The 72,089-nt window shown below is 40.3% G+C and overlaps 1 protein-coding gene across 2 annotated transcripts; it reads left to right on the plus strand.

Moving 5' to 3' along the window:
* The first annotated feature begins 30,978 nt into the window (after positions 1 to 30,978).
* On the plus strand, positions 30,979 to 50,645 carry olfm1b (olfactomedin 1b). Of its 2 annotated transcripts, none has more exons than XM_072454531.1 (6): positions 30,979 to 31,464; positions 39,079 to 39,228; positions 39,905 to 40,060; positions 41,354 to 41,573; positions 46,537 to 46,643; positions 48,341 to 50,645. In XM_072454531.1, exons 1-6 carry the CDS (start codon positions 31,399 to 31,401, stop codon positions 49,064 to 49,066), a joined length of 1,425 nt encoding a protein of 474 aa, XP_072310632.1. In that variant the 5' UTR covers positions 30,979 to 31,398; the 3' UTR covers positions 49,067 to 50,645. The 2 variants fall into 2 exon arrangements, with proteins under 2 accessions (XP_072310632.1, XP_072310631.1); XM_072454530.1 differs by lacking the exon at positions 30,979 to 31,464 and adding an exon at positions 37,590 to 38,077.
* The last annotated feature ends 21,444 nt before the right edge of the window (positions 50,646 to 72,089 follow it).

Raw genomic sequence — 72,089 nt, forward strand, 5'->3', positions numbered from 1 at the left:
TAAACATATGTTATAGCACATTTCTTTTGAATTATTGTGATACTCCAAAAATATATAAAAATCTTGTGGCTACTTTGCACTAACACGTTTATAATTTAGCTCTTGTTTTGTGGGTTTTGGCAAAAAATATCTGCCAGTATTTTTTATCCTATTTTTGACACTGAGAGTGGGAACTAAAGCAAAAGGGAAAAAAACCCAAAAAGAAAACAAGATAAATTATTGAAGACAAAGCCATCATCGCATCCCCTTGACATCAGTGTCCATCTCTGCTCTTCTGGTCCACAGTGGGAGCAGTGACCACATCAAAAAACTCCCCCCCAATGATGGGGAGAATAATTCATCTGTTGGTGTTAAGATGACATGGCTCACTTCTGTCATGCCTCTACTACCTGCCACGGCTCACACACACTATCCATCCTGTCTCATGAGGGGAGGGTACAATGACTCTCCTTCCAGGCTGTCTGGCTTTACTCTAGCCTGATTTGACCTTATTTGGCCTGGATTTATTTTTGTACCACAAATGGGTTACGCGTTTTATGAGGGTAAAACATCTACACCAAAACTTTTGTGCATAAGATCAACAACATGTTTATGCATCTTATCCTGACATTTGAGTTTTAATCAGATTGGATTTTGATTTGGAGAAAATCATTTCACTTGCAGGTGATTTATTATTTTAATTTAGAAAATGTTGAGGATGCATTACCAAAATCACACCTGTAAATGTGTGGATTTACCATCGATCACATACACCATCTGGTTAATAAATACTGTACCAACCTCAGATCAGATTACAAAAACATACAAACTGTAAACCAGGCAGTTCAATTCATGCATCATAATGCTCTTCAGAAGCTTATGTCCCTGGATGGCCAAATAGCATCACTTTGGACAGAGGAGTAACGGCAAAGATGACACTTAGACATACGTTAAATAGAGACATACCTTAGAAACACTGTATGAAATATGTTGCTGCACGAAACATCCAAGACTGCATTTGTTTGAGATGCCAAGATGTCACTGCACCTCTCAAAAGAGAAACAATAGACGAAGTGTGATGATCATCAGCGTTATCCCCTCTGAGCAGACGTTTCCTTCCCTGTTTGTGATGACATTGAAAGGGAATCCGGCGCGGCCCGTGCACTATAAAGCAGAGTTTGGTGACTTATTCAATGTCTGAGCTGAGACAGGAAGCATTTGCACAGTACAGGACGTGTGTCAGAGGGGGTCATACATGTTATCCACACAAAGAACAAGCACAAAACTATAGCAACCCTTAGCTGTGTAGGCAACATCCAGTTTTCTGTTCTGTACCTCACTGTCCCCTATAATTTAATCAGCTAATAATACAGTAAACAAATTCCATCTTACATTTAGGATTTTGTGGGGGGAGATAAGAATACTATTTCAGTGTATTTATTTATTTTTGTGTATTGTAACCTTGAATTGGTCACACAATAAACAAAACATCTGAATGTTCTGGTAAATAATGAACAGATGGTATGTGGTTGTCAACAAAACCTTCAGGCTGTTTTCGTACTCGCATTTACACTATACAGTGTGTACAAACTAAAAGGCTGAACAAGAATACCAAGTAAACTGACACAAGGCAACAGGCAAAGCTCACCACACACATGAAGATTCAGGATATTTTGCAATCAAACAGAAAAGTCAACTCAAGTGAGCACCAATACTGCAGGGCAAAAACACAACATCTGCAGAAATATGTTACAGTCTGAATATGTAATGCAATGAATTCCATATTTTCATTACTTTTTTTTACTACATGTTTTTCCTGGTGGCAAAAGCAAGTCAGTTAAGATAAGCAAGCATATGTAAATATATATCACTTTTGACTGTCACGACCCCAGGAGAAGCCATGGATCTTTAATTGTTTAGTGGCGCCCGTATAAAGCAGGGCTTGTGGCGCCAGGGGCACTGACCTTTCATTTATTTTCCTTTTCTCTTGTTCTCCAGTACACATCATTTTACAATATCACCATACACCCTGATCATACACACACAATAATTTTTTGAGGGAAACTCATTTGAGGTTATCGGATTAAAATAAATAAATAAACAAATCCATTTGAAAAGCATACAAAAAACATTCTTTCTCTAAGTCATTATGTTCCAATGTTTGTAGAATTCTGAGACGAATAATTAATTTAATCTATTTTTGAATACTTTGCAGATGCACTGTACTTTTGCCTTTCTCTTCCTAATCCGTGAACACAGTGCACACCTGTTATTGCTGCTGCAGCGCACTTCCATGTGGTTCATTTGAAGTGCTGACTTGACATTATTGTCTCCAGCGTGAGCTGACACTAGGTGAGGTCATTAGATGACATTATGTGTCATCTAATAAACACATCAGGAAACCGTGGCAGTGGTATCTTCAAAGGGACTCCAGCAGGCTTCAAGAAGAAATATTAATATAAATCAATTTCCATCTATCTAATGGAAAGCTACAATGGAAATTAGCAGCAGTGTGTGGGCCACTTGTCATGTTAGAATGCCAATTGCAATGACAAATAATGATACACTTTCAGCCAGTATAAACACAGAGATACAGAACAGTATTATGTATGTGGAAGTCTTCCCCTACTTTTATACTAGTCAATGGCAACCAGAGTAATAATGAAGGAAAACATAGATCAAATTATGATTATTATTTCAAGGGGCTATGCAGAATATAAAGAATCTAGAGGGGTGTATTCTTGGTTTCTGGGATGGATAATAATCAATACAACTTCATAAACATGATCATTCTGGGCCTATAATAATAACTATAATGGTTCTTTTAAAGGAAAATCCTGTGTTATTATTGTCAGTGACATGACAACCACCATGGCCGTTCTGAAAACAACATGACAAATGGTCGGATTATCACACTAAATTGACCAGGATCATGACAGTCCAAATGGCCCACGTCACAGTGACACTTAGTCCTACATCATTCAGGCTTTTTGAACTACAGTCAAATGTTACAGCATCGATTAGTTAAATCAATGTACACGATGTACCAAATAAGTTACGGACCACTCAACTAGCCACGCTTTGTTGTCTAAAATAGAAGAGAGTTTATTCAACTAGAAGTGCAAAATGTATGAGTTTGATTTCCTGAGAGCAGGAAAAGGTGCATCCAGCTCAAAAAGTACTTTCACTGCAGTTCGTCCATTAGTCACAAAGGCAACTCAAAATGCAGACTCTCAAGGACACAGCTTTGATAACTTGCGTGTGATAGTCAGGTCAAATGCACTAATCTGAAGTTAGGGTTTCTTTGCAGGTATTTAGTTGAAATGACGTGTTACATTTTACCGTGTATTTTACATTGTCAGCCTCGAACAAACATCTTTGCATTAACTATTCAAACCACAAATGAAATACAACACAATCCAGGTTGATGAGGAAAGACAGCTACATAGAAGCCCCCTCAAAAAACATTTGTCTTATAAGATCTTGAGAATAAACTACACATATTGTTTCTACAAGGTGACTTTTAAATCCAATGGACAGTGAGCTCATTGACAGAGAACACTGACAATAAGCACAATAAGCACAATAAGCACAACTCATGAAATGCCACAGTTCACAAATGACCCTGAAACAGTGTGCGATTTCAGAAAATGACCTGAGAAAAGACCATCTTCTGTTTCAAACTGTGATTTTGTGTTTCAAACAAAACAAAGTCATTTACATCTTGAACTCATGGGTTAGTGCATACAGCTTTCAGGTGAATACTTGCTCTTACATTTGGAAGGCACAATATGCGCAGAAACAAGGACAATGTTGCACATCAAACAGCATTTGTTTTTCCCCCCAGTGAAGGACAATACAGTGTCACAAATAGAGCACCCCACGTTCAACATGATTTATTGCAGCCAGTGAGGCAATGTTCTTACAAGCTGTCTAATGTTAAAAAGTACACACACACTGGCCTCAGACACTCAGCTATTAAGTAATCTGTTATCCCCATTGGCAGGACACAGACATCTGCTTGGTACTCGGTTGTATCAGTCCGCACGGGGGAGTGCGCATGCGCACTTCAGCCTGCATTCTCAAATCGCCGAAAAATCATCGTCCATTGCGCCTTTAAGCAAATAGCTGCTTTTGCAGTAACTACAAACATGCTCCACAAACTCTAGTCTATGTGGTCAGATGTATTTCATGAATGATAAATCAAGTAGATTTATTTTTCTGCTCGGCTCTTTTTCTTTGCTCTGTTGCAAATCTGAAGTCTTATAAATCTGGATTTCACAACTCTGTATTTCTCTGGAATTAAAAACAAAACGAGCATATGTTCTTCCTTCCTGTAATTAAAAATGTAAACATCAAATGAAAACACACTATTGAATGTGAAGTTAACTTTACTTTGTGCCTTTGTTGTTGAGGTCTGTTTTAGATGAAAAGTGGTGCAGCGGTGCCTGTCTGACATGATGATGGGAGCAGGCAGAGGCTCAGGTGTGGAGCTGGCAGCAAAGTTAGAAGCTCTGACATTCTCAACTATTGTTACATCTCAATAAATGTCACCACAAAAATTATGCACTGCTTTTTGATAGTGACGCACAGGTAATACGTGTTGAAGAACGTAAAATGAGGTGTAAAGTTGAAAGAATGAGTGCACTGTGTGTGATGCATGGTCTTCAGGGACAAAGCAGAGTAGATTGTCCTCAGTGAATGCTAATTATTCTGTCCCAATGTAGCTGCAAAATTGGGAATGACCTAACTAAGGGGAATTACAAAAAAACTACATAATTCAACCACTTTCAAAATGTATGGTGTGCTGTTTTTTATTGGTTTTAGTATATCTTAGTTTTTACTTTTTTGATTTGGGGGGAAAAGAGAGCCTTAAAGAACACCATTATTCATGTATTGTTGGGTTCATTGCAGCGTTTCGCTCAGCTTGTTCTACCTGTAAGTGGAGTCTGTGTATCAGTCTTTGTGTCACTGTCTGGGTTAGAAACCTGCTCGTTGTTTGTTTCTTCCCAGTCAGTCTGTGGTAGAGTCACTTCAGTTGGTGCCGTTACCCACTCAACGTAGTGGTCCTCTGCTTGGTCCATGTCAGTCTGTGTCTGCCTCTCAGTCACTTCTTTTGTTATGAAGTGGACCAATCTGTGTTTTTGAACTTTGTTCGTCTCTGGAAAATAAATCAGATAAGCTGGTGAGTGACGGTCAAAACTCACAAAAAATCCCTTTTTGCCTTTTGGATCTAGCTTTTTCCTGTTTTGTTCATACACCACACTATCTGAACCAAACTTTTTCATTTTTGACAAATCTGGTCTTTTGCCAGTGAAAAGGTAATAAGGTGTCTCTCCTGTTCTCTTACAGTAACACCTGTTTCTAATGATGGCTGCAGTTCTAGCCGCATAGGGCCATAGCTCTTTTGGTAGTCCTGACTCTATCAACATGCAGCGCACCATTTCAAACAGTGTACGCCAGTTCCGCTCTGCAGTCCCATTCTGATGGGGAGAGTAGGGTGCTGACCTCTCATGCTTAATAGTATTGTCCAACAGTAGTGACTGATACTCCTCAGCAACAAACTCTGTCCCATTGTTGGATCTCAGGCGTTTCACTTTACCGTAAGGTGCTGTGTCGGCCAAGAACTGTTTTGTAGCTTCTACTGCCTTGTTTTTGTTTTTAAGGAAATACACATAGATTGCACCAGAAAAATCATCAGTGAAAGTGATCGCATATTTGTACCCTTCAGCTGACTCTGGGCTAATAGGCCCACCAAGGTCTGTATGTATGAGCTCTAAAGGGGCTTTGGCTCTTACATCTGCCTCTCTGTTTCTGCTCTGGATGAATTTTCCCTGAAGACATGTTTCACACTGATTTGGTTTGCACTTTCCATCTTTGATTTTGAAACGTTTCAAGTTTTACTATGTCACCATAGTTGCAATGACCCATTATCTCATGCCAAGTTTTCAGATCAAAACATGCATTACAAGAATAATTACAGCTCTCTTCCACAACGTCCAAATAGTATAGTCTGTCTTTTACCTTCATGTCACATGTGGTACCATCAGGGAGGATCATTTTGTTATTGTTCATCTCAAAGTTGAACTTAGCTCCTTTTGAAGCTGCTGCCTCCACAGAAAGGATGTTCTGTGGGTATCCAGGGATCAAAAGGGCGTTGGTAAGCTTGACACTGACCACTCCGCCTCTGCTGTCAGCAAGTTTGATCTGGGCGTCGCCTTTCTTCAGCACGCTGCCAGTGATCCGCGATCCATCTGCCAGCTGCATGACGTGGTTCTTTGGCCAGAACGTCTCGTCGAATCTGGTGAAAGCTCCTTTGTTGGTGATGATGTGGGCAGAGGCACCGCTGTCCACAAGTAGTCCCTCAGGCTGGGCGTTGTGAGGTTGCCATTCCGTCGCCTTGAGTAAGAAGGTTTCCTCCTCTGTTCTCTGGTTGTCTCTAGCGCGAGAACTGTACTGCCCAGTGTCTTTTATGGCGGCCACCTTGCTGTTGTTTGGTGTAGCAGGAGCCCTGAAGTCAAGTTGTGCTTTCTTCTCTTTGTATCTACAGTCTCTTGCTTTGTGCCCAACTTTATCACAAATAAAGCATTCCCCTTTGAAGTATTTATTCTCCTTGTAGTCTTTAAACTTTGGTTTGACAGCTCTGTAGTTTGCGGTCATTACCTCGTCGGCCCGTGGTCTGCTGCGGTAGCGTAGCAAGCACTCGAAGCTCCTCAGCCTGGCTTTGAACTCGTTGAAGGTTAAAACTTCTCTTGTCTGAGTGACATGCACAGAAAATGGATTGTATTTGTCTGTGAGTCCTTTTAACACCATAGATACCAAGAGTGCATCACTGAGGGTCTCTTTAGCTCTGTTTAGTGCGGCCACTATCTTCTCAACACGTGCTAGATAGTCCGCTAGCTCTTCCCCACTAGCCATTAGCACATTGGTTAGCTCCGTGTAAAACCCCACGATCCGCGGCTTTTCTTCAGACTCAAAATGGCGCCTCAGTATTTCCAAACTTTTCTTTCCATCGTCTGGCGCCTCATATAGGATTAGCAAAAGTGTCTTATCATCCAAACATCCACACATTTCTGCATATGCTAGTTCATTTTTCCTACCGGCCTCCACCGCCTCTTGTGGGTTAGCCGCTGCAGCTTCCTGACCTCCGAGGATAGCGTCTTTTAGGCCAATTGTTTTCAAGTACGCTAAAAATCTTGCCTCCCAGATGTGATAGCGGGCTTCGTCTCCGTCGAACCTAGGCGGCAGTCCGCGTCCGTGCATTGCTGTACCTGGGGTTTGCCTGGGCCCATAACCTGTTGGGTTCATTGCAGCGTTTCGCTCAGCTTGTGCACTCTCTCCCGTGCCATCTGACTGTGACATCTTTGCAGAATACTCAGTCTTGGTACACCAGGTATATAATGCAGGACAGGAGACTCGTGTGTCGTTTTTATCGGTAGCCGCACTGTTCACTGCTCCGGTCCCGTGAGTGAAGTGAACAGGAGGTTCCGCCTTTATTAATTGAACAGAGCGTATCCCTACGCCGAACAATATAGTGCTTACATGTAGTGGAACACATCGCTTTCTAACATGTATACAGTAGTATAAAGATCTGTAACAAAGAATATATCAAATGGTTTATAGATCCTGCTGCAAACCCAGTGGACATAAACCACAAACCTTTGCAAATTGATCTCAGCTACAAACTCTGCATTCTGATATTCCTTTATTGTGTCTTTAAACAAAACACTTATCACTTTGGCAATGACCTCTCTGACCTACTGGTGCCGCACTGTCCAATGTGCTCCCTCAGATCCAGTCTCTGCTCGTGGTTCTTCAGTCCAAGAGAAGTTTTAGAGGAGGCGAAGCGTTTTCTGACATTGGTCCAAGATAGTGGACTGAGATGCCCTTGCACACTAGGCAAGCTGATTTACTTCTTATTTTTAAATCACTTCCTTAAACACTTTGGTCAATTTCTTGTTCTTAATAGTGCTTTATATATAAAGTTGGATTGGAGGAGTTGAGTTAAACGGTTCAATATGTAACCTTTCTGGTGGACAGTCAGCCACCTGTGTACATGGTGATGTTTCTCCCTTTCCTTAAATGTTCCACAGTATGGCATCAAACATTTATTGCACTAAAATATATAAAAATAGAAAATACCCCCAAAAATCCTGTCCTTACAGTGAGCAGACTTGCATCTGCGCCTTTGGCTTCAAGGAGCCTCTTCCTGCTTGTCTCTATGGAAATGTTGTTCCTTTAGCTACAATATTCCCCAGTATGGCATAAAACATATCTGTCTGCATGGAAAGTATGGTTTTAACATTCTATTTCCACTTCGTGAGTTACCACATGCTGTGCCTTTGGGCAATAAAACACCTGCAATTAAATAAATGCAAGATAGACAAGTTGTATGTCACACTGCAGAACATTCCAGAAAAAAACTATAAATTACAGAGCAGCTTTTCCTATTGACGCCTCAAACTACTGCCAAGCCACAAAACATACATTACGTCCAAAGAAAAGCTGCTCTGGTGTGTGTGATCCTGCCAACATTACAAACTCTACACGCTCTCCAGATTCAATTAAGACCCCAGCATTGTGTTATATGGTCGGCACTAACTCATAAACATATTGCACATGCTTCCCTCCAATCCCACAGCATAAAACTGAGAGTAGCGGGTTATGCGTTTAGATAATTCATTCCCTTCTGTGTACACTGTGATAACTATCTCCAGGTACAAGATTCAAACATTAATCTGCAAAAACAAACTTTGATTTGTGTCATTGCTCTCATATGCACTCCCATCTTATCTCGCTTCCATTCAGAGCAATCCCCCACTTCTTCTCAATGATTTCCGCGGCGCCGGATGAAATGTGCCGGCACCCACACATTAATGCCAAGTCAATGGGAGGAGGGACGGGGTGAAATGATTTGCACAGGACTGTGAGAATTAGTTGCTCTGGCTGTCAGATGCCCCCAGGGTTGCATGGAGAGGAAATTGGATCTGGAGGGAATTAGAGTGGGCCATGTGATGTCATTTATTACGTCGGGCCGGGTGCGAACGGGTCGTGGTATCGCTCATTATAGGCAAACCGGCAAAACACAGCTGCACCTACAGGAAATGCAGCTCTCGTATGTGGGAGGTGCAGGCAAAGTGAGCAGCAATGAGCACGTGTGATTCAATGACTGTGATTTTGCAACTTGTAGAAAATCAACAGCCTCCAATACCACCACTATGTTGGAGATTTATCATTTTGGGATTTCTCAGGAGAGCAACAAAGGGGTGATGCAGAGTTCTTGTCCATTTAACAGCAAGTAAAAGCTACATCGGTGTTTGTCTCCGTACAGAAATAGCGGCTCTCATTGCAGGCCATCAGTTCTCCACACTTATGCATAATTAATAATGTTTTGCAGTGATAACACTCGGCATCAACTGGGAAGCTCAAACATATCACGCACAGAAACATCGATTATTGAATTGTTCCATTCCATTAGATTTCAAGCGCTCTAAACAACACAAATGGCATAACATTAGGCAATTAAGATAAGATAAGATAATCCTTTATTGTAGGAAGATACAGAGGTAGATACAGAAGAAAAGAAAAGATCACTTATAGGAAGTCTGAAAAACACTTTCAGTAGAAGATCTCCTATAAACAAAAACTCCTATAGACAAATAAATAAATACATAAATACCATTGCATGTGATCACGAGTTAATGGTGCATTTTAAAGATGCACTGTGTCACTTTTCTGCTGCTCCTGTTATTGCTTAAACATATCTATCCACAGACACAAGGCCAAGTTACAGGTCCGCTCTGTGGAGAGGCAAATAGTAAAAACAGTAAGATTTTTTTAGTATATGAATTACCTGTAGTTGAATAAATGGAAAGTGGATTAGTTTAATGCTATTTTGTGAAACATGGAGGCAAAGCTAGTGCTAGAGAATGTAGTGCATCTTTAGGTTTATTCATCAATGCTTTACAAGTATACATCACTGTATTTACACATTTTCTATTCAGAGCGTTAATGTTTAAGAAGTTTAACTTGTTGATGTGTTAAAAAAAAAAAAATAGAAAAAATGGACTGAGGTTTTGAGCCAGTTTGACAACAACCAAATTGTAATGGATAGCCTTTTGGTCAGAGCATCTCCAAAACTGCAGCTTTTTTAGAATATTCCTGCTCTGCAGTGTTTGCTCATCTATCAAAAGTGATCCACAGAGTATAATCATGACAGGTGATGCACGTGCAGAAAAAAAGTGCTGCAAAGGACATGCTGGTCTGTAAGTATAGACTGGACAGTTATTGCACTATGACCGACAATAATGTTCTAATAGAGCTGTTAGTATTAATCAGAACAATTGTAACTTGTTGACTATTAAAATATAATAATTATTTTCATTATCTGGGCAATACAGAATGAAAACATAAAATATTTTTTATAACAAAGACAGTGAACATTAAGTCCAAGATTCATCAATGACACAAAAAAAAAAAATCACTTATAATATTTCAACCTTTTCTTGTAGATCAAAATGTGTTTAAGCAAACTCAATGTACATATAAAATAATCTTTGACTGATAAAAAAATATATAAATTGCTTCGACCACTGAAATAATTGTGAACAAACAATATTCACTTTTAAAGCATGTACATCCTTGTAATTATTTGAGCATAAAGTGGCCTTGGAGAGAGAACGAGGCTGGAGAACAGCGATGGAGCCGGGAGCCAAGTGGAAAAGCACTGGGCACCTGATTTTCTGCTAGGACAGATGGCAGAGCACTGTGGAGCGCACATAACCAGTGTCTGAGTGCACCCTTAGGCGTTCAGCCAAATGAGACTTAACATTGACTGCTGATGAAACCCAGGATCTGAACAAGAGCGTAGGATTAGGCAAAGTTCCAAAACAGCTGCTGTTGAATAGTCACACTTTCTCACCAGGCGCCGGTGTCAAGAGATGACCAATTCAGCATGATTCAATCTAATTCAAAACCAAACTTCCTGTGACAACACTTAGGATTGCAGACACTGATGTAGATGCACATTTAATGTCCTGATTTATGCTTTATTAAATGTAGTGTACATATTGAGAATTGGTTTGCCAAATAACCTAATCTAGCAGTAAGTGACAAAAAATCTCAGAAAGAAACAGTTGTGTGAGGGACAAGATTCTGTTTGTCAAATTGAATACAACATTAAAGGTGCCCTGTCTCTTCTCTGGTGATGTGCTGCCGTCTGCTTATCAATGAAAATGTTTGCTTTGTCTATAATTCTCACCTGGAAAGTCCAGAATAATATCCCTCAGTATTTTCTACAGATCGATATACGTCTGGTCACCGCGTTCATTAGTCAATCAGGGACATGCATGGTCCGTCCGTATCAAAGAAAACATTGCTGAGAAAAAGAAAAGAACATAAATTCACAGGGACTTAATACCAGATTGATGCAGAATCAATGAGTGAAGCACCAATTGCTGTTAATCTGAGGTGAGAGATTAGTTTTGTTCTAAATGACAGATGACCAATGAGCTTGTTTGTTTCACATGAGTCACTGAAATAAGCAAATCGAATGGTCCTGTTTGACTTTGGCTCAGGTGCGATGAGGGCGTGGTGACCAGACTCACTCTTCACACGAGAAGTGTGTATTCTGGATCCCAGGTGTGGCAATCGGGTGGTACTATATTGTGATAAGTTAAATTAAAAAGACCAACAACACCACCTGGGCATTAATGGGCCCAGGACCATATAGGAAACATTAAAAGGCGCAGACAGGTACGTTCATTGATGAGGCAGTGCTGAATAAGTTACATAATTTATTTTCGGTTAGCAGTTTAGCTGGTGGTATTTACAGTCTGTGAAGTATAACAATATACATGTTCCAAATGAAAAACATGTTCCAAATGAAAAACAAAAAGAAAACAGAATAGTAAACAAAACGGAAAACGGTGATTAACAGGACGAGTAAAAGTCTAGCAAAAGTCTAGTACAAGGCTAGCAAAAGGAAAGGGCCAGTGCCGTTGGATCTTCACAGTCCAAGACGCACCACTTTAGGCCCCCCACGACGAGCCATTACATTCCTGCCTGACCCGCCCGGTACCAGCTACACCGAGGGCCCCAGCTGGGGACATGACCACCTTGCAGCCGGCTACACGGAGGACCCCGGCACCGCCAGCCGGACCACACTTGAAATGGGGCGCAAAGGAGGGTGGCGACATGCGGCGTGCAGCGTCCAGCATCCAACGGCACTGGCCCTTCTGAGACAACCCTCGCGACCCACCGGAATGCGGAAGTGGCAGACATGGCACGCAAGAACTAGGGAGTTTTTATAGTGCAGATGTGCGCCATCTGCTGGCGTGATGGACACACTGCTACACAGGCAAAGAATGTTCCACAGTATGGCATTACATTTATCAATCTCTGTGGCAACAAACAGGTGACACAACCAGACTAAGTTACAGGTCAGATTGCTAGATATGAGATCATATTGCCCCTTTAAATCTAATAAAAAATGATAGTGTTAGGTAGTGTTTGTTTGCTGGTATTAGCTGTGCCCAGCTACAACCCTTGGCTTGTGTGTTTAGTATTAATCCATCAATTCCCGATCTGTCTGCAGACACGATCCAAGACTATTGCAGAGCTAATAAAAGCCTGCTGACAGAAGCATGCTAACACTTGATCCTCTCTGTCTAATCCTGTTTCTAATTAGAGACAGAATTATTAGAAATCACCCCATCGGCTAAAAATCATGTAACCAGACATAGGACTAATAAGAATAATTTATGTTCCTTACAACTGGGTTTCAATGTGCTACAACGTTTTTCCCAATAAAGTCTATTCCCTCTAGGCAGCCATTCGTTTGTCTGGCTTCATTTTAGACACTTCCGTTATCATTGAAAGTTCTGAATGAAGGTCTCAATTGAAGCTGGTTTATGAACATTTCAAATCGGTGCACTTCTATTGTACTCTAACAATGTCCTCTTTGTTAAAGGTTGAATGCAAATCATCTCATGCATTTTTACACTAGATATGAAAGAAAGTTGCATTTACAAGTTCTTTGAAAAGTGAATTTGCAAAAACAGAAATGTCCGTTTTAAATATGGTCAAGCTCGTACAGTGAAGATTTTTTTTTGGATTATTTTTGAAACTATCTTGAACATTTATACCATAATTAATCAACAGTACAATTGAGGAGAATTACTCAAGCAGGGATTTTATGGTAGTAAAATAGATTTAGATTAGATTTGAAAACACTGCTAGACAAAGAATAATCAGTAAGCTTTTTCAAATGGTGCTAATCTGTTTTTGCAAATGAACTCTTCATTTGTGAATATTGTTTATGTGCCTGTCGCTGTTTGCCTGCATGACATAGCCTCATATCTGCACCAAGGTTACTTTCTCAGAACTGAAAGACGCTTTAGTGCCATATCATCCAAACTGAGCATTTCACTATCAAAAGACTAGGCTTAAAACAACAGAACTAAAATCCCATAGGTTTTATCTACATCTGCCTTAGGGGTAACTATGCTTGGGTAAGTATGGCAGCCTGAGCACTATACTCTGCTCCACTATGTTGTTGATACTATCCATATCTACAAAATTCAATATTTAGTCCAGATGTTGCCTGTTCATTATTCATATGCTGTCCCTTTCATATGCATTCTCATTCTTCCAATGTTTCATTGTTTATTGAGAACCACTCCCGAGGCAAATGAAGCCTGCGCAAGTTCACCTGGAAGACCTGACTTCATCTGCGTCGGCCACCATGGCAGGACCCCTCTCCCAGCTCCATCATCGCACTCAAGCAGGCGTCCGCCTGTCCGTCTGTGAGAGCCAGATGCCTCCTTCACCTCCAGGTTTCTAAATTATCCCAAGGAGGTTTTTGTAGTTTTTCCTCACACCTGCTCCCCATCCGCTATCGACGCTCTCAAGTCACTCCTCCCCGCTCCCAATCAGCGCCCAGGCGGTCACATTTAAGCCCTTAGGCAGATGGCTCGGCCGCTTCAAACCCTACTGCGACCCACCACCTCCCCTGCTCCTCCTCTGCATCCCTCTCATCCTCTAACTTCTCTCCACATCTACCACCACCAGTCTCCAGGCTCCGGGGGGAGACATCTAATTCTATTAGATTATGGAGTGCCCATGATCGCAACGTCTTCCGCCGGGGTCTGAGCGCCAAATAACCGTTGCAATAAAGTTGCTAAACTATCTTTCCCGTTTCCCGAGTCTCTCCAGGGTGAACTGCTGTGTTGTAATTTTGGGCTTTACAAAAACAAAAAAATGAATCTAATTGACTGATTGAGTGTGGCAATATTACAAAGCTTGACATGGTACCCATATAATAGTTTTCACCATTCAAAAGATATAGTATTTAATTCAGACTGTTGCATTAGTATTTCATCTGTGCTGGTTTTTATCACTAATAGTACAGTCAAAATATTTTGACTGTACCCTGGTCATTAAACCTGGGTGCGGCATGGACACAACATGCAGCTGAAAAAACATTGCTATAAACCTGTAATGAACACTCTATCTGCCGAGCATACTGCGAGCCTTGGTCCATTGTGTGTACTGCAGTCTTCATGCCGGAGTAAGGGCATGAAACAAAGCGAAAAGGCCATGAAGAGGTAGTAGAGCTGTCACTGCTCCACCCATTATCCCTGTACCATCCCTGCTCCATCTCTCATTGCTCTCCTCCTCCTCCTCGTTCTCTCCCTCAGTGGTTTGTCTTTTACTCTTCAGTAAGTGCACGGCTGAATTCAAATGCTCCCCTCTCTCCACCTCCTGTGTGTTCTCTGTTTCCCATATTCTCCCTGTTTGATTTTCTATACTTTAACCAAACACCTTTTTTCCCTGGCTGGTGCCTGAGTGCATGTAGCATCACTGACAGTTATTCTCAGCTGCTTCCCGTTCAATTTCTGTTCGGCCCTCTGAAGCACAGTATGTGGGTTTGCCTTGTGGGATGATGACAGATGATGCTGGTGCTTGAATAAATAACTATTGTTTGTTTTATTTTCTGTAGTTCAGGGAAACGGGGAAGGGACAAATGCTAATTCAGTGTTTTTGTTTTGTTTTTTTTTCAATCTAGACCTAACTAGATTGCTAAAAAACAACTACATAGAATGTGTTTTACCATAACGCAGCAAGTGAAACAGCCAAGCTTACTTGGACAAGCTGCAAAAAGACTGCAGATTTTTCTTGCAAGAACATCTTTTTATACTAATGTTTGCTTACTTTTTGAAATGATCAATGGAATAGCAGCTCTTCCTCTGAGAAAATGTGTTTCTCTGTGGTCAGATAAAATAACTCGATCTACCTCAAGAGCAGAATGCAGGCTCCCAAAATGCAGGACTTCTCTTGCTCGATCTGCTTTATCTTTTGTTTCAAGGAGTCAATTGAACATAATGCTAACAGATATTATCAAATGTACTGTAAAAAATAAATTACCTCAGGAAAGGCAAGTTTTATACCCACGAGTAATGAATGAATGTATGTTTGTAAGTGTGAATCTGAAAAAAGAGTGTGTGTGTTTAATCTTAAAGTGGGGGTCATTTGTTAATTTAAATTATCACATTAAATATGTAATTGAAACATTTACAATGACAATGAGTATCCATCCACATTAAGGTCTAGTTTTCTGCATTGTAACTTCAGCCTGCCCAGCGTCTACAGTCTCTTACTGTGACCTGGTGAAAGGTACTGGGCAACGTGCATTGTACTCTGTCCCTGTTCAAATACAAATATACCATACCATACCGCTGTGGAAAAAACTGAAAAGTCTTCAACAACATTTATTCCTCAAGGTCTCACAACAGAATGAGCCTGAGGAGAAAATGTACCCTTGAAACATTCTCAGACATTAGAAACAGCTTATAAAAGTTGCTTTTGTATTTTGCTTTCAGGGTCACTGCAATGACTGGATTGTTTTCAGCTTTATTTCTGCATCCTCATCTGTCACAGCTTTTTTTTCTTTCTCCTGAGATCAACTTGGCAACTAATTTATTTTCACCAATAGAGTCATCATCGTCCTCTATATTTTCAAAAACATTGAAATGTGGTCTCTCTCCATTCATCACATTAACATAATATGAGCTTAAAAATTCAATAATTACATTAAACAATCTGAAAGTAGAGATTTAGGTATTGAATTGACAGTATTGAATATGGTTCTGGCATAAGCAGCACAGGTGTCTTCTTTCTTCTTTCATTCATACCAAATCAAACTATGGTTTTATTTATATTCTAAATTAGGTCAAACTTAAAAAAACGTCAGCCTCAAACGAGCAATATAAACATCATAAGATACTTTTATGACCTCAGGAAATCCAGTATAGACCCAAGAGTTTTACACACGCTGAGTTTGTTTATCTCATCATTGTCTCCTTCCTCTGCTTTCCCCAAACTCCGTCTGTGTGTTGCTTATGACAGATGGATATAAATGGAGAGACAGCCAGAGGCCCAGAGGGTGCTAATGCCAGGCCGATGCCCGACAGTCCCAGATCACTCCACTGCAGCCTCAACCTTCAGTCAGGAAGGAAGTTTGTGATATGGAGTCAATCTGTAAGACAATTCCTGAGGTCTAACGTATACTGCAGCAAGACATATGCATTGTACAGTTGTTAGTGCAGAGAAGTGTGGTTAAAGTCCCAAATCAGAAACGAGGACATGTGGTGCTTTTACAAGTACAAATAACATTGTACAAAAGTAAAACAGCCTTTTTAAATGCAAATTTGTTTTTGTTGAAGCGAGGTTTGTATAAAATACTAGTCAATGATTAGCATTTGTGATTAGCATGCAAGTCAAACAAAACAAATTTCACAAAACTGAAACATGGCTTGAATGTGTCTGAAACTTCCTGTGTGCAATAGATCTGCGCTAAATATGAATTACGTTTTATTTAGAGCTTTTAGTGCTTGTACATTGATGACCGTCTCTGCCCGTTCTGTGTGGACTAATTGTATGGATAACTTTACACAAAACACAGACTGGACAAAACCTGTGAACAAAATGTTTGCTTGTACAGGGAATGGTTTTAGAAAAAGATAACTTACTCTTGTGCTAATGATGTGTGATACAAATGACTCTTTCACGTCTGCTGTTCCACTTCTCCAGGAATAGACCGGGAGGGAAAGCTGTAATCTAACCATGTTTGGAAGAAGTTTCTGTTCTACATTAGTGCTCATATTCATTTGAACAAACAATAGATATTATTTTTCTGCAACAGCAAACTTAATCAAATGCATAAACAACTCCCACTGAAGCCTGCAAAACAGGTTCAAATGACATTAAGAAATCTTTTTTTACACTGTTGATGGATTTAAATATCTTACGTACTGAGCATGGAGTGAGAAGTGGAAGAACGTCATGACTGCATCATCAGAATCTGTCAGCACTGACATCAGACATGATCATGTCTTCACAGATTATAATTTAAACACTACATTGTGAATTCTTATTAAAGCAGATGCCTTTCCTGGAGCAGCTTGTGACTCCACAGATCTCCAGCATCCCAAAAATGTTTTCAGACTTGTGTGAATTACTTATCTTGCAACACACAGTTAAAGTATGTTGAATATGTTTAAAATGCTGGTTAGAATTCAGGCTCACCAAGAGTCAATTTGATATAGTTTGTCTTTTTTGGTGCGTTGGTGTAATCCCTCATTTGCCCAGGAGTCATCCATCGAGAAATGGTTACAAAGAGCTCGAAACTGTTTTAGAAATCAAGAGAAACTTTATCCTGCTCTGAGCTGACTAAGCCCTGCCCTCAGGGAGGAGTTTTCATGAAACTCACCTGACTTTTTTACAGCACAATAGTTTAAGGCTTAATTAACTTTGTACAACAGTGCTCTTTCTACTTGGTCAAGTGAGAAAACAAGCCAGACTCATCTAATCAGGAGCTTAACAGTGATGAGGGAGCTGCAGTCAGACTGCAATAGGACTGTGACAGCCCAAACCAGGGCAGACAGGAAACAACAGAAGGGATAGTTTCAGGTGAAACAAAGGCAGGGCAAACCTACAGGGCTTAGTCAGCTCAGAGCAGGATGAAGTACATTTTCTTAGACAGGATTCGCAGATTCAAAATTACTTGTGTTCTAGAAATGTCTAGAACATTTGAAACCTTTAATTTCCACCTGATATAATAACTGGCCCTGCGACGAGCTGGCCCCTGTCCAGGGTGTACTTAAGGCCCAAAGTCACTGGGATAGGCTCTTGTCACCCGCGACCCATAACGGGAAAAAGCGGTAGGAAAATAAATAAATAAACAAGAATAATAACTGGGTCTTATACAGTACAATAAATAAAATTGTACTACATTTTATGGACAACATATTGATACCCTCTCGAATGGATAAGCCACGGATACAGAATATATGATGATCAAAAACTGTCTTGAGCAGAATCAGAATATGAACTAATTTATAAATTGTACTTTCGTGATAAACAAAAAAACTATGTAATGAATATTGGGCCTAATTCAATGGGTACGGTACAGTATAGAAGATATTAGCAGCATTCTCAGACTCAAAGGGTAAACTTGGCGAGTGCTTCGCTGCTTACATGCAGAGAACATGTCCACATAATCTGACTCAGGGAAGAGCCGACAGTCCTGAAATACGGAGATGCCAGTGAAGGTCCAGCACTTCCTGCTGTATGATGAAAATATACGTCTTGTCATAGGGCAGTTCTGCAGGGTAATGCTGATTTACTGTGCTCACTGCTCAGCCTGCTGGCATAACAGCAATGCAGTGGCTTTATGGCACTGTTGTAACCATGAGCCGCCTCCAGCCAGAGCAGAGCCGGAGTATATCTTCTGACATGCACTATTAATGCTGAATTAACTTTTACAGAGCTTTACAGTTCCCCGCTGGGTTGTGCACTGCAGAGCGAGAGGCACTGTGCAATCAGCTGATTTAACTCGTCAGCAAGACTTGATGGAAATACCATTAGATGAAAAAGATATCTGAAACATACAAAAGAAGGGACAGGAGTAATTTAGTAATGTATGATTACATTACTCCATGCTTAGGTAATTTCCACAAAGTAGGTATTTTTTCATCACCCGTGTGAAAAAATTGTGAAAATTCAGTTATCAGTTATTGCTGTAACTCATTAATGGGTTTTGGATAGTATTAAGTTAATCTCAGTTAATTAGTTAATACTACTTTTTAAAATCATTTGGCTAATAATAGCAATTTAATGTGCATACTCGTCCTTTTGACACGGAATATGTCGTGTTCACATGTGGAAATTAACTGTACAGAAAACTCATGTTTATGTCATATAACAAATCAACCTATGTGAGGTTTTCAAAGGCCAAATGACTTTGAATCCCAACAGAAAGGATGGATTTAGATCGTTTTCCCAAAAATATATATTTGAAAGTACTCCCTGTATCATCCACTGCTCTGCATAATTAATGTATAATATAGAAAAATAATACCAATAGCAAGTTTTAGACATTCACTGCTCTGTTTTTTACGACTAACGTATAATGGAGCTATGTAATCACATCTGTGCAGTGCTTTTTTCACACTAAAGTGTTGAAACAAAGATTTATGTCTATATTTTAAGTAGCTGCTCAGTCCAAAAAAATATCAGCCTATGCTGGAGATAAAGACCGATGACCAATTCACTAAAAGTGCAAATATTGGCCTGCTATATTGGCTAATATACTGTATATCAGTCTCTGTCATATTTAGTATATTATGGTTTAAATCTCATTTATAGATACCTTCACACTAAATAATTAAAGACATATTGCAGAAGCATTTGCTGCATAACAAACCAAATAGGCCATGCACTGATATTGTATGTTGTGAATAATAAAAGGACTGTTGTTAAAATGTCAAGGTTAAGCTGCTTGCGCAGGCTGTATATGGACTATAGCTTATAGCATCCAGAGCAATGAGGAGGCCTGTCTGTTAGTGGCAGCCCCTGGGAGTGGGGGAAGGGTGTTGATGGTGCCTCCACTGTAACTAGAGCACTGTGCGGTCGCGCTCTCTAACGCACTGTTTAGATATCAGCTCATAGGCAAGGAGGGCCCATACGCCGCTGTCTGCATACCAACCCGGCCAAGATGGATGCCCCGTGCTGCACAAGGTGTAATAGGATCATGCACCCTCGCCTGCTGGGGGTGGCCCATTGATTTCTATTCCCCTGTGGTCTAATATTTAAAAAGAGGACAGCTGGAAGAGCGAGCCCCTTTATTGATTTGGCCCTCAAAGTGATCAGCGCTAATCTTCCCTGAAACATGAAGGACTGGCTTAAATGCATCACAAGCTTTCATCTCCAGAAGCTGACTGTGAAGTGCTCTGTCCCTAAACAAGACAGACGCCGATAAATCTATTCTCCATTGAGGGGACTGTATATTGATTCTTGGGTTGGTTGTTAAGGGCCAATATCGGCATGTTTGCTCTGAAAAATTATGCGCTAATGTAAAGGCTGTAATGAAGTGGAATACGCCATCCACCTACCTGGACTTTAACGACATGACTTCACAGACAATACAGCCTGAATGCAGCAACTAAATACAAGAGTTTAGCAGCAGGACGAAGGCTATTACAAAAAGGACATGACTGACACAATATCTGACATTCGTAAAATGCACAAAAAAAAAAAAAATACCTCTGGTTACGATATGTTAAAAATGTGCTGAGGGATTTTTTTGATGTCTTGTAAATATTGGATTTATTCTCTGTGTCCTGTTCTGTGTTTTATGTGTTTTTATCTGTTCTGAAAAGAAAACAGAGAACAGACAACTTAAAATATACTAAACTAAATAATGTTGCCATGTAGGTTAGTTAATTGATTACTCTTTAAATAGTTGCAAACCGTAATTATACCTGGAGCCCTTGCAAATTATTCTGACGCCGATAATACAGTTTGAATTTAATTAGACAATGCATTATTAATATTTGAGTGTTTTTTTTAAAAATCAAATCATGTAATTGCAGTCATTTCTGGATGTTGTTTAAACACTGCTTGAAAACCGTGAGGACTTAATGCCCGGAGCAAATAGTTCAGTAGCATCATTATTATTCATTTTAATTTTGATGTATGTACTATAGTAGCTGTGTTTGGCCGATGAAGATTACATATATACGTCTTCAATGTTATTTCATGTGTATTGATGAAACACACTTGTGTAGCTGATAAAATAATGACTCCATATTTTAGTTCATATGCATGTAATAAGATATTTATATGGCCCAAACACCCCGAGGACACAATCTGTTTACAATATATCTGTGCATATATAAAGCCTTGTAGCCCATAGTGTTTATGTAAACGACTTTGCACTAATGGATATAGATTTGTAAATGCTTTGAGCAGAATGGTGTAATATATTTCTGTGAGAGACATATTGGATATGACCAGAAGCTAAAATGATATTCCTCAATAGCCATCTTTCATACGTCTCTAAATCCCCACTTTCTCATGCTGCATTTCATGCTTTTTAACTATGCTCTTTGACTATGTGCAAGATGTGCCCAAGGCCCCCAAAAAGCAGAAATATTACAGGGATAATGAACAGTAAAAAAAATGCAGTGCAAGAGTTTTACAAGTGCATATACTCGCTGCATTAAGATAATGAATTCTTGTGGCTGCGTATCCGCCATAGCATTAGCTTCACGGATTAACACGTAAACATATTGTTCGTCACGGATCTTTGTTAAGGCATTCGATTCTAAAAAGAAAAACTGGTTGTCCATGGGGTTTCATAACAATCCATTCATATTATCTGCATATTATCATATTATCTGTTCTCCTTTTATCATATAGACCCTTGATTTTCCACTAGTGTGCTGTGAAAACACATCGACATGATCCACAAAATAAAGCAAAAACAATAGTTTAGTCCTGTTTAGTTTTGGGCAAAGTCCTGGTTCAGTTGCAATTTTGGTGAATAAACAGTTTTTTCGAAAAGGTTTGATTTGGTGATAAATTGGTGTAATGTGGAGTACTTTGAACTAAAAAAGTTTGTCGTAACTGAAAAAAAGGGGGATAAAGGTTGAAAAACAATCATATAGACCAATCATTGACTTTCTGACAAAATAAAGAAATGGTGCGGTTGAACTTCTTCTCAGTATCCTGCATGTTGAATGGGTGAGACTCCAAAGTGTCACCATTGTAAATAAGCTGTCCATATGTGTCTGTAACGTACAGTGTAGCGTACATTAGCTCCAGTCACAATCTAACCTTAACACTGAGTAAATAAATCAAACTGGCATTGGAGAAACATGCATTGATTGTTTCTGACTTGTTCTATTGATTCTCGTAATACTACAAATAAGGACATTTTATGAAGGATTTGTATTGCCACGCAGATGGATTTTCTACAACATTGAACAGCGTCCTGTTGCTAAACTCCGATGGCCCTCGCAGTGGCCACTTTGAAGTCATCCCCTTCACACAGTGTGACATTCTCAGCAGCAAATACATCAGTGTAATCCTGTGCCTGCCTTTGAAGGGCTTTGAAACAGCGTTAAACCGCTAGCTATAGTGAAAATGTATGAGCAGCATTCAGATCACATTTAAACATAGAAGGCAGCTTTCAAGAACAAATCAGGAATATTCGCCCTCATAAATCAGAGACAAGGAGAAGTTTGCCGGTGCACACTAACTGTGAATACTAAATCACTTTTCTAGTCTACTCATCTCAATGTTCATTTTCTTGCCGTGTGCGCTCGTCAAGCAATTTCCCCCTGTGATGTATAATTGAACAATTTATGTATGAGTGACTTGCACTATTTCAGACTTACTATTTCCAATTCCCACAGAATAATAACTATCCATCCATCCATCTTCTGCCGCTTTATCCGGGGCCGGGTCGCGGGGGCAGCAGTCTGAGCAGGGACTCCCAGACTTCCTTCTCCCCAGACACTTCCTCTAACTCCTCCGGGGGGATCCCGAGGCGTTCCCAGGCCAGCCGAGAGACATAGTCTCTCCAGCGTGTCCTGGGTCTTCCCCGGGGCCTCTTCCCGGTGGGACATGCCTGAAACACCTCCCGAGGGAGGCGCCCAGGAGGCATCCGGAACAGATGCCCGAGCCACCTCAGCTGGCTGAGCTTTAATTTTGTGAACGTGATCAAGCAAATCTGCAGAACGTAGCCAGGTTTCAGATAGACGTGCATCTCATTTGATGGAAATACACGTAAATCACACAATATCACTGATGAATATTGATTTTGTTCTGCGAGGCTCGAAGTAGTAACACAGTGATCAATGCTAATAAATGCCTTAAATAGTACTTATTAAAGCATTACAAATAGTTTACTAGGGAGCCTTATCTTAAAGTGTTACCCCTTTTCTGCTTGTCTCCATGGAGGTGTTGTTGCGTTGGCCGGAAAGTTCCACTGTATGGCATTAATGATTAAACCCTCTCACCTTCATTAAATTCCTGGTGTCCTGACTACTCATTGTGAGCTGGATCTTCTTTTCACAGATTTGTCCTTCGACTTGGATGAATGGTGTCACCTGATCGTTTCCATGGTGATAAACAGGAATAATGGCATACTGTGAAACATAGGCAGAGCAATAATATCTGTAGGTGATGTAGACTCCACCAAAGAGTGCGGTACATCTTTCAACAGCTTTTCTGTGTATCATGCTCGGACCTAAAGTGGTTAATAACATTTTACCTGTCACTACTACTTGTCATTTTACATTCAAGACATGAGTCAAAATGTCTTATCGCTGCATTAATTATATTTCCTAACAAATAATTCTCTCATGTTGCAGTCCAGATGGATAAAGAGCCCATTGCTGACACGCAGCTGCTGACACTCACAGCTTCTAATGTGATATTGGCTGCCGTCTTTGGATAATTAGCCTGACATGAATAGACGCACTGTGTAATCATCAAAGAATGGTTCTGGATGACACACATAATAGGATCAACAACTACAACACCAACTTTACTTCACACACTTGGTGTAACCTTCGGCCATAAGTCTTGCTGTTAAAATGCAAAACGTTGTAGGAGGAGAAGTCCTGGAGGCAACAAAACATAGACTAAATCAGACCTTGTCAGTGAGTGCGCCATCAACTTATACAAAACATACTCGTCAAAAATACTGTGGTAACAAACAGCATTGTACCCTATTCCAAACCCTACCACTATAAAATAACTACACTTTAATTAGCCTCAATAAAGCATGAACAAAGACTTCATGATGAACAAATAGTATATTAGGAATGATTCAGGCTTAAAGGGCTAGGGATTATGGTATTAAACATGTTCAAAAACCGTCTTTGTTCATGCTTTGAATGTACTTTAAGTGTTGCTTAATTTCATACACAAATGACATAAGACTAGGTCCTCACCGATACAGATAATATCATTGTCCCCTGCAACCTACACATGCCTATTTGATGGGGCGGTACCTGAGATTATCATAGGTCAAATCACTCAAGTGGCAATTTGAGACAAAAAGTAGTGCAGAGTTTTAATTAGAAATTCCTCCATCAATGTCACCCACACACAAAATTCCAAACTAAATGCTGCAGCAATTTATGAACAAGGAACACATGTTTCTAGTTTATTCATTCATTAAAATAAAGGTGTTGTGAAATAATTTGAGTTAAACTAGGCAGGTTTTGGCCCTTGCTTACGATAGGTTGTTTAATAATTGTATCTAATAATTGTATCTAAATTTGTAATTAAATCTAAATTGTCAAACTTGGTTTAACTAGGTTAATTTACATAACAGACACATTATGATAAACAATTAAATGTAAAGAAATAACCTGAAATAATTTTAGGCTGAATTTAACGCAACAAATAGACTCTGCATTTGAAATGAAATCCACTTTGTCACGATTCAAGAATGTAATATTGTTCATAGCAGACACTTGAGGCAGGAGGTGTGAGAACGCGATGCTTAGTAGCTGTGGATTCAGCTTGTTGTTTTGCTGTAAATGTCTGGATAAGTAAAATCACTGTGTTCACAGTTGCAGCTCTGAGCCTGTAGTGTGGCTGCCAAAGGCTCACAGCGTTTGGTGCAGCATCGTGTACGATCAGCCCATGCCTCCTACATGTTTTAGCAAGAATTCACAGCAATTTATGTATTTTAGTATCTGATCACAAACGGCGCATAGAGATGTTACTATAGAAATAACAGTGCGGTTCATGAAGAGTAACAGAAACTCCTATCACACTGACCCACATGCAGGATAACTACAACACAATTCATAATGTACAACTCTGCGTCTACTGGAAACTAGCACTTTCTAGAGCCAGAATATTGTACTTACTTTTCATATCTCCTCAAATGAAACCACCTTCAGATATTTTTGGATGAATGTGAGGAGGTCATTTTGGTTGGACATTAATAATGTATTTCAGACTGTATGATTCAGTGATTACTATAAAGCTTTAATGATTTTGCCGAGTAGAAACGACTTTCTAATGTGTTTGAACCCAGTGTGGCATCAGTAAAGATGCCCTTGAATGGCTGTCTGCCTCATTATAAACTATAAAAGGTGATATATACAGGTTTGTTCTCATGCAGAGCAATAATCAGATGCCGGGGTGCATCACTACAGGCCGACCACAAAATCTGACATCTGGCGTCTGACATTTGTGTCGTTTTAAAGTTTGCTCCAAACATAATACTGCCAGAGAGAAGATAAATGACTAAACAATACTTCTCTCTCGAGAAATACGTGAGCAGAATTTACAACATAGCGTTCTTAAAGAAGGCCTGATATACTATTTTGGGATATTTAGAATTGAACTATGTAGACATTAATAGTAAAAAACAAAAACAATTGACTTCCTGTGTAAAACCACAGAACTGTGGTATTTCACAAGCAGCAGATTTTCATTTATCTGTTGGCCACGTGAGATTTTGGATCCCGACATGAATGACCTGGGCTCTGAACCTTTTAATAATCACAAGTACAGAGCTGTGGGTGGGATATGAGGTAGGTGAAAGTTTATTAACACTGAATGTGCAGGAACAGATTCATTTCAGTAATATTAGATTTATATTATATGTATTATCAAATCAAATCAATTTATTTTTGTAAGGCCCAAAATCACAACAACAGTTGCCTCTGAGGGCCACCAAAACATACTCGTCAAAATTATCAATGGGGATGCCGCATAAGCTTGTCAAAATAAAGTCATTTTAAAACCTAATCTAAATGTGTAGAAAAAAGATTCAGTTCACTCTGTTTTTATAAAAACAAGACGTTTCGACTCTCGTGGCAGAGTCATTCTCATTCTGGATGAGAGTCGAAACATCTTGTTTTTCTAAAAAGTCCAGTTGACCTGACTCTTTGCAAAATATCTCTTTAATGGTTATTTTGTAGAATATTTGGAGCTTCACAATCACCAGTGGATGGACCCTGAGTGCTGCCTTGCACTGCTGTTGAATCCCATTTGAATGAACTTGAATGGCCTGCTGTTGTTACTTAGATAAAACAGGGGAACAAGAGAGGGAAGCCTCTCTAATGGCTGCGTGGAGTCGCCCTGCAGTGAACACCAGAGAGGTAAAGTGATGAAAGCATGAGAAATGGCAGCTTGCCTCAGAGGGAAGATCTAAATTGTATTACACAGCCTACATTTTAGGCTTATTGCTATTTTACTGACTTTTCCCCTTGTCTAGAGTATACTTCTCCACAAAACACAGAAAAACGAACACTGATGCAATGTACAACCTCGAAAGTGCATTTAACTCACTTTAATGAATGAAACAATGCCAAAATGTGCAACATTATAGGCAAGGTAATGAGATGATGAAATCGTGTCTCTCTTTCACTGGAAACAAGAAAATGGTTGACCCTGCACCATAAAAGTTACATAATGCAACTTTAAAACAAAATAATATATTAATTCTGAGACAGTCAGAAGCTACATTACCCTATTTGTTAGTTGTAATAAGGTACATTTGTGTTTTTCCCCCATAATGTGGATTGTGAAGCTCTTGGTGTCAAACATTCTAACTGATGCAAACTTGTAAGAAAGAGCAGTGTACGTTGGTATAGCCCCTTTGGGACGAGAGCTGATTGGCTGCATATTGGAGTGGTCCACCATACTTCCCATCTATGTGTGAAAAAGCTTTTCTAAGCTGCGTTAGTGGCCGAACTTGTCCCTGCATGTGAACATGGCAATGTGCCAAAGGGTTTGTGAGAGCTTAAAGTTGTGAGACAGATTTACTTTACCCCTCCAGCACCTTAAGTAAAGTTGTTACAGTTTTATAATAAATGAAAAGCTATAGATTATAGATGTGTGAAAAAACATTCAAACTTGATGACACCTGTGGACATCATGCAAGGTATTTATTTTTCTCATGGCTGGGCTTTTCACACAGTCAGAATGTATAAACTATTGTGACTATTTCCAAATAGATTTAGAGCGAGGAAAGCAAGGACAAAGACCCATGCACCTTATTGTCCTCATCAACAAACATAAGTCATAAACTCATATTTGTATGCAATCACTCAAGCTAACCTGTCTGTTTTATGCACCTTTTCTGACAACACATTTTCCTCCCCTCCACTGCACCTGTGATAAAGACATTTTGCCCATCTGCATACAAACAAGACATCCCCCAATTTGCATTTTAAGTTCAATGAGCAGAAAATAAATCTCATGGAACAATACTGCTCTGCATAAATTCCTGCTCCATTGTGCCCCACTGCTTCATGGAGGATTCAAACACACCTGCACATCCCAGCACCTTCTCTATTGACATTGACCAGTCTTTGATTGTTTTTGCTTTCATCTCTTCTGCTCTCACCCGGAAGCCACTATGTATTTTAATGAGTAGACAATGGGCAAAATACAGTGTCCTGGCTTCACATCAGCTCCCAAACCATGGTGAGTAAACTTGTCAGTGTAATTGGATCTTTATTTCTGCAGAAAATATGTGGAGTGTCTGGTGTAATCATCTCAGTGGACCTGCGCAAAACTCTTCACAGTGAGAAGTGAGAAGAGTAGCTCAAATGTGCAAGTGAATTTAACAGTTGTCAAAATACCTCAAAACTGCTTTTTCAATTTTGTAAGGCTAGCATAACATTTTACATTGAGTTGAAATGATTCACAAAATGTAGAAAACAAAAACAAAAATACTAAAATAAAAGTATGTTTATAAAGTAGAGGGCTCAAAGATTCAACAATAATGGTCAGTACAACATCTGCATGCAACTGTTCATCTAAATTTGGGCTAAATCAAGACATAGGTATAACTACACTATTATCACAGTAGTTTGAACAAAATGTACTGAATTGAAAGCAAAAATGTAAATACGATCTTAAAATGTAAGTAAACACTTGTGCTTGTGTACCACCAGTGATACATACACCGCAGTTTAAGAAATACAGATCTAAAAGTAGCATTAATTACAAACTCGAGTATACTGAAAGCAGTGTCTGTGTTGCTTCAGATAATACAACATTTCATCATCTCACAAGTGAACGGTCACCTCTTATGATGCTGTCTTTTGTGGCTAAAAACCTTTACGGACAGAATGTGCCAGAGAAAGAGGCGTCCCCTGCTGTCCTGTGAGTGGGCAAACACTGGCACACAAGGGAGGAGCTTTCCCTCATAAACAAAATGTTCATCCTGTCTCTAGTTTTGCGTTCCTATTCTCATAATGCATCCACAATAAAAACAGATACACATTTACATCCAATGAAAAAAATCTCTATCCTGTTTGTGTCTTGCATGCTGACGTCTGATGAATAAACGCCGTCCAGAGAAGCAGCGCCCGCTCACCATCACCAAGGTGATTTAGCCAGCCGCCGGAAAGAAAAAGCAGTTCAGCCCACAGTCCATCAAAAGGAGAAAGAAAATGTAAAAGCGCATCATGGCCACATAAATAAGAGCCCTGTGTAACTGTAACAATAGGATAGACTGACCATCACCACAAAGCAACAAGTGCAGGCTAAAGAGCTTGACTTTTCTGGTTTAGAGTCTGCTGCTTGACTCACTCATTGCTTTGACTAGAATGTTCCACAGTATAGTATAACACCATCTATATTGCATTCATTAAATACTGGTGTTTAATTGCAAATTGCACCTTGTTCTTTGACTTGGCCTGCTTGTCTCCATGGTGATGTATATGAATAATGCCATACTGTGAAACATACAAGACAAGGCAATAACTTCTTGCATTAAACATATCTATCTTACATTTATTCAGTTTTAATAAATGAAAAATATGGCTGTAGGGTTGCCTCTTCACAGATCTGACCTGTGACATGTCTCCATGGAGATTAATAAGTTTAGTACTAAGTCATACTGTAGAACATTCCAGGCAAACTGTTGTGGAATCTTTGCAAACAATGACCAAGAAAAGGTGGCTAAGAAAAGATGAGTCTTGTCTCTCTCAAAAGGTGCACAGTGGATAAACTCTCTTTCCCTGACAATCTTCTGCCCCTACCCCACATAACACTTACAGAGTACACCCTTTTAAAGGCAGTGACAAACATTTGACACGTATGAATATAATCATAATCAATCAGCTCCAAAAGAGATTGAACAGCCATCACGCATGTGACGATTCGAGCTATCTCACTTTTTGTCAATCGGAGATGTTTTCACACATAATCAAGTCCTGACGCACTAAATGGCGTGATACAGAGGCGCCGGACAGTCCCAATCAGGAAACAATATTCTTTTATCATCTGCACACAGGAAAACAACACAGATTTTAATTGCATGACATGTCATGGCCTGAAACAACATCGGAATGACATGACATGACACATTTCACCATTACAAAACCAATGGCATCTCCATGGAGATACGCAGGTGGTGGACCCTTGATAAACGTTCCATATAGAGTGCAATTTTAATGATACAAGACATTATTATGTCTTGTAGAGATTATAAATATGCAAAACAATAGGCAAATGCTTAGATGCAAAAAAGAGAGTACATTGACATATTAAGCAGAATTACCTTTCTATAAGCAGAAAAGGCCTGAACACTAAAAGCCAATTTACAGTAAGAGAAAAATGTTTGACCTGGTGGTAGCTAAGTATGATTGGCTGTGATGACAGCTAGAAGAATGTATGCAGGTTATTTTTTTTCCTCTCTATTTCCCTCTGACTGGCTGAGACTTAGTTTCTCTGTCCGTGTGAGCTGTCATTTTTGACATATTCTGGGAATGGCACATTCAGCATCAGCACTGTGGACAGTGCTGTGTTAGTAAGTCAGCTTGAGCTTTTGGCAGTAGATCCAGAAAAGTTGCTTCACTACTTCCACCGATCACTGTAGTACCCAAACTATATGAGTCTAATTCAACATATTTTCCACATCTCCATTACCACACAATCAAACAAAAGATCCTACACATCCTCAACCTCTTCCTCTGTGTTCCCCCCCCCCCCCCCCCCCCCCCCCCCCCACACAGGTTTAAAATGCAAGATTAAACACTCAACATTCAGGTGCATTGTGTGTAAGAGCTATTATGTAAACATTGAGAAGCATTTCAAAATAAAATGACTTGATTTTGGAGTGCCTTTATTATTATGTTGAACTGTAAATGTTTGTGTAAATTATTCTCTTCAATTTATGCATGCCACATTTGACTCTATAAACATGCTGTATGCTATTATTATCATGTTATTATTAATTTTGTGTTCCTATGTTTAGGAACTGTGTTCAATGACAATGGCACAGCACAACGTGTTCTATAGGATAGGACAATACATTGGAATTGGGATGACAGCCTGAGCTTAAAGCAGGGTCTGCAATGGAAAGACAATAAAGGCTTATAAATGAGTGATCAAGTTTTTTGTTGTTTTTGTTGTTGTTTTTTGTTTGTTTGTTTCTTGTGTACAGTACGTTTTATTTATTTATTTTCTATATTTATTTATTTCTATCTTATTTTTTTATTTTGTTTTAGGGTAAATCACAATGCCTGCATATTTTAAAAGAGTAACTAAGTTTATATAAATAATAAATGCTCCCATGAACATTGAAGAAGAAAGCACCACTGCATTTCCCCTATAGATCTCTCTCTACACGTTTGAATGCCCCTCTCCACCGACGTCACTTCCGCCTCAGGACCATGGACAGCGCCGTCACTGCTCGTTTCATATCGGGCTCGCACACGGCAGTTCGTGGCGGGGAGCTAAACTTTTGGCACTAGACCCTGCACGGAAGCGCGTCGCCTTGTATATACAGAGAGCGCGCTGGGCATCACAAGCCCAATGCCAAGCACGGCGCGTCGCTGCGACTGAAATCTCCGCGCGGCGAAGACAGAAGACGAGAAGGGAGAGGCACGGAGCAAGGCAGCCTGCATGAAATGAATATGCACAGGGACGATTCTGACGGACACCGCTTACCGCTACGTCGCCACTGAGGGACAACGCGCAATAAAAGCAAAACAGAAAGCGAAGTGCGCTAGAGGTGAAGGACTGTTGCGAGGGGGGACGCGAAGGGACTCGATCTGCATGTGAGAGCCACACTGGAGGCAAGAGATGCAACCAGCCAGCAAGCTCCTCACTCTCGTTCTCCTCATCTTCATGGGCACAGAACTCACCCAAGTAGGTTCTTCTTTATTTCACATTCTTTGCCAGGCCGAGTCATAAAAGCTCCGGTGACAGGTTAATTGGCTGTATATCTGATGAAAGATGATGTTGTTACCTCGTCTAAAGAGCCCTCTTAACCAGATTACCAGGCAGGATTACACGATGAGAATACGTATTACTGAACGCGTTAAGAGAGACCCGTGTGTGAGCTCTGCCGCCGACGAGTAAAAGACAACATATGGTCATATCAAATAGAATAAAATTACATTTTCAAAACATCATTACTGACACTGTGTTGAACATCTGAGTGCCACACTTAAAAACATTGACTTTTTATCATGCAGGATGGCCATAATAATTAAAGAAGTCCAAACAATGTACTGAATGCAAAAATGACTAGGAAAATAACGACTTCCTGTTATAACAATCCTGTGTAAAGACTGTTGCATTAAGCTGCTGGCTGTGTGAACCCCTGCCACAAGCCCAGGGGAGCGAGCAGTAGATGTTTTTATTGCCATAGGGCCTGCTGCTGCTGTTTAGGCTTCAGGAGTTTGATGATTTAATTGACCTTGCTTGAGTAAACAGTCATATTTCTCTTGCTGCGCGTCCCGTGAATCCAATAGTTGCTGGTAATTGGGAACTGAGAAAATCAAATGTGCCACCAAGGTTTCTATCAATCAATTAATATGTGTTCTCTTTGCGTCCAGGCGCACACTGCATACACATTGTACTATAGAAGTAAACACTGCATGTCTTGTGTGTGTGTTAGAGCATTACGTTGACAGAAATACAGTCAGCATTGATTTCCTATAATTTATGTCTGTGTATGTGCTTAGCCTTCGTTCAAATGGCAACATTTTCACGTGGCACACTCCCCAGTCCTTGTGTGTCTCGGGCAGCTCTATACCCACTGCTGCAGCACTCATAATATGAACCGGACAGAGCCAAGTGCACAGAAATGCTGACACAATCCAACAATGAGGCTATTTGCCACTGATTGATGCAAGCTATCATTCAGAGTGCAGGGGGAAGGACCGGGAGCATGTTTGAGAGCTGTGGCCCCAGTGCAGTCTGTAAAGGTGTCATCGCTTGTCAGGGTCCTTCCATACATTGATGATGCACACATATGACAGCCTCTCAGTGTGTGTCATGCACTTGAAGGTAAGTCGATATCAGTCCTGAGCTTGCCTGTTCACTTCTATACAAGCAGACGGGAAGGCAAGATACAATGCAAGAGATGTACGCATGTCACACTCCTTCATCTCCTGTCAAATCAAATGCCTCTAAAGGAATTAATGTGCCATGCAAATGTTTTTTTCCTCCCATTTTCTCCTAGTATAGCCTTGCCTTTGTCTTTTTTCAGACCCGGTTTAATCTGTGTTTTGATTTGATTTGCAACAACAACACATCAGTTAAACATGATTTTGTGGTAACATTGCAGGAGTTTCCACAAATAACTGATGATAATTTACTCATTGTGCACAATGTGACTTTTCTGGTGAAGATTCCTGCTCTGCCAGGAAAGATCCACAGCATGACATCTCCATGGAGACAAGTCAGCGACAACACCATGTCAATTTACGGGTCAGACATGTGGAGACTTGAGCCCACTCAGAGTAAGAATGCGCCTTTCTGTTAAAGTTATTGAATAAAAGCGAAATAGAAACATGAGCTGATGACCATATTAACTCTTTTAAAAAAAAGAGGTATGTTTGAAGTTAACAACATTTCGTCATAAAAGATGGGCTCTTGTCTTCATATTGCACCGTCAATCAGGTGTCTTAGCAAAGACTTTTTCTGCATGGTTTTGATTTGACATTTCCTTATTTTTTTTGTATTGTTGTTAATGTATTAATTTAATTCAAACTTGAAATTGTTGATTAAAAGTTAATAAAAGAATCAACAATTTTCGCACAGCTCAGTTATACTACTCAACTATACTATAACAACTGCATATATTCTGTAGAACTCCTGCAGTTCCTTGCAGTATGGGGTCGACACAGTGTTTTATTTAGTTTCCATAACATCTGGCTCCTGCCCGCTGATTAGTAGTATGCTAACAGCTTTTATCACATTCATTCACCTCAGTGCTTGTACAGGGAAGAATAGTAAGTAGCCTGAATAGCATCTGCTTCCCTATGGCTTGGGCCCATATCTTGGAGCAGCGCCTCCCAGCTAACACCTGATCAGACAGATGGTATACTGCCATAGAAGCCCCTTTGACACCACAAACACAACCTACACACTATCGCTCATAACAATATAGCTTAGTTACCAATTAGTGTGGCGCACCTGGTTGTTTATGCATTAAGCACCTTGTACTAATCACACAGAATGCATAAACAACAAGCAAATAATTATTTTGTGGTGTGTGGCTCTGTTGAAACCTCAAGGAAGGATATAATAAAGGAGCATTTGGAGTTTGTGAATATAAAAGAACACGAAAATGGGTAGAATCAATCTGGTTTAATGTGAGATTGTGAGCCGGAGTAAGAGCTGAATTGCAATCCGCGTGGTGTGATTGGCAGCCGGGCTTGGAGCTATTTATTATTCAGTATGGGCTGGTTGAGCAATGAAGCAACGAGAGAGAGCGCAGAAGAGGAGTAGGTGGTGGAGAGAGGGCTGCAATTTTGCACTGGCAGGAGGGAAATGTGATTTTATTACCATTACCATGAAGCCTTTGGTTGTAAACTTGCTTGTCGCAGAGGTTATTAGATTGTGTCTTTTCACTTGTTGCGTTTTGAATGCTACACTTTAAACTTTAACGTTGTGCTAGAGCCAAGCTTGGGCAATTCTGAGCCACAAATCACTGCATGTTGAGAACGCCTTGGCAATCCCAGAGTTGAGTGGTTGGGGCGGCGGCACATATGCCGGGCTCCACGTGCAGCTGGCATTAGTGCTGTGGGTTTGGGTCCTGTCTCGTTTGCTGCATGTCCTCCTTTCTCTCTCATCCCAATTTTGCGCTAGGGCTTCTTGTCTAGTGAAGCCTGCGGGCAAGAAAACCCTTTAAAAAAACAGAATGCTGAATGCAGAATGTCTTATTTATTTAGTGTATTTAGGAGAACCCTTTGAGAGGTTATTTACATTAATTCATATACTTTATACGGCGTAGACATATTTTACATACATTATAGAGATGATATTTGTTCCTCTCAAGCTGTTATCGGTGATAGTTCCACATTTTGACATTGATGCCAAAACTACAATGCATTCCGAAGAACGTTTTCTAATTGAATTGGTGTTTTAATTAGTGCATGGTTGTTATTGATATTGCTAATATTACGATTGCAAAACATTGTGCAGGGCTATGCATTTTAAAAATGTTACTTTAATTACAGCATTATGTTGAATATTTATGTTTTCAATCAAGTAATTTCATTAGAACAACGTGAGAGATTAAAGACGTATAAATATAAAAGTTTAAATGACTACTCTTAAACATTTCCATCATAAATAGAGGTCAAAAGAACCTAAATGTAGTGGCCCCCGTGCGTGGACCCTCAAAACCCCCCTCACCGTGAGTGCTCACTAAGGTCGAGTGACAGAGGCTGTAAAGTGGGTGCAACACACAGGTTTTACTCAACCTCCACTCTACCGCGAAAGTGCATTATGGAGCAGACCAAAATAGCTGCAGCCTCTCCTCTTACTGTGGGAGCTTTGTGCAGCGCCATTTAGCCGACGGAAACAGGAGTAAATTGGCCTGTAACACAATGTGGTTCAAGCCGAATTAGCATACCATTATATCCATTGTCTTCGCATACATTTGTTTAAATGCAACCTTTACGTTTTCAAGCCATTTAGACTTCACAATTGGAACATGTCATTTCTACATTAGAATAATGAGTACGTCGCGCACTAGCAGCAGGAAACTAGACCTATTTAAAATGACTTTTCAGCAACGCCACATTCGGCTGCACGATGGCGCCAGAGAAACACGAATGAAAGTCTGTGGTGCAGGACACAGCTCTTACACCGCCATGAACGACTGTGGCGCCACGACTATGATTAGAACATGGTTTAATATCACACTTCAGGTTTAAAGTGGGACAAAAATGGGCTCTGGAGGATCATTGACTTTTGAGCCTGTTTCTCACTCATTCATAAAGTCCTGCAGGAGTTGACTGGACAGTGGCGGGATGAGGTGCAGAGGTCAGGGGAACACGTCCAGGAACAAAGATGACATCATCACTGAGCAGGGAAATAGATGGATGGACAGAGAGGCAGAAAAGAGGTTTCTGGCACCTCCTCTTCTCTTTCTCCTCCTCTTCTCTTTCTCCTCCTCTTCTCTTTCTTCTCCTCTTCTCTTTCTCCTCCTCTTCTCTTTCTCCTCCTCTTCTCTTTCTTCTCCTTTTCTCTTTCTCCTCCTCTTCTCTTTCTCCTCCTCTTCTCTTTCGTCTCCTCTTCTCTTTCTCCTCCTCTTCTCTTTCTCCTCCTCTTCTCTTTCTCCTCCTCTTCTCTTTCTTCTCCTCTTCTCTTTCTCCTCCTCTTCTCTTTCTCCTCTTCTCTTTCTCCTCCTCTTCTCTTTCTTCTCTTCTTCTCTTTCTCCTCCTCTTCTCTTTCTCCTCCTCTTCTCTTTCTCCTCCTCTTCTCTTTCTTCTCTTCTTCTCTTTCTCCTCCTCTTCTCTTTCTCCTCCTCTTCTCTTTCTCCTCCTCTTCTCTTTCTTCTCTTCTTCTCTTTCTTCTCCTCTTCTCTTTTTTCTCCTCTTCTCTTTCTCCTCCTCTTCTCTTTCTCCTCCTCTTCTCTTTCTCCTCCTCTTCTCTTTCTCCTCCTCTCTTCTCTTTCTCCTCCTCTCTTCTCTTTCTCCTCCTCTTCTCTTTCTCCTCCTCTTCTCTTTCTCCTCCTCTTCTCTTTCTCCTCCTCTTCTCTTTCTTCTCCTCTTCTCTTTCTCCTCCTCTTCTCTTTCTTCTCCTCTTCTCTTTCTCCTCCTCTTCTCTTTCTTCTCCTCTTCTCTTTCTCCTCCTCTTCTCTTTCTTCTCTTCTTCTCTTTCTCCTCCTCTTCTCTTTCTTCTCTTCTTCTCTTTCTCCTCCTCTTCTCTTTCTTCTCCTCTTCTCTTTTTTCTCCTCTTCTCTTTCTCCTCCTCTTCTCTTTCTCCTCCTCTCTTCTCTTTCTCCTCCTCTTCTCTTTCTCCTCCTCTTCTCTTTCTCCTCCTCTTCTCTTTCTTCTCCTTTTCTCTTTCTCCTCCTCTTCGCTTTCTTCTCCTCTTCTCTTTCGTCTCCTCTTCTCTTTCTCCTCCTCTTCTCTTTCTCCTCCTCTTCTCTTTCTCCTCCTCTTCTCTTTCTCCTCCTCTCTTCTCTTTCTCCTCCTCTTCTCTTTCTCCTCCTCTTCTCTTTCTCCTCCTCTCTTCTCTTTCTCCTCCTCTCTTCTCTTTCTCCTCCTCTTCTCTTTCTCCTCCTCTTCTCTTTCTCCTCCTCTTCTCTTTCTCCTCCTCTCTTCTCTTTCTCCTCCTCTCTTCTCTTTCTCCTCCTCTTCTCTTTCTTCTCCTCTTCTCTTTCTTCTCCTCTTCTCTTTCTCCTCCTCTCTTCTCTTTCTCCTCCTCTTCTCTTTCTCCTCCTCTTCTCTTTCTCCTCCTCTCTTCTCTTTCTCCTCCTCTTCTCTTTCTCCTCCTCTTCTCTTTCTCCTCCTCTTCTCTTTCTCCTCCTCTTCTCTTTCTCCTCCTCTCTTCTCTTTCTCCTCCTCTCTTCTCTTTCTCCTCCTCTCTTCTCTTTCTCCTCCTCTTCTCTTTCTCCTCCTCTTCTCTTTCTCCTCCTCTTCTCTTTCTCCTCCTCTTCTCTTTCTCCTCCTCTCTTCTCTTTCTCCTCCTCTCTTCTCTTTCTCCTCCTCTTCTCTTTCTTCTCCTCTTCTCTTTCTTCTCCTCTTCTCTTTCTCCTCCTCTCTTCTCTTTCTCCTCCTCTTCTCTTTCTCCTCCTCTTCTCTTTCTCCTCCTCTCTTCTCTTTCTTCTCCTCTTCTCTTTCTCCTCCTCTTCTCTTTCTCCTCCTCTTCTCTTTCTCCTCCTCTCTTCTCTTTCTTCTCCTCTTCTCTTTCTCCTCCTCTTCTCTTTCTCCTCCTCTTCTCTTTCTCCTCCTCTTCTCTTTCTCCTCCTCTTCTCTTTCTCCTCCTCTCTCAGTCTGTGGCTCTTAATGAGAGCGCTCTGAGGCGGGAGGCGGACCAACGCGCGTCGGGCGTGAACAAAATAGTAACTGAGAGCAGAGGAGGAGACAGTGCGCGGGACAAGCGGCCAGAGAGAGGAGATACAACCACTGAGTCTGCCCAGTTGGATCACCTTATTGCATCGCTTCATTTCGGTCGCACTCGTGCCTCTCCGTGCTGGAAATGTCCAAAAAGAAGGCGTCCGACCCGGATCCGCGGGTGGAACATCATGGTGCTCCGGGCAACCTGACTCACAGCCGACCGGCTCTGACCGCGGGGATGTGTGCGGAATGAAGACGGCCTGATAACAAGACGTAAAGCTGGTTCAAAGTCCGAGCAGAGGGCCAACATGACGGTGCCGTTGCTCAAAATTGGCGTCGTGCTCAGCACCATGGCGATGATCACCAACTGGATGTCGCAGACCCTCCCCTCGCTGGTGGGGCTCAACACCACCAAGCTGACGGCGGCGCAGGGGGAATATCCAGACCGGAGCACGGGAGTAAGTGCACGAGAAGAGGGGGCAGGTGCGCCTTAAAGTGTCATGGGACAAAAACTGAGCATCAGATTTCTATGGTGTGTTCTGCCAGTTGGCCAAATGGGGGGAAATCTGCTTTAAAGTTGTATCCAAGTTCTGTGGGTAAATGCAGGTTGAGGTTTATTGAAATAATTACAAAGTAGGCAAAAATGTGTAGTTTTTGTGTGCGAGCAGTTGTCTTTCCCCCTTTTACCTTTCTGTGAATGAGACGTCCAAAGCCCCGCTGCTTCTCTCAGGATCGTGGGACGCGTCCCTTTGTTTCACTGCCGCTGCCACATCTGCGCTCTGCTAGCTGACACAACCACTTTACATGCCACACAAGGTCATTTACTTGTTTCTATCAGATAGAAAACGGTGGAACATGTTTTGTCATCCTTTTACCGTGTGCGTGATCGCTCCTTTTAATCGTTGGTTTATCGTGTTCAGCAGTCTGTTAACTGATTGTTCCTTATCGCGTAAGTACAAAACCCTCCTGTAGAATCAGCACAGATGTCATCTTTTTGCAGCAGTCATTTGTTCTGTCTCTAATTCTTCTCATTAGTGACTTATCTGGACTGACTCGTATTCTCTTGGCGCTACAACACTTTCCGCCCAGCCTCCTCTCAGTATTATATATGTATAACTCTGCTCTCGTTCCTATTTGCTCCGGGTGGTTGTAAAATATCCAGACCGATGGTGCAGGAGGGTGGAGCCTGGTGGCTGGTGGCGGCCAGATGGTGATGAATGCAGGACCAGCTTTGGAATTAAGCTGGCACTGTGCACTTTATGTGCAAATAAATCAAGTACTTGTCCTTGGCTGTGTCTCATTGACCTAAACCATCTATTGAATTGGTTTGGCTGTAGGTTATTGTTATAAAGCTGTTGCCTTTTGGTATTTAAATTTAGTATCTGCCATATGCCCAAAACTTTTGGTTCACCCCCTTTAAGACCAGTATTCATCCACTTTTTACCCACTTTTTTTCTAGGTCTTGCCAGCCAACCCGGAGGAATCATGGCAGGTGTACAGTTCAGCCCAGGATAGTGACGGAAGGTGTGTCTGCACCGTGGTGGCACCCCAGCAGTCCATGTGTTCTCGAGACGCCCGCACCAAACAACTGAGGCAGCTTTTAGAGAAGGTAATTACAGTTTAACTCACGCAGCTCACAAGCTCAGCATCAAAGTCATACACTGTCCACCTCTCTGTCTGTCTGCTCACACATTTATACTCTGTGGTCCCAGTATCACCTCTCTGCCCGCTGGACAAGAATAGGAATCATGCTCTAATGAGCTCCCTGGAAACCTAAGAGGCATCCTGGGAGTCAGACTAGCACTCATGTACTGTACACATCCAAGACATTCATCTAATGATGTAACCCCACACAATCCCCACTGTGTGAGCATAGTTGAGCCCTGATTCGAAGAAAACATGATGGGAAATAAAACCATATGCACATAACAATATGTAGGTATAGGAATGATTTAGCAAGCCTATGGATGAGCCAGAATGATTGCTAGTGCCTAGTTTATAACAGTCGTGAGGAACCAAATGTCTGAACAGTATGTGTGCTACTCTTGCACCATGTGTCTGAGGCCCCTGACTAGTTGGCTTCAGTTCAGTGACTCACTGCAAGACGCCCAAACAACATATTGAAAATCTGTTGCATTTTCATTGCAACTTCTTTTCTATACAGCGCCAAATATTGTGTCAATACAAATAATAATAGTAATAATAATAGTAATAATAATAATAATAATAATAATAATACATATATGAATACACTTTTAAGTTATTCTTCCTGTATGACTCATCAGGTGCAGAACATGACCCAGTCCATCCAAGTGTTGGACCAGCGAACGCAGAGAGACTTGCAGTACGTGGAGAAGATGGAGGTCCAGCTGCGGGGGCTGGAGACTAAGTTCAGACTGGTGGAGGAGAACCACAAGCAGAATATTGCCAAGCAATTCAAGGTAAGAGTGTCACAGCCTCGCCATTTTGTGTCCTTGTCTGTAAAACACACTGTAAAACATGGCAAAAGACAAGAATCCTTATGTTAAACCAATATCAGTATATCCATACCTATACATGTAGTAAATTAGCTCAATTATATTAACCATATAGTTTAACCTGATTTCTAATGCACACCAATATGAATATCCATTGCCTTGAAAGCATCCTACATTTAAACCATTACATGACAAATAATATAATGTGAACGATGACTATAAAACACAGATGCTATTGAGAAGTAGTCTTGTCTTCTGTCTGTGTCACATGTCTCTTTGATAGTAATATAGTCTTAACAATCTTGTTCATATTTGATACTCCATGTGTCATATTACATGCATGCCCAGACCACCATGTTCCAAGCTTCATCTCCTCCGCATGTAACACACTGTCAACACCTTTCTGTCAGATTATACAACGTGTGTGTGTGTGCATTTGTCTTTTAGATAGGATAGTAAGCTCTAGCCCCTGTCAACAGTCTGTCGTTTTCTTGCTTGCAGGGCTAACTTTAAGAAATGTAAAGAGAGAGAGCCACAGGAAAGAAGAGGCAGGTCTATTCCAGATTCCCTGAACTGGGCCACAGTACTGAGAGCATTTTGGGCGACAAACAGATTAAATTTACCTAAAGCACCATTCAAAACCAGGAAAAAACCCTGACCCTTTGTCCTAAACCCACCTACCACTGATCTTTTCCTGCATGATACTGCTAATCAAGTTTTCCATTGAAGCTTTTTTTAAAACGTAACAAATTATTATTATTATTATTATTATTATTATTATTATTACTACAATTTTGATGTTATCCATTTTATTTTTGTTTCGCTTTTGTCTATGCATATTTGGTTCCTCCACAATATAAAACTCTTTAGACGTACAATTCGAGAACACTTTGTTGTCTGTGACATGTAAAAGCATGTATCCCTTACTACAATGTTGCATTTTAAACAATGATGACCAATAAAGAGCTTTCCCAATTGTTGTCGGTGTATCGAGGCGCTTGCTTCTTAAAAACGACTGGTCACTTGCCAGGATGGAGCCAACCTGTGCTTGTCCAGTCGGTGTGGTTTGTTTTTATGCTCATACACCTGCACAGTACATAGCACAAGAGACAACAACATACATTACTTATATGGGCTCACAGGTGCAGCGCTAGGGAAGAGTTAGAGTAGCCAGGCTAAGACAGGTGATTTATTTTTCTTTCATTTCCTTTTTCTTTTGCACATGACACTCAACCGGGCTTATTCTAATCCTTTCAGGCCATAAAAACGAAAATGGAGGAGCTTAGACCGTTGATACCAGTGTTGGAGGAGTACAAAGCCGATGCCAAATTGGTATTGCAATTTAAGGAGGAGGTCCAGAACTTGACGTCAGTGCTAAATGAACTTCAGCATGAGATGGGGGCCTATGACTACGAGGAGCTGCACAACAGAGTGTCAAATCTTGAAGGGAGACTCCGTGCATGCATGGAAAAATTAGGTAGGCTCAAGAAAGTCTACACACTTTTCTCAACACGGCACCGACATCCAACATGTTGTGAGAGGGAAAAATGTCAGGCATACAGTCTGTACTTAGGGCTGGACATCACAAGGACACATACACTTTTACTTATGGGGTAGAATATTTATCTTGATATCTTTATCTTGTATCTTTGTTTATTAATTGTCTTGTTTTAATGGATGTGGGGTATTTATTTATGTAACCTTAATCGCAAACCTTAAATTGTTTTGCAAATTTGTAAAGACAATGATAATCTTTTGAAGGGAAACACATGTGTATTATTGTGGGTAAGTAAAACACTATCAGCCAAAAGGTCATGGCTGATTATTTAATTATACGTTTAATGCATCATAATCTGGCGGATGGTTTACCCCAAAGTGTGTTGCATCAGTCCCAAGCCTGGATAGGTTTGTATTAAGCTACACACATGTGATTTAATGTTCAATGTTCATATGTGGTCATGCCAAATGAGAAAAAACAATAAGGGAAGAATAATCTGACCAGAAAACATGAGATTGGGCTGGTGTCCTCATGCTGCAGGTTCCTATTAACTCTTTTGCTTTCAGCCCCTGTGTTCTGTCTTCACACCTCTGTCTCAGCCCACTGTGCTAATAGATGCACACCCACAGAAACACACTTTGTACTTGCATATCACGGGTATATTGTGTCCCAGTTTCAAATTCTCTGTGGAAAACTTAAAAAGAATTATTGAAACTAATTTCACTGTTTCTTCAAACATTGGATGTTCAATGCAGAGAAGTGCTACTGTTGTGTGATTCAGTAAACATACTTTGACTTTACTGCAATATTGCAGTCTCTAATACTCACAGTGAGGTCACGACCGATCCTAAACACTACTTATCCATGTGCCATTTACCAATTATTTTCAGGGCAAATCCCTCCTGCAGTGGATGATAAAACTCTCTTATCAATGAAACTACACCAATTAGTAAATTAGATCTTTCCAGATGTATATTTCCCCATGTTTTGGACTAGAAAGGATTATCTTATCTTATCTTATAATTTTGAACACTTCTGTCGTGGCTCTTGCTCCTATTAAATCTAGTGCGTTACCACAACTCCTGCTGTCGCACTGCTCACTTCACCATCAGAGTCAAACTAATGTAGACATTTAGAACATTCTTCTTTGAATCCACATTAATACTTATACATGTACAGTTATTTCCCTTTGAGACATTGTACATAAATAATATTTTCCGTACCGTCTTTAATGGGCAGACTAAGGCTTTTGGACTGTCAAAGACACTGGCGACAGGAGCCTCCCTCTTTTCAGTGTGCACATTTGAGAAAGTGAGAGAAACAAAATGAAGGTGAGGTCACGCAGTGGCGGCCTGCCTCAGAGACACAACACAGGGTGGCTCCTCCTTTCATCTTGCAGCTCCAACACACTACCTGCTAGACTTCCAAACTAGTAAGATTAACAGGTGAAGGTCACTGGCCAAATCTGCTCAGTCAAGGCAACAAAAATAAATTGAGAAACTGAGACAGAGGGGCCGTGCTGAAATTGATAGACGAGGGTGATGGGGGAAACAAGACTGTGATGGAGTGGAGAGTATCTAGGGCCCTACAAGTCTCCTCAGGCTGTTAAAGCCGTAGAGACGAACAGTCTGACAACAGACAGAACAGTGTTACTATATGTCAGCTAGCATGGTGATAATCAACTCAAAATCTTAAAACAATGAATAACCTGGGCTATTATAATATATCCAAACATGTGATGTTGATTATTACATTGTTCCAGATTATGATCTAATAATGGGTTCAGTGCAATATATACCAAAACATAAACATAAAACAGAAGAAATAGTAGAAACAGCCTGTCTAAAACATCATGGACCAACACTTTTACTAAATATTTATTTTGGAACTGTACTTTTCACAGTGCTTACTTATGGCCTTACATTTATCTTGATCATTTAAGTCCAACAATAATTGAAAAAGCATTAGAGTTTAAACTCCAGACGTTTATGTTTTTCGCTCTCGTCAGCTCAGCTCCCATTAGCTTTTCCCTTTCAGTCTTCTGTTCACTGTGTATCCAGTGAAAAAGCAGGCCAAAAGGGGATTAGATCATATGTGTATCTCCAGACGGCCGATCCATCAGAGGCTGTCTTGCAAACAGCCGCTGCCCTCTAAAGACACAGGCGTGATTACGGAAAATAAATAAATAAATCAATGGCCACTGTATTGGTGCCATTGCTAATCCCACAGAGAGCTTACATAAGAGACCAGGTCCTGATGGGAATATACTGGGATGGTGTGTGTCTGCGAGGTGCAAGGGCCACACCACATGCAATTACAAGGACTTGAAGAGTCAAATTATACACTATTGGAGTCAATTCCAGCTCCACGGACAGTTCATTTAAGCTTCATACTAGGCCGGCTTATTGTCCAATTAATGATACATGGAATACTATTATTTTGCGGATCAATACATAGTGTATACTAGAGGTTTTTGAGGTTTTGAAGATATGCAAAATTTGAATGTTGAGTATTTTGTTTATAAAAAAAAGCTACAAAAATAATCAAAAGCTATTTAACTTTCATATAAGGGTATCTGGGGATCTTTTCTTCACGTTTTACAAACATTTCACATTTGTCTGATAATTAAACCTCAACTAATATTTTTAAATATATGTTTTAACACATTTCTGACATAATATCGTTATTAGGATATTCCCAAAAATATCGAGACATTCATTTTTTTCAATAGTACTTAGTGTTTTATTCTGCCATTTATTATTTGTTTATTTTTTATTGGGAATTTAGACAAATATATCTGATTTAGGTTTATTAGACGCTTCACCTATAACATGTTTGACACATAATTGAGTTGTTAACATTATAGAGAAACAAAGTAAAGGAAGATGTATTCAAGCAAGAGGTTAATGAATGAGAAGCCAAAAAGGATTGCCAATGAAAATGCAAAATGAGCCATAGCCAGTCCCACTTGTGAGATTAGCATATTAGAACAACTCATTAGATTTGGAAAATTAACTCATCAAGACACTCTAATTGACCTTTATGGTGCTGCTCCCGGTCTCAGACAAAAAGTGACTTAACAGTGGAGGCCAGGTCGCTAACAAAATCTCTATTTAAAACTTCTGATTTAATTCTTGTCAATGTTTATTAGCATTAAAAGACCAGATCTGTGCCCCAAGAGAGCAGAAACCAAGAACTGGTTTTGTCAAATTCTTATTAACACCTCAATCAACGCTAATTAACACTGCAGCAGCAGCGGCGGCGGCAGAATGCACAGAGGCGGTTCCTTCTCTGCTCCTTCACGCTCCCACCTTGTCACACTGAGGAGTAAAACAGTCATTAGCATGTGTGAACTGAATAATAAGCACCTCATGTAGATGGATGCAAGCGAGACGGACATTTATACTGCCACGTCCTTCATGCCTATTTATCCTCTGTCAACAGCTGAATCATTCTCTGCATTGGTCCAATGCAATGGATTTAAAATTGGGGCAAAGGCACATAGTAGTCATTTTATGTGGTATTCTGAGTTGACTTGATTTTCTAAAACGTGAACAGTTACACAGATGAATACATTTAACTTTTGGTAACACTTTTTAGTTTAGGGACCACATACTGTGGACTAACTTGTAGGAAAGGGAATACTAAGTGCTCAATTAGATGTCTGTTATTGGGTTGCAATGATTAATTAATTAATATATGAATTAATTAATAGTAACTAGCCGTCTGGACTCTAAAACCAATACGGATATACATTTTTATATAAAAATCAATAAATTAATAAGCAAGTTAAGTTTTTCATCAATTCACTTTATTTCTAAGCTGTGAGGTTCTAGATAGATTGAAGGTGGTGCAGCGGTTAGAGCTTTCTGGAGCCTTTCTGTGTGGAGTTTGTATGTTCTCCCGGTGTGAGCATAGGTTTGTCCAGTTTCCCCTTTCACTAAAAACATGTTCAATAGGCTCCTCCCCTCTGGGGCCAGGACTCCCCTGAAAAAGAAAAGGTTCCTCTCACTGGGACTTATCTGGTTAAATAATGGTCTATAAATGTATACATTCAGTCAATATATTTCAACTTATATATAATTTTAAAAGTCCCAATATACACTAAACAAAAATATAAACACTTTCATTTTTGCTCCCATGTTTCATGAGCTGAACTCAACTAATTACACTTTTTGTATATACACTAAAAACCCATTTCTCTCTAACACTGGTCACAAATTTGTCAAAATGTTTTTACTGCGTAATTAATATTACTATTGATAATCCATCCCACCTCACAATGGCATATTAAGATGCTGATGAGATTATATGAATATTGCACAGGTGTGCCTTAGGCTGGTCATTATAAAAGACCCCATGTTGCAAAGATGGATTTGTAACATTGTTCAGTAAAACTGTGCTGTTTCGTGTACATCGAAAAAAGTTTCACATCTTTGAGTTAAGCTCATGAAAAATAGGAGCAAAAACAAAAGTACTGCATTTTGTACTTTTGTTCAATGTATGTTTAATAGTATTTCACTAGTTTTTTTTCCTACTATTTGGCTAAAAAACTATTGCTGACTAGTGGACTGGATTAATTGTTAGTGACAGCATTAGTCTGTTTGTATTTATAACGTCTGTATTCATAATCAAAACTAAACAAGGGAGGAACTTGCTCTGCAACATACAACAAAATAATATCAAAATATAAAATATATCAAATAAGGCATGCATAAAACTTAAAATGTACTAATAAAATAAAAATAAAAATAGACAAAATACCTGTTACCACTTAGTTAGCGATAAATATGTGGTTCCTAACCAGAAGTGTTACCAAATATTTGTTCTGATTTAGCTACTTAAGTCCTTTTTTAGATCTTGCTTGACCTGGTTTAGACCCAGTGTAGAGGACATAATGAGGATTGTACGGGATGCATCCTTGTCAACACTTCTTTTGCAGCATGTGGCAAACTGACGGACATCAGCGAACCCATCATTATCAAGACGTCTGGATCTAGGTTCGGCTCCTGGATGACAGATCCTCTGGCCCCTGAAGGAGATACACGGGTATGTAGTATTTTACTTCAAGAACACTGGGAACTAGAAAGTGCACTAACGTAATGCATAATTGTACAATGTATTAAACTCAAAATATTTAATGATACAGTAAAGCATCTCAAATCACATTTATGTATTTTAATATGTACTGCAAACCACATCAATATTTAAGTTTGATTTTGATACCGTTTGAAATCTATATCCCTCATTTTATTTGCTTTATGCTAAATAGGTATTTCTATTATTTGAATCCCCCCTTGAACCCAGATTAATGGTTTCATAAGGCGCATGCTGTTCAAATCTGCACCATAGACAGCGACTGAACAGCAAGGTGAAAGAATCAAGGAATATACACACTAAAGGAGCTTCTGTGGAAGAAAAAACAAATACACATTTGAGACACAAAAACAGACCTCCAGCCCTTCCTTTGCCAATGTTCCCTTTTCCAGCTACTATTTTATTCTATCTGACAATCTACTTAAATCTAATACAAGTACCCTTTGAGTTAACAGCTGGAGACAACCTTGATCATAGGTTAAGGTCAGTTCTGACTGTGAAATGTAATAGTCTCTGGCCTTTTATCCTCATCATCCGATTTCCCTAAGCTGAATGGGGTCTCAGTAATAATGGGCTCTGCTTCTGTCAGTCAAATGAGATTCAAAATACAGTAATGGAACATCTTCTTTTAGAGGGAAGAGGTGGAAATATATGATGCAATAGAAATAGTTGAATTAAAAGCAATGAATAATGTAAAATCCACTATTACTAAAAGAAGCACACGGCAATTAAAAGCATGCCATAGTTTTAATGAAGCTAATTGTCATGACAAGTGCAGCCTGTGAACGTTTGAAATATTCAAGACAGTAAAGTGAACTGCGGACTAAGAATAGATTTAGAATATTGTAAGGGCACCTTTCTTTGTAAAAAATGCCACCTATTTTAAAACTGTGGATAAAAGAAGTGCTGAATTATCAAAGAGGCCCAGTGAATGTAACAGACAGGGGCAGAAGGCCTGCTACATGACTTTTCATCTCCAGGCTTCCTCTACTCAGTTCTTTGCAGAGTCCACAGAGACTTTATGTTGATGTGAATGATTCTACACAAAGGCAGGTAGAGGCCTTCAGGTGTCGGAGTCTCACTACAGCAAAGGAGAGTTTGAGCCATTGGAGGCAGGGGAATAGGGGTGGTGTGCCCACCACCACATGGGTGCAAGGAAGCCAGGTTTTGGCAGCTGAGACAGCCTTTTATGTGGAATGATGGGCATTATCCCCGTGGGGAAGAGCTCACCCCCTCCCACAGCTGTCATGCTGACTGTTTGCATTCAGAGGCTGCAGGACCGCAGTTTCCTAGATCAAGTCTCTGCTGCAACCTAATTGTAATGCTTGCTGAGAGAATTATTTGATTTATTCTGTTTGTGATCTGCATGTAAGATGCACCGATCTTCAAAGGCCTACATTGGAATGACAATTGCAATTATTTTATAGCTCGATCCTAGAGTAGCAGTAGATTCACCCATAAAACCAGAAGGTTGGATTCAAGCAACAAAGTGTTGCTGTTTTCTTCTGCAGATTTAGTGTGACTGTGGTGGTCAACGAGAATTAATAAAAGATGCATTTCTAAAAAAAACATGGGAACTACATTAGATCAAATCATTAATAATTTTAGTAATATTCAGTGCATTTTCTAAACATGTTTTTGCTGTTTAGGTGTGGTACATGGACGGTTACCACAACAACCGCTTTGTGCGAGAGTACAAATCAATGCATGACTTCATGATGTCGGACAACTTCACGTCCCACCGTCTGCCTCACCCCTGGTCTGGGACGGGTCAAGTGGTCTACAATGGCTCTATCTACTTCAACAAGTTCCAGAGCCACTTCATCATCAAGTTCGACCTGCGCACCTCCTCCATCAGCAAGTCCCGCCAGCTGGATCAGGCAGGATTCAATAGCGCATATCACTACGCCTGGGGGGGGCACTCAGACATAGACCTCATGGTTGACGAGGGCGGTCTCTGGGCTGTCTATGCCACCAATCAGAATGCAGGAAACATTGTGATAAGTAAGCTGAATCCCAACACGTTGCAGATCATCAAAACGTGGACCACGAACCATCCCAAACGGAGCGCTGGAGAGTCATTTATGATCTGTGGAACACTTTACGTCACCAATGGCTACTCAGGAGGAACAAAGGTGTATTACGCCTACTACACCAACTCCTCCACTTACGAGTATATTGACATTGCATTCCAAAATAAGTACTCGCATATATCCATGTTGGACTACAACCCTCGGGATCGTGCTCTCTACGCTTGGAACAATGGCCACCAGGTGCTTTATAATGTCACACTGTTCCACGTGATACGCTCAGAAGAACTGAAACCTCAAAAACTGCCCACAAACAAGAAATACATGTTGTCTATGGAGATCTAATATATCCAAAATATATAAAAACAAAAATACTGTTGGCAGATTTTGTATATATGAAAAAACTTCAGAGATTGCAACATGAATGCAAAGTAGGTTGAATGTGCATATACAAAAGAGCCAAAGGGTTTCATTCCAAAACGAGTTGTATATTTATTATAAGAAATGTATGAACTCAGAAAACACTCATGATTGTCACACACCTTTGTACATAAAACTGTATTATGAAGTTTACTGTAATTCATAGTTTACATTTTCTAATAGCTGCCATTTTTGTGTGTGAAGGTTTTTGATTTTGGAATGAAACTCTTTTTTACTGTTTGCCGCATAGAATATGATTGTAAAAGTAGAAAATATATGTATAAAGGTTTAAAAATACATGCCAAAAAAGATCAATCAAGCAATTATATATTACAAAAGAAATCATGCCTTTTTTATACGCCGGATGATCAACCTCCATGCAGCTGCAGTCTCAGCAGATGACCTCCCAGTTGGACATTTGGTCAATGGGGATCTAGTATACAAGAACTGAACTTTTTGGTTCCCTATGGCTTATGGACGTATAGACAAATGGGAGGTTAGTCTGGTTCAAAGACTGACAAGGCCAAATGGAATAAGTCTGTCATTTTTGTTTTGTTTTTTAATCAAAAACTGTAGCAAATACTAAAGTCTGTAGAGAACACAGCAACAATAATGTTAAAGACCTGAAGGCACTGACTGTTGCGCTGTTGTTTTCCAAGAATTGTGTTAGTGACATATGTGTAAACAAGGTTTTCTTTGCATGAGTGTTTTCTTTCACTCTGGTCTGCTCTTGAATATCTCTTGATGTACAATATTAGAACAACTTGAAGGGGGACTAAATTCGATTTTAAAGAAAACACAGGAGCATGTCAGTAGATTACAATATTGCGCTTGTGTGTATCTGTGTTTTCAAACTTTCTTTCAACAGCAATTCCACTGGGAAACATTAGCAACAGGGACACTCGTCCAGCCTGATTATTACACATTAATAGTTGACAAAACCCTCGCATTACTTTGAGACAGAATTTGGAACACACCCACTGTACAAGATAATCTATCTAACGTGTTTCAAATTCAATTAAACTATTCACATTGACACATTTACATGGTATTTTAATGAACTGACATGCTCTGACTTATTCAAGACTTAGGGTGGGATACATACGTAAATATTTCAATTTGTTTTGTCTGTTTATTGTTTGTGCATCACTGTAACATGTTGGCAACAGTTTGGCCTCTGTATGTTTTAGTCTGTACTGAGTGGGAGGAATCTAGATATCTCGTTGAAATTTTAAAAATAACGCCACTGACTTTGCAAAGAATTCTGCCCTCCAAAATGAAACAGTTCTACATTTCTTACACCTCAACCACATGTAAGTGGGTTCAAGTTGTGTTTAAATGATTACCCCATCATGTCTCCACTCATTGCTAGTAAAGGATTCCATTAAATGTATACCCTTGCAGAGAACAAATGCTTTTCACTCTTTTTGCGCTTTGTTGGACATGTGTTGTATCTGAGATGAGATAGTTAATGATCTGTGTCAATAAAAACAAAACAAACCTAGTGCTGGTTGTGGTGCCTCAGATGCCAGTCGTTCTGTAAATACTTAATACTCACAATGTTCTGCCTCCTCCTTCACTTGTTTCCAAGCAATTTCAGATTAACTTTATAGCATAATATCACTCAACAGCAAAACCTTGTAAGAAAGTCATTCATTTGTTGAAAAAACTATTTTACACACTTTTTGCTAGATTTCTTTATTATATTGTTTCTCTAAAGCCAGATACTTTGCATGACAGGACAAAAAAGAGAGACACATTGATTTGTTGACAGCTCCACAATTATGTCAATATCAGTAAACTAAGCATGACCCTCTGCATGGGGTCAATAGTTCATAATGATGCACAACATTCTCAATTTATCAAGCTGTACAAATATTGTTGCCATATCTACATTTCACAGAGATAGCAGCTCCTTCTTAGTTGGAATTCCATTGATATGTAAAAGAATGTAAGTTAACCCTGGAGTGATCTAAAATAATTGTTTGATTTTAGGATGTAACCTATAGTGTTCTGCCAGTGTTTTTCTGCCCCCACTTTCTATTCATCCCCATCTTACAGTGGTCTATATCTCCCCGCTCTTTGTTGCTCCCACCAGCTCACAGGCTCTTAGTCCTCTGATGTTTCAATCGATGAATAAATGATTGCTTCTATTTTCACTCTTGCAGCACTTGGCCAACACATGCTGCGTTGCTTCCCCAGAAATAGTTTGCCAGCGTAGGATTTGGGAAAGACAGACTGACTGACAGAACAAAACAGGATAAAAAAAAGAAAGAAAAACAGGTTTGGTGGAAAGCTCTTGCTGTGAACTCAACAATGAGCTGTCAGTCAGATGTTAGGACATTTGCATGTCTTTTTACATTGGCGTATCAGGAGAATGTGCCTGAAATCCCAATACACAATAGCCACATACGCATGTTTATATCATCCTGACAGTTACATGCCTTTACATAATTCTTCAAGTTGACTCATTTATATGTGTATGCAAATAGTTCAAGGGGCACATATAGCACATTTTCTTGTGCATTTTGCCCTCTAAATGTTATCAGCGCTGTATAGGAGCACTTATGGGAATAGCGGACAGACACAGTGAGAGGGCTGACCTTGCCTACCAGCTGTAAGGTGCATCATTCCCCCAAGGACAAAGACACTTAACAGTAATGGAACCAGTGAGGGCCAAAAGAGAGGGGGAAATGATTTATAGGACGAAGTATTCTTAATACTGTGGAAAAATGACACAAACTAAAGATTTATTGCTTGCGTTAGAAATTAGAATGAGCATTTTGAGGGCAGATACATATCTGACAATTATCTCTGCAAAGGAGTTAACATGGGGTTTTCCATAAAGGTCAGTAATTGGTCAAAGAAGGCATTATTAGTTGTGAATCTGGAAAGTAAAGGGACTGTTGTTACGTTCTCCACAATAACCATTGTATTGCTGGTCTTCGGAGGGTAGTTTTCTCACCCAATCATGCTGGTCCAAGATGATCTCAGGGCTGGATCGTTTGCAAAATGGTGTCAGGGCAGGGCGGGTTCTTTTTGGCTCAAGCTCTTTTACTAGTGGAAACACCCTAAACCTGGCCTCACTCCAAATTATTATTATTAGGTAATTAACTTTTCCAGTGAAACTCATGGATGGTATTTTGTCTCAGGACTCTTTGGGTCAGTGAAATCAATCTCAGACACCAGGGCCAATTAGTTTGCCAGGTAGGTCCAATTGAAGGGAACAACTACATAAGAAGGATGTTCCACATTATCAAGCAGACCACCATTTTCAAGCAATATGGGAAAGAAAACGGGTCTCTCTAGTGCTGAAAATAGAGAAATAGAGAAGCAGATTAAACTATGTTAGCAAATGGATACCTATCCCAGCATCCTCTATCCTTAGACCCTCCTACTCAGCAAGGATGAAGTAGAAAACATGGGGAGAACCATAGTGAAGGAGAGAACATACTCCCACGGACGGACAGGCTGTAGATGTTCTCTGTGGATAAGAGAGTTCATCCAAACAGATAGAATAGAGCGTGCTCCTCCAAGCATTTGAGGAGCATCCAGGTCTACAGGACGGTCCCGTAAGGTGGGGAATCTAAGGAGCTTTCTCCCTGTAGCAGTGTCTGACAGTAGTACTCCCCAAGAGGAGTGGAAGAAGGTGAAAAACATGAACGGACTAAAATATTAAATATTGTTTGTAGGGAAAGTAGGAAGAAGCATAGGATAGTGCTCAAGCTGCCATACATCCCCAGCATAGTTGCATAGTTGTAGCTAAGAAACTGTAATTTTTTAATTTCTGTTCCAAACTGGCCTGACCATAAAAACTAGTTCAAAGAAGAACATGTTAAGCCCGGTCATAAAGGCATAAAGACTGTGTCGACCTCTCGTGCTACCCTCAAAGATAGTGTGCAGGTCGAAAACACTTTTTATTTTTTACCATTTATGTTTTCAATATTAGTTATCTCGATCTTGAGCAACAGCAGTGAACCTTTATAGTATTGAATCTGTGTAATCCCTCATTCGTCTAGCTGTTCCAGTGTAGACAAATATTCTACAATTACTGTATTACTGATGAATTTATATAGGACACACTTTTTACATTATTTTAACAGCTTGGGCTTACTCAGTCCTAATAGTGGGGTTAATTAAATTTTGTTTATCTCTTGTTATCTATTGTTTTGATGTGAAATATGACAGGTTCATGTTTTTCTTAATTATTACATTTACAACAACATTCATCATAGTTTTACTGTTTGTGAAGAAAATTTGAAAAGTAATAGTTACAGGAAGTAGAGCCAAGTTCTGAAACTGTCTTTCCATCAAAAAATCCAAAAACAGTTAAAACTTTTTTGAAATTTTAAACAATAATTTTACAAAATAAAGGTGTAATCAGGTATTATTAATTGTCAAATAACAATTTAACATAACAAATTTATATGGATTTTGGGTCTTTTTTACAATATGGTTGCTAGGTAACTGCTATGGAATTACCTTAATTGTCAAACCTATTTCTGGAAAAAATAGGCAAAAAATAGGCAAAATGTTAAGTAAAATCCAAGCACATTGACTAAATGAGTTTCTGCTGTACAATTAAGGACATCAAACCCAAATAATATTCATGGCTCAAATTGTTACTAAAGTTAATTGATAAGACATTTCTGATTTGTTCACACTGCAATTTGGAGACGGCTGACTCTCCACACCTTCTCACAGGTGTCAAGTGTATCATTTCAATATTTGACCGCTGGTGATTCTGCTAATTTTCACATTTTATGCTAATGTGGGTAATCTGCATTCTGCCAGTGAGCCCGCTATTTGGATTTGGTGTTAGTATGCAGGGCTCAGTAGAGAAGGGAATAAATGGCTGTTCATTCTCACAGTTAGATCAAGAGCCTCTCTGTTGCATTTAAATTCAAAACATCAATTACAAGTCCCTGTTTCAACATTTACTATTGGTGGTTGACCTTTTTTGTATTCAGCGACTAGTACGAAATGTTGTAAACTTTCAAATTACTTTTACCCATGTACCCAACCAACTCAAGTTTATAGTTTCAATAGTATTCAGTGAATCATGTTCCAACAGATCATAACCTTTTTAAACAACAAGAAATGACTGATGGATCAATGCAACACACCTTTTAGATTGTCATTTTACATATTAGCATTCATCAGTTTGTTGTGGGGAGCAAACCAGAGATAAAGTGAAGGTCTTACATTCCCATTGGCAACCTCACAGATAAAACTATTACAAGCCTGTGGTGCACTGGAATAACAGCCAATAATAAATCAATAGCACTATAAAGAAAAGGGCTCGGAGAGAAAAACAACCGTGATGAAATGCAATTGATTGAATTACAGTCTAATAAAAAAGGCAAAGTTAGAAGTGAGTTGTCCTCTTAGTGATTCTCTGTGCCGTGGTTACATTACGATTGTGTCCTTGTCAGCAATTCAAACACCTGCGCTGTCGCAACAAAAAGCCTCCCTAATTAGCATGTGCTTTAATGCACAGCGCGCGGGGTTTTAGACACATTTACAGCATTCCCACATGTACACATACAGCAGTGCCTCTGTTTTATAGATCTGTATAGCCATTAAAACCTAGGGATTTGCATTTACGGTAGTTGAAAAAGTATTAAACTATTTAACACTGCAAAACAACAAAATGTTTATTGTTTTGCAATGTTAAATAGTTTTAAACATTTTAAATTAATAGGTTGTGTTAAAATTCAAGATAGGCATAAAAAACTTGAATATTGAATATTATATCTTAGTTATTTATTTTTTTTTTTTAGTTTTAGTTTAGTGTTTTGTACAGCTTTATTTTTGTGGTTTAATTTATAGTTTTTAATTGGTTGTGTCTGTATTTTTTTACTTTGCTAACTTTCAGAGCAAACTGTCTGTTTTACATATGAGCAGCAGTTTGGAAACTATCTTGAATACAAAATGTGCTATTCAAATAAAGTTGGATTGAAATGTATTTCATTTAAAACTCCCAAATAGTTGAATAGCCCTCCCTCTGGAATTATGAGTCAAACCAGAGTGTGAAGGCAGCATATTGTTGTGTCTCTATAACTGGAGGTTCAGTCAAACCCATTGGTTTTGATGCCGGTGAAAAACATGAAATGGTAGGTCAGTGTAATCCCTCATTCGTCTAGGCACTTTCCATTTTAGAAAACACATTCAATTGCAGTCATATGGGCATTTTTCAAGATGTTTCAACTCTCCTTCAAGAGTAATTCTCAATCTACAGATTTGGTTTGAGAACTCAAGTATTCCTATCCTATTCTGAGTAAGCCCTGCCGACCTGAAACTAATCCTCTTTGTTTACCCTTACAGCCCTGTAATAGCCATAGAAATCCTATTGTTGGATAGAATACACAACATTGCTCTGTTTTTGAGTGGGCGTCTTGTCCTTAGGATGAACCAGTTTTTGTAGTATTGCCTGGTTTAAAATAAACAGGGATTACGTGTACTGTAGTCTTACAATCCTTTGTAGTTTTTCCGACAGTCCAGAGACATAAATGATAGAGACTCCATTTCTTCTTGGTTCAGTTTCCATTTTGTCCTTTTTGTCCTGCTTTTTTTCTCTTTTAACTTTATTAAGAGCCCAAGCGTGGTAACCATGGGCTGAGAGAGCATTCTTCTTGGGCTCTGTGTTGTAAAGTCCTGAACACTCCCAGCTTGTGCTGTAGTGGGTGATTAGAGTCAAAGAGCAGGTACTGATCCGTGTGTGTAGATTTCCTACATACTTCTATCTGGAGCGTCCCGTCCTCTCCTCTGATCGTGGAACAATCAAGAAAGGCCGAGCGGTTCTCCTCAGTGTCTTCCCTTGTAAACCTGTTTACCATTCTACTCAATGCAGTGAGGGAAGTTGTAAAGAGTGGTACATAGGTGAGACTAAACAGCCACTGCACAAGAGGCTTTATCTACACAGAAGGCACACAATTCAGGACCACAGAGCGCCGCGCCGTGCATCTTCATCTTAAAGCCGCAAACCACTCTTTTGAAGACAGTCAGGTGAAGATTCTAAGCAGGAGAAGAGATGGTTTGAAAGAGTTAAGGAGGCCATTTTTTAAAGAGAATCCCTCTTTAAACAGAAATGGAGCTTTAAGGTTCTATCTACTGGTAGTGTACAGCAGTGTTTTAAAGCCATGGGGTGACATCAGCCCTGGGTATTCAGATGCTAATCAGGTAAATACTTCAGTTCTCAGACCAAATCCACAGATTGAAAATGACTCTTGGATGAGTCGAAACACATTTCTAAAACAGTATCCAGATGACTACAACTGAATCTTTTTTCTACAATGTAATGGTAGAACTTTTTCAGACTCCTCTTTTAAGAGTAACACCTTCTAAAACCCACACTTTCAACCAATGTGAAAATGTACTCATCATTAGCAATGTGTAAGTATAAAAAAATCCATACAGTAATTCAATATTCTGCTTTCTACATAACACACAGTTCTTACAAATGCTCTGTGCTTTTCCCCATCTCCATATGTAAACAAACGCCTGTGAACAAGTGTAACCTTGGGAGTGCGGGCCCTGACAGTTGTGGCACATCGGCGCTCTGCTCGGCCTGGTGAATATGGATGAGTTTGCAGAGGATCAGGCCTTTTGTACGGGGCTTTCATTACCTCTGTTCTACGTGCATGTGTGCCTGTGCGCGCCTGTGTGTGCTTCTGCTTGTCCATCGAGCTGTGGTGACAAAATACGTACCATCTGTGCTCACGGGAGATTTCACACTCTTGTTCATGTTTGAGTTTGGCCAGCTTCCTCACCAGGGACATTGGCCAATCATCACAAAGAAGCAGCGAGCGACAGATCAGAGTACTTCAATGTTTCAACTTTTCTTTTTGGGTGCCGTTTTGCCAGATAGAGCTCACAAATTTGTCATTATGTTTGTTCAATTATTGTTGTCACCCCTGTTGAGTTTTAATATTGCATAATTTAGTGGCTACCGGTAAATTGACAAAAGCTAACTTTATTAATGTGTTTATCCAACATGGGAAATAGAGCTCCTGCACCACATTACACACGGGGGAATGTGCTACTGCTAGAGTTTCAGAGATTGTGGATTATTTTCGCACAACAAAATGTACGAGATCAGAAGAAAGACAGAGCATTTTGCCAGTTTTAAGAGATTGAAGAGAAAAGATGATTTCTTCAACTAAATGGTGGGTCAAGCCTCACATTAATTAAGCTAAATGTATTTCAACATTCAATTGGGGAATGTTTTACCTATTGTCTAATAATGATTCAAAATCTTTATCCAGACTGTGTTTTGGAAATTCTATTACTGTAATTATGAATCTCTTAAGTGAGAGAGATCAGTTTGTGTAACATTACAAACTGAAGTTAAATCAATGATTGTAGGGTATTTATTACATGAGTGAACTAGCCTGCAACTGCTTGACATTAGAGTACAGCATTTCTTTCACTATTTTATCAACATCGCATCACTTTAATAGTCAATATCAGTCATTCTTATATGTACAAGGTTTTATAATAAAGTATATTTCTCAAATCTGCTAAATCTTATCTTATTTACTTTCCACCTTCCAGGGCCCTTTTTTGTGATATTAGAAGGTGGAAAGTAAATAAGATAAGATTTAGGGCACAATCTATGAGATCTAAACTCTTTAAGAGGACACTCGGTGGTGATGTTTATTCTGACCAGTATTTTAAGATTGTATTATTATGATTTTATTCAATGAAAAAGCTAAATTTCAGGCTCGTTGCCACACATTACCAGTATTTCTTCCTTGCCGTAGTGGCGTCCTCACCAAATTTCGTCAGGTGCGTGCAGGAGCTCTATTGTGTAAGTTTGGTGTGGTTTTGATGTTTGAGCTACCTTGATTTTGTAAGCATCAGAATATTTGGCTACAAGTTGAGAAACAAATTATTTAGTAGCCTGCAGTTCACTTGGACAGAAATCAAAATGATTAAAAATGATTTGAAAAAGTCACAGAATAGTGCAGCCTGGTGGTGGAGTGGTTGGAACAGCGGCACACATGCCGTGCTCCATGTGCAGCCGGCCGCAGTGTCACAGGTTTGAGTCCCGGCTCTGACAGTTTGCTGCATGACCTCCCTTCTCTCTCATTCCCATTTCACACTGACCTGTCTTGTCTGGTAGGGCATAGGGGCCCAAAAACTCTTAAAAATAATTATATATATATATATTATATATATATTCTGCAGATCAGCATGTTTTTGAATTTACAATCTGTATCTGAGTATCAGAGCTCTTACCTGTGGGGAATATCATTGTAAATGTGTTTTTGAGTTTTTTTTCTCTGTCAAGAACCAGACAAAGAAATGACATCTATGGTGAAATGACAAAAAAAGTGCTGAAGTCTGGACTCAACGTTTGCAATATGAATGAGATTCTGGATTTCACAATATGCTCACTACTAATGCCAAATCAGATCTGATATGTGCACGTTGTTCGCCATTTTATCAAATTTTCAATTTAAAGAAGACATATTATGTGTCTTTGTGTATTTAGATCATGGTTTTACATTGTGATCATTGTAAACTGATGAAGTGACAAAGGAAGCAGTGAATGCAGGACAATACAGGACTACACAAGCATGCATTAATCATAATCGTATGAAACACAAATTTGATTGAACTGATAATGAAGGAAGACCAATATGAAATTCTTAAAAAACATATTAAGTAAAGTTGTCAATCAGACCGTCCCTCCAGACACCAGCTTTACTGTTAACTATCTGAATAGTTAACAAAGAAAACCTAGCCAGAATTTAAAATCTAATCTCCTCCGTGCAGAGGTTGTTTCTACTTAGAATTAGAGTAAAACAGACATCAGAATACAGCCAATTGTCTTTACTCGAAAGGGTTCAGGAACAGTTTCAGTTTTAATTGGGGCTCATTTTAGTTTAGAAAATTATAGGCCACAAACATAGTGCATATGACAGATTCAACATGATCATATTTTTACATATTTAAACATCATTGGCTTTTTTCCCTAGACAATTTTGGTGAAGTTTATGATTGTACATCCTGGTTGAATATGAAGAGCAGATGTGACAAAAGAAGTGGTAATTCCACAACTATTACCTGGCAACCATATTGGAGCCCCAAAATCAATGTAAATTCCCCAATTATAATTTGACAAATAATAATACCTGAAAATACCTTTATATTGTTTATGATTGTTTACTCCGTTATTTATGATAATTTTCTTCACAAACTGCAACTTCACTGCTCTAAAACTATGATAAATACTTACCAGCGGTGCTATCCCACCAAACAAAGTAATAATTATATGTCAAATGCACTTAAAGGTCCCATAACATGCAAAATCGACTTTTCAGAGCTTTTAACCGTCTTACATTGCTATTTGTGCTTCATATATGTACCCAGAGTGTTTTATTGATTGATTCCCGCAGTTTTTAGCTATATTACAGACTATATCCTTCCTCGGATCTGCAAACTGACGGGGGGTGTCTACAAGACCGCGTCATACTCACAGGCACGCGTCATCATCCCCACTCACCCTCCCCCCTCTCCATCCCCCTCCCGCCTCCCGCCCCCTTCCCCCCGGCTCTGCGCTGATTATTTACCAAACGAAAAACGTCCTGTTGCAGTCGTCGTGGTACTTCTACTGCCTGCACTTCAAACTCTGGGTCTCACTCTGGGTCCAGAACATAAGGCTCAGGTCTACGCACCGCCATGATAAATAGAATGTTGATTCTCGCGTGCGGCTGTGTCCACGCTGTCACATCTGCCTCTGTTCACACCCCCACCGTCTCCGGGGTGGGCGGGGCACACACGCGCTCTCAGACTACGTCACGGGTTGGGCGGGGGAGCCAGATCGCTCTTCGCAAGGGTGGGGGCGAATATCAAACCAAGCCGTCTGCATTTCCGGGTTGGTGAGGGGGTCCAAGGTCTGGGTGATATTTCTTAACTATTATGTTAAGGGTGTTGCACAACCCTTATTATTATCAATTATACACTTAGGATAGACTACGAAATGTGAAAAAAGCATGATATGGCACCTTTAAGTTAATTGTATGTTTTTTACTGGCTTTTACTTTACTGAACATGTAGTATTTACTTGATTTAGCTTCAGTTTATTTACATCCCACAGAAAGTCAGGAATTTCTAAATGTATGAATGCAGGAAGAACTGTCAGTACAAAACATCATTACAACAGCACAGCTTTTTGTTTATTCCTCTATTCATCGCTGTCTAGAACTTGCACAAAAAGATGTCAGTGACGAGATGGCTTTAATACCATCAGGACCCGCTCGCATCGCATGCCTATAGCTTTTGTCAAATGCTTTCAATTTCTAAAGTGATTCAGTGCCGTGCCCATCCATTTAAGTGAGCCGCCTTTGTGCCAGAGAGTCCCGTCAACCCCGTCTGATTACTCTGTCTCACCTGACACCTCAACACGAGCCATGAGAACAGTATTAGATGCAACCAGATCAATACCTGGCACCAATTTGTCTTCTCTGCACTCCAGACACATAATTATGTCCTCAACCTCTACTGCCACACTCCCATGTTCCTGGCTTCTGTGGCCTTCCCCAGCTTTCTCACTGAATCATTATCATTTCAGTCTCCCTGTCCATAGATCTCCTTCCATCCAGGGTGTGGTAATCAACAATGCAAATTATAAGTGACAGCAATTGCGGATTCCATCACAGCGAGACTGAGAGAGAAAAAGCTGGCCTGAGATCTACAGCACAGTTGAAGGGGAGATTGAACTCCCCAGAAGTGTGGCATTTCATCTGAGCACCCAGTGGGAGGCTGTCATCTATAAATCATTACAAACTTCCACTATTAATCCTGGACGGGTGACAAACATCAGTCCTCATTCCAACCTGATGATACATGATGCTGTGAGGTTTACTGCAACCAAAACACGTGTTTGCAGATTCAAATGATTGTACTACACTACACAACGTCAAGCATGACATTATAACCACCTGCTTAATACAATCCAATAGGTAACGAAACAGAAAATGGAGAGTGGGAAGGAACAATGGGGTATCTGTTTTTATTTGGTGCATAAATGTTTCAGCAGGTAGCAGCTAGAGACTGCTATGATATAATGGATCGGACCACAGCAATCAGCCCCCCAATGTGTCACCTTTCTGCCTCGCACTACTTTTGACAGACAATGACAGCACAATGAGTAAACCAGAGAGATTGTAGAAAAAGGTTCAGTTGTAGTCATCTGGATTCTGTTTTTTTGAAAACCAGAACGAGTTTTAAAGATTTTGAATAGGAATCAGAAAATTCGTCATGAAAATTCCACTCTTGTCAGACTATGAAATCCTTGTGCTTTATTCCTATTGCTAACTAATTGATTTGTTTAAAGTAGAAATTAATTATTTCTTTAAAATGGATCCCAACAACTACAATATAAGGTTTTTTTTTTTTTCATTTTTTAAAAAACTATTTATGATTTTCCAATTCAGTAGTCATTATGCAGTTAAAACCCCAGACACCAACCTCTCCCATTTTACATGACCACCTAAGTCCACCTGGTTAATATACAGTTAATTTATTATTAATCATCATATTATGTATTTATTATTCCAAACTATTATAACTAACACACATAACTGCTTAAAGGTGGTATGGACGATTTTTTTTCAGCAAATTTTTTATCATATTTCCTCGTGGCGTGGATAAATCATTTGTCCTGCCACGTATCAATCATAAAACGCACCTATCGCTCACCTGCAGCCGCGTCAGGCTCGTCCCCACGTTTCCGCGTGCCTAAGCGCATGGATCTATCATAATATAGTTCCCTCAGTGTACGGGGCAAAATGAAGACGGAGAAAGACTGTTCGAGCTGACGCAGAAGTGGACAGAAATCTACGGGAGACGAGCGATGCGATGCGCTATGTTGCGCTAATAAACAAACACACGTGTGTGTTGTATCAGTCCGCACGGGGAGTGCGCATGCACACTTCCGCCTGCGTTCTCAAATCGCCGAAAAATCGTCCATACCGCCTTTAAGAGTCGATAATAATATTTTTATTGTTCAAGTAATAATAAAAACATTCCCACAGTTTACAGTTTATTTTAATCAGACATATTAGGTAAAATGGACTTTTCTTTTTTTTAAAATGTTATGATTAATTCTGTTGTATTTATGATGATTATGAGACAAGTAGGTTTAAAATGTTCGTAGCCATTTTTCAACAATAAAAACACACAATACAGTGAATTTTCATTAGGAACTATCAGTTCTATTATCAGGCCATTGTAGATCAACATTACAATTCACAATGAACAAAATGTAAAATAATGTGTGTATGGATTACTAAATTCCCCAATAAGATGTCTTTTAAGTAAATTTGCAATACTAAAAAAATGACATTAAAAATGTGAAAATTCAAATGGACAAACTGTACTGTACACGTATACAGTAGAATGGTAATGACTTTGACCCCTGCGCATATCCAAACAGTGTTTGCTGTTGGCCTTTACGACTCCCCGCCCCCACAGCTGCCCCCAGGTGCACCGAGGCAGAGCGTAGGATGGAGCTGAGCAGTGCGGCGCCGTGACAGTGACATCCATCGCATGCAATGAATAATCAATGAACACCATCTGGCACAGACAACAGGGGAGCGCTGCACCGACCGTTTACTCCGTGATGACTTCCTCTCTCCCAGTCCCACTGACTCTCACCTGAGCTCTGCATCATTTTCCCACGTATTCATCCGACACACTTCTAACTTAATTTCTGTGCATGCTCTTATCCATCCCAGCTCCAAGGCGGTTCATGTAACAGCAGAGTCATGGTATATTTCACCCTCATTCCGCTACCAGATACCGTACAAGACAACTAATAGGATGACCTGTTGCCCTTTAAAAGACAACCACTTTAATTGATTTATTGTAGGAGAATAGATGAGTGGTCTAAGTCTAGAGATATGTGGGTGAGATTTTCTTACGGACATGCTATTAAAACGTGTTTTAGGTCTAGTCTGTGTTAGATATTGTACTTCTCACAAGCAGGTTTACTGCAGACCTGAGGCGATATTTTGATTATAGACCAAATATAGACCAAATATAAAAACATGCATATGCAACATTATCAGGATTGTGTTTGTGATTATTATCATCTTTATTTGTTTATCATTATATTGGTACCTTTAGTAAATATTTGTAAATATACTTGTGTAGCACGAGGGGTTTCTTGGTAATTTTAAACTGGCATTAGCTGGTCATACACCTAGCAATACATAACTCCAACAACGCCACCCAGAGAGATGGTCTGGGGCCAATTAAATCAAGGCACACAGGTTTGCTGCAATCAGGAAGAGGCAGAGTATACATTACTAGATTAATCCTCCAGCAAATGTAGTCCAAACCTAGCACAAAGACCTGGAGATGGTACCTGGGCTCTGGACCACTGCTCCTGAGGAGAGCGGCTGATCCTGGACCACCTCCGCTCCACCGTGAGCTCAACCATGGACCCTCTGCAGTTCACATACCGGCCTGGCATCGGAGTGGAGGACGCCGTCATCTCCTTGCTGCACCGCTCTCTCTCTCACCTGGAAAAGCCTGGCAGCTCTGTGAGGATCCTGTTCTTTGATCTCTCCAGCGCCTTCAACACCATCCAGCCGCTGCTCCTGAGGGACAAGCTGGAGACGGCTGGTGTGGAGTATGACCTGGCAGAGTGGATCGTGGACTACCTCACAGATCGACCCCAGTTTGTGAGAACCCGGGACTGTGTGTCTGACACTCGGACCTGCAGTGTGGGGGAGCCCCAGGGCACCGTCCTCGCGCCCTTTCTCTTCACCCTCTACACTGCAGACCTCAGACACGACACGGACAGCTGTGTCCTGCAGAAGTTCTCTGGCGACTCTGCCATCATCGGACTCATCACGGACGACGATGATGCGGAGTACAGAGGACTGGCGCAGGACTTTGTGGACTGGTGTCAGCGGAACCACCTCCTCATCAACGCGGGGATGAGGCCACTCTGCCCCCTCCCCAGTGAACATCCAGGGACGGGACATTGAGAGAGTGGACTCATACAAGTACCTGGGTGTTCATCTGACAGGAAGAGCCAGAGCGAGGAGACTCTGGTCTTTTGGAGTGACAGGGCCACTCCTGAAGACCTTCTACAACTCTGTGGTGGCATCAGCCCTCCTGTACTGTGTGGCCTGCCGGAGCAGCAGCATCACAGAGAGGGAGAGGAAGAAGCTGGACAAAGTCATCAAGAAGTCCAGCTCCGTCCTGGGCTGTGCTCTGGACTCGGTGCAGGAGGTGGGGGACAGAAGGGTCCTGGCTAAACTCACATCTATGCTGGACCATGAGTGTCACCCCCTGCTGGACACTCTCTCCGCTCTGGAGAGCAGCTTCAGTGACAGACTGATCCACCCTCGCTGTGTGAAGGAAAGGTTTCACTGGTCTTTCCTTCCTGCTGCTGTCAGACTCTACAACAAATACTGTTAGCCCTGAACATGTGTAACTCATCTTCATAATTATGTGCAATACTGTCAGATTCATTGCAATACTATTCTTTTTCAATATTCTCTGTCCATATAACAGCTGTAAATAAGAGTGTCACCATTGTTATTATTATATAGTATAAGAGTTCTTTTTATATGAGTTTTTCTATAAGAGTGTTTTTTTTTTATCTGTTTTTATTGTTTACTTCTGTGCCTACTTTGTGTTGCAACACTGGAATTTCCCCATTGTGGTACAAATAAAGGCTTATCTTATCTTATCTTCGATGCTCCAGTCTATTAGTCCTTCTTCATATCAGTCATCCCTTGAGTCCTACTGCACACCTGCAGCCTCGTTTTGGCTCGTTCCCAGCATAGAAGCACGTTTCCCTGGCTACACATGCGTGGTTGATATGTCGGTATGTTTAGTGAGTTCCTTCAGTGTACAGTACAAAATGATGACAGAGAAAGACTGTGTTTGAGCTCAGAAGAGATGGAAATCTGCAGAGACGAGAGATGCGATCCGTCGCGCTAATAAACAAAAGCACATGTTGCAGCGGGGCTGTTCCGTGCTTCAGCACGGGGGTGAGTGCGCATGCGCACTTTTCAAAAAGGGACGAACAGTTGCTTGAGTTCTCAAATAGGCCAAAAAAATCCTCTATTATTCCTTTTACTGCAAATTAAGAAAAACATTTGGGAAACACTGCTTTAGGGCAGTGGTTTCCAAAGTGGGTGGTCAAAAGGCATGAGCAGTTAGCAATAACCTGTTCAAATTAACTATTATTAACCTAAATTTTACCCCAAAAATGTTTTACAAAGATTATTTGCGGCATCAATTTAATTTAGCTGTAGGAGTCCTGGGTTGGTTGCAGTTATTTTGTGCATCCCGGCCTCAACAATGTGGGAAAAGTGAATGAATAAATATACTCTGCAACAATTATCCAATGCATATTATTAGGCCCGAGCGCCACAAGCTGGCGAGAGGCCTATTAATCTCGTAAGGCCGTGCGAAGCACGGCTGCGAAAGTGCGCACGTAGTGCGCACAAAATCGAGCGCGAAGCGCTCGCCCACTTCCAAACACTCACTAACGCACTCCTCCACTCATGCACGCCCCGTGCATACTAATTAGTAGTAGGAAAATGGAACATTACCGTTGTAAACGGGCGAAGCCCGTGCAAAAGTGCGCACTAAACGAGCACTTTACATTGGGATGACGTCGCGGTCGTCATCCCCATATAAAGCACTCATTTGCCCTAAGCAGCTCACGATTACGTTCCCCATCTCTTGCATGTTCCGTGCATATAAGCATGTAATGCAAAAATTGAACATTATTACTGTTTAGAGGGCCAAAAACACAAAGTGGGCGGAGCCCCTGGCAAGTACAGTGAACTAGCCCATGCCAAAGGCATGGATCATGCATACTTACTCCTGCTATGACAGAAATAGTCAACAATGAGTGAATGGGCGTAGCCCATTCACTCATTGTTGACAACAGCAGCGCGAAGCGCTGAATTCCTCCAAAAACCCTCCTGGCATCGTCCCGTACGCGAAAATCCATGCCGCAGGCATGGGCCATGCTTGTATCTGCTCAAATCAATGGAAGTCTATGGGGAGTGGGCGGGGCATCCCGACGGAATAGGGAGTGACGAGCGCGTAAGCGCTCATAATGATGATTCCACCCCATGGCGGCATCGGGAAGGCTTAGAGCTTTCAAACGATGTATAATTTGTTGTTATAGTGGAAACGGCTATATTGTTTTTGCTAAAAATATTATTATTTTTTTTTTGTTCTTCATCTGCGCTTTGAGCTCTAATTTGACCCCCTGAAAATGCTTAAAAACTCACCAAACTTTGCCCAAAATTCAGAATCGGCGAAAAATTTGATTTTTTCTGGGCCATTTTTTTTTTCGTCAAAAAATGGCGCGACAGCGCCACCGACAAAAGTCAAAATACATTGCGCCTATGGGAGACGCCCCGAGGTCAACTTTGTCGTAGAGCTACGAAATTTGGAACACGCATTCCTCTCGTGCGGAAAAAAAAAAATATTATCGTGGCCACGCCCCCAGACTTACCCTATGCCCGCCATCTTCCTTTGAACATGAAAACACGCTGAGTTAGCCATTTTGTTTACGTCAAACTTTGACGAACTCCTCCTAGGGCGTTTTGCCCACCGACTTCAAAATTGGTTTACGTCCTCTAGACAAGTGGGGCATCTAAAGTTATCCAAATTTTTGGGATACCTTTTACGGTCTGTGTGCGGCGCAGCCGCAAAGTTGGACAACTTATTTTGAGATATTGCAATTCTAAAAATTGCTCCCATTTGATCAAAACGAGTCCGATTAGGACCAAATTTGAATCAGTTGTTAAACTTTCAAGTTTGGACCAGTTTAGGATGACAAAATTGAAATGGCCGCGATAGCGCCCCCTACAGAGTTGCCTTTGAGTGAACATTGATGGACAAAAACTGGTTTTACACAAATGTTCCAAACTTTGCCCAAAATTCTATTTTGGGGTCCCGAGCAAAAGGCCAATCAAACTTATGCCTTAATTTTTACGGCGTAGCCGTAGCCATGACAGAAACCTCCCATGTTATCCCTATGGGAAAATCGCTAAATCTCTCGAATATCCACATTTTTCTGTTTCACACTTTAACGAACTCCTCCTAGGGCGTTTTGTCCACCGATCTCAAAATCGGTGTACGTCCTCTAGACAAGTGGGGCATCTAAAGTTATCCAAATTTTAAGGATAACTTTTACGGTCTCTGTGCGACGGAGCCGCAAACGTTTCCCTGAATTCTGACTATTTGGCCTTCAGAGTGGCCTATAAACAATAGAGTTTTTCCAAATGACATTATATTTTGCACAAAATTCTAATTTGCCATCCTGATCATAAAAGTATGAGAGCCAAAGTCATATTTTGTACGGCGTAACCTTAACGATGACAGAAACATCCCATGTTATCCTTATGGGAAAATCGCGAAATTGCTCAAATCACCACATTTTTACGCTTCACACTTTAACAAACTCCTCATAGGGCGATTGTCTGATCAAACTCATATTTGGGGAAAATCATCTACACAAGTGAGGCATCAAAACTTATCCATATTTTGATTTTAAGTGATACGGTCTCTGTGCCGTGGAGCTAAAAATATACTGTCACAGATGGGAAAACGCCAAATCTTTGAAATGTTCACATTTACGCTTCACACTTTAATGAACTCCTCCGTGGGCAATAGCCCGATCAAGCTTTACTTTGGGAAATATCATCTACACAAGCGCGGCATCAAAAGTTATCCATATTTATATTCCAAGTGCTAAGGTCTCTGTATTGCGGAGAAGCACATTTGACTGACACTTGTGTTCATTTGCACTGGATTGGCCATGTCCAATGTGTCGCTGTCTGTCAAGTTCTTTTTTAATTCAACACACAATAAGGGCGCCATCTTTATCAAGTCGAAAGCGCAGAGTCGGAAGGCCGGCGGCCCGCGAGGGCCGTTGGATGCCGCTTGCGGCTTTAATTCTTTCTTCTTCTTTCTTTCTTCTCGGGACCAACCCCCCTATTTTTCACCCAGTGAACATTGACGAAAAGTCACAAAAATTTGCACACCTCTAAAAATCGTGCCTCTCTACATTCTGGCTATTTCCCTTTTCTAAAATAAAAAAATTGGCGCGTCAGCGCCCCCAAATGTACCAAAAATGCATTGAGAGATGGGAAATGACCCCAAAAAAATCTGATCGTAGAATCATGAAATTTGGCGCAGAGGTAGATAGTGACAAGAGAAGTAAAAAATATTATTACGGCAATGCCGTCCGCCCAACCAAATGTCGGCCATATTGCTTCAAAAATGGCTAAACATGACTTCGGAGTTTTTCCAAACGTCGTACTTTTACAAACTCCTCCCAGGGCGTTGGCCCTAAAAAGCTGAAATTTGGTGAAAATGCTACTGAGGAGTGGGACATCAAAAGTTATCCAAATTACATTGATACCTGTCACGGTCTCTGTGCGGCGAAGCCGCAAACTGTAGCAAGAATTTCAGAAATCTCCCAAATTTTACATTTCTGCCGTTTGCGCAGATAAAGTCCGAATTGCGTCAAATTAGAATCAGTTGTTAAACTCTTTGCCCTAAACCTACTTGAAGTGAAATAAATTAATTTGGAGCCACAGCGCCCCCTACAGATCTTGTATGGAGGTTAAATGTTTAGTTTTGAGAAATTTTATGAAATTTGACACACAACTCAATTTTGGCATCCCCATCAAAAAAGTCAATGAGACCCATGTCATAATTGTTATGGCTTTGCCGTAACGATGACCGAAACCTTCCATGTTATTCCAATGGGGAAATCGCCAGAACATGTTTACACTTTAGACTTTCACAAACTCCTCCCAGGGCGTCAGCCCTATTAACCTGAAATTTGGTGAGACTCATCTTCAGGGGTGGACCATCAAAAGTTATCCACATTTTTATTCAAAGAGTCACGGTGTCTGTGCGGTAAAGCCGCACATTTTGCCAAGAATTCAAAATAAAATTGCTTTTTGATGGTAAAACAAAGGGGAGAAGATGTGACAGCGTCACAGATTCAGCAGTAGGCGTAATAAAAGGACAATTGGGGCGCGTTAGCGCCCCCTCCTCTTGCGGCGTGGCGGCGGTGTGGCGGCGGCGTGGCGAGGGCCGCTTGCGGCTATATTTCTCTTAATTATTATTACATCTAATAGATGCCAATGGCTACAGTACAGAGGTATGAAGAAAATATAACATTGAACCATATGGCAAACAGATGCAACGACTAGACCCAAAAATCTGAAAGTTGCTGATCAAATGTTGTTTTCCAAACAAGGTGACAAAGCTACATCTAAAAACTCAAAGAAAACTTTAGTTTGAGGCAACAAAGACCTTTAGGTAACAGGCATAAAGGCTCAACATGGTCAAAGGCACAATTTGATGCAGACCAGCCGTTTGTACCACCTCTAGAGGAAACAGACTTTGTGCCTGGAATGTCAGAGATTGATTGCCTTGCAAAAGTTCAAGTGCTGAGGTTTGTTTCGTAAACTCATAAGTCAATGTAGTATATTAGTCTTGTTTCCCCCTCATACAGTTGGACCAATATGTAAGACATAGTAATAATGTCTCATTTTCATAAGGAACGTTCCCAACTCAGGGACAAACTGTAGAACACCTAAAAGATCAATAAACCAGAACGATTTTGTGTGGTTTAAAAAACAAAAAAATTCAAAGGAATTAATTACACATTCACAGGCTGTGCCTGGGCTCAATTCAGTTAAAGGAAACGCTGGTGTTGAACGGTAAGATTTGATTAATTCTCAAATGAATCAAGGGGAAATCTCAACTACTTTTAATGCCAGCTTCTGCAGGTTTCAGCCCCTTTGGCTTTGTTCTGCAAAAGCTACGTGAATATCACAGTTGTTTTGACTTATGAAAAGACAATGTATTTTTAAAGAGGTTTTTGGATGTATAATGTCCAAGATCAAAAACTAAAACAACATACATTTACAAATTGATAGTTGAAGAAAGAAAACACAAAGAAAACAAAAAAGGTAAATGCAACTTGTGTCTCAAGATCTCAACCACATGAAACTTGAATAACCAAATGAGCAGCAGTAACTGTGCTACCACAAACCCAACGGTTGGAAGTGCGATTCTCACTAGTGCATTGCATCACTTAATTGCGTGTCTTTTTGTTAGGTGTAAATTGCCCTGCTCAGTTGTGTTCTTTGTTCTTTGTGCTAAGGGGAACTAAAAGAGATACAAGCACAGCTTGATAGGCCCTGTGTATATAGTTAAAAGGATCAAGCTGATTTCAGATAATATATTTGCCCCTGTGTGTTTTTAACAGCAGCAATAGAAGCTGGTGTTTTGTCAAGTGCCAGGTAAACTCCCAAAGAGACCAGCCTTAGCCATTCATTAATTTTTTGAATTAACCTACAACATTCAATATTAATTTTCCTGTTGCCTGCAGGAGATAACAATAAAAAGATTAATAAACACAACAACTTTTTTATTTTATCTGGCAGATGATCTTTTGGGATTTGGCGTGAACATTTTTATTAACAAGACAAAGCATAGGTTAAACAACAGTGGGCTATTGTTTGTTTTATAAAAAATAACAAGGAATGCTATTTGTCTACTTCAGAGATAAAAAAAAGGCTTTAATTCATCATGGCTTCCACAGGGTGCTGGGACAAACCCACTATACGTCCATAATAGTGTAACATGCAGTAAATCAGTTGTCATGGATGGAAAATGCATATATATTCAACAATTAAAATATAATTTCCAGACTTAATACAACAAGCTCTATATATTGTCACAAGTCACACAAAAATGTACTTTATGTTGATCTTGTTACTTTGGTTCTTGTAATTATTTCCCAAAGGAACAATCACCATAAACTTCTGTGACATTTATGACTCCTTCATAAGGCAGGACTCCCAGAATGCCATGCGGAGGAGGTGGATGGACTGTTTTGCCCTAATGTTTTCACTGGACAGTCCCACTGAGCGGTGCCTTCATAGGTCTGGGACCATGGCCATACACAGATCTGGCTCTAGGGTCCTTGATGGCAGCCGTTCATGCACTAAATATGGCTGGACGACAGGAGAAGGCAAGCAGTCCTTTGTGTTTATCTAATCCCAAACGTCCCAATGGTCTGAAATGATTTCAGCTTGTGCCTCTTGGCTCCAGATGGCACAGGGAAGGATTTCAGCTTCTACACCATCTGATTGCTTGGGTCTCTTTGAAACAGAGAGACCAAGTGCACCAAATGTACTGACACAAAGAGATAACAGTCAAAATGAATTTACATGAAATGCCTCTTAGCTGTCAACAGATTTACCCACAATGTACTAATTTGTGCATCACATTCTTCTCGTCCTTATCACATTAAGATATTTAGAACTTTGGTGAAAATATTGTTGAGTTCAATTCCTGAAGTAGAAATAAAAAGTGTGTTTGGATCAATTATTCCTTTTTTGGCCCGTATAGGCTTTATTGGATAGGGCAGTTTATCAGAAATGGGGTTGAGAACAGGAAAAACATCCAGCCAATAGTCAGAGTGGTGAATCAACCTCACAACGCTGTTAAATCTCCGATGGACCACCGGGAATCACAGTAATAATATTACCATGGTCTTCAAGAATGTATTTATAATCCAAAGAGACCTCATTATGACCTTGGTCTATTCTGGACACATCTGATGCCATTTTAACTTAACTTCCACATTAACTTTCAGCCGATGCACTTTTATCCTGGCTTAATTAAGGCGAGTGCGGGACACCCCCTACTGCTCCCGGCCCACAGCTGCCATCACATGACCTAAGAGTAGTAGAGGCACAACGGATGGGTGCACCCAACTGCCAGCTATTAATTAGCTCGCTGGCACAGGAAGTCAAGCTTTTTATCTCCACAGACAGAAGTATTCAAATTCAAGGTTAGAGGTAAGGTAATCAACTGGCAAAAGTATATAGGTCACCACAAGGCACAGCATTTTTTAATG

The sequence above is a fragment of the Eucyclogobius newberryi genome, unplaced genomic scaffold (assembly GCF_026437365.1).
Source record: "Eucyclogobius newberryi isolate DKJ021-1_F unplaced genomic scaffold, fEucNew1.0.hap1 SCAF_2, whole genome shotgun sequence".
Classification (NCBI taxonomy): Eukaryota; Metazoa; Chordata; class Actinopteri; order Gobiiformes; family Gobiidae; genus Eucyclogobius; species Eucyclogobius newberryi.

Bases quoted from the DNA above. Each gene is read 5' to 3' on its own strand.
- olfm1b (XM_072454530.1), top strand. From the start codon at position 37,928: ATGACGGTGCCGTTGCTCAAAATTGGCGTCGTGCTCAGCACCATGGCG. The intron at 38,078-39,078 runs GTAAGTGCACGA...CTTTTTTTCTAG, and splicing joins ATCCAGACCGGAGCACGGGA to GTCTTGCCAGCCAACCCGGA. The intron at 39,229-39,904 runs GTAATTACAGTT...ATGACTCATCAG, and splicing joins TGAGGCAGCTTTTAGAGAAG to GTGCAGAACATGACCCAGTC.